General features: G+C 37.8%; 4 protein-coding genes across 8 annotated transcripts; 2 read left to right on the top strand and 2 right to left on the bottom strand.

Annotated features, from left to right (window-relative positions):
• Positions 1–7,572: 7,572 nt before the first annotated feature.
• LOC113271670 lies at positions 7,573–9,595 on the bottom strand. The gene is made up of 2 exons (XM_026521569.1): positions 8,870–9,595; positions 7,573–8,217 (listed from the first exon to the last, which is right to left on the bottom strand). The coding sequence occupies exons 1-2, from the start codon at positions 9,225–9,227 to the stop codon at positions 8,201–8,203; spliced, it is 375 nt and encodes a 124-aa protein (XP_026377354.1). The 5' UTR covers positions 9,228–9,595; the 3' UTR covers positions 7,573–8,200.
• Positions 9,596–35,228: 25,633 nt separating this feature from the next.
• On the bottom strand, positions 35,229–42,313 carry LOC113271669 (agamous-like MADS-box protein AGL9 homolog). Its single transcript, XM_026521568.1, has 8 exons — positions 41,892–42,313; positions 39,427–39,505; positions 36,541–36,608; positions 36,328–36,427; positions 36,176–36,217; positions 36,028–36,069; positions 35,758–35,906; positions 35,229–35,669 (listed from the first exon to the last, which is right to left on the bottom strand). The coding sequence occupies exons 1-8, from the start codon at positions 42,074–42,076 to the stop codon at positions 35,597–35,599; spliced, it is 738 nt and encodes a 245-aa protein (XP_026377353.1). The 5' UTR covers positions 42,077–42,313; the 3' UTR covers positions 35,229–35,596.
• LOC113271668 (AP2/ERF and B3 domain-containing transcription factor At1g50680-like) lies at positions 37,325–39,415 on the top strand. The gene has a single exon (XM_026521567.1). It carries the CDS (start codon positions 37,653–37,655, stop codon positions 38,769–38,771), a length of 1,119 nt encoding a protein of 372 aa, XP_026377352.1. The 5' UTR covers positions 37,325–37,652; the 3' UTR covers positions 38,772–39,415.
• Positions 42,314–47,071: 4,758 nt separating the features above from the next.
• Positions 47,072–51,626, top strand: LOC113274392. Of its 5 annotated transcripts, XR_003322991.1 has the most exons (6): positions 47,072–47,215; positions 47,544–48,887; positions 48,981–50,020; positions 50,095–50,333; positions 50,419–50,947; positions 51,157–51,626. XR_003322991.1 is itself a non-coding variant. In XM_026523796.1 (4 exons), exons 3-4 carry the CDS (start codon positions 49,349–49,351, stop codon positions 50,221–50,223), a joined length of 801 nt encoding a protein of 266 aa, XP_026379581.1. In that variant the 5' UTR covers positions 47,072–47,215; positions 47,544–48,887; positions 48,981–49,348; the 3' UTR covers positions 50,224–51,626. The 5 variants fall into 4 exon arrangements, 1 of the variants encoding a protein (XP_026379581.1); XR_003322990.1 differs by having other exon boundaries at positions 50,419–51,626; XR_003322992.1 differs by lacking the exon at positions 50,419–50,947.
• Positions 51,627–72,089: the final 20,463 nt, after the last annotated feature.

Below are 72,089 nucleotides of genomic sequence, written 5' to 3'. Positions count from 1 at the left end.
TGGCGTAAATATAAATGCATTTTAGTAAGTCCTTAATTTATACCCCAACAAGTACTTCCGCATTTCACCGATTTCAAGCACCTCCAATTCAACCATCTCAGGGTTATGAATCGCCTGATGCTACTCAAACACCATCTCAGTCTCAAATAAGTGAGTTTTCGGAGGATCAAATATGCTTAGGGAAATATATATTTGGAAATCTTTAGTTTGATAAATAAATGTTAATCGTTAATTTGAATCGTGGTTTGAATCTTAATATAATTGCAACTTTGTTTGATCTAATCCAATTGACATAAATTCATCCGTCAATACCCAATTATAATTTTATTTCAACTCAAACCTTCTTATTATTTTCTTAAATTTTTCAATTTATTAAAATATGAACATGGCTCAGTTCATTGAAAAGCAACATGCTGTCGAAAATCAAAGAGCTGAACATCGGGATAATGTGCAAAATGAAATAAGAAGAGAAAGAAGTGCAAGAGCTACACATCAACGCAAATTTAGTACGTTAGAAGATGAATGGATTTGAAGGAATTATGTTTTCTTCACTAATCATCTAATCGTTGATGGCGCATTACAGGCCATTCCGTTTTGGGGACGCGTTTTAATGAAATTTGAAGAAGAAACAACGAACCTCAAAACTCGTGATTCGATGGTGTTGAGTTATCAGTTCTCTGTAATTTCTAAGAATGTTAACAAGTATATTGTTATAATAAGGGAAGCGTCTCGAAACATGAGAAGTTGTGAAACCCTGTTGGACATTGATCAAAGGTGTCATGCAGAGTGGCTCCATGAGAACGGAAAGGAGTTCCGATATGGAAGTTGTTATGAAATATTAAAGTGTTGTCAAAATTTAATCTATTTTACATGTTTTAAGTTCTTAATTTTAACTTAAATAGAAAACTTTAAAAGAAGACTATTAATTATCAAACAAAAGTGTAGTTACATTACCGATTCAAATTAACGATTAACATTTATTTATCAAACTAACGATTTCCAAATATATATATATATATATATATATATATATATATATATATATATATATATATATATTCCCCTAAGACTGTTTGAACCTAAAAAAAACTTACTATTTTGAATATGAGATGGTGGTTGAGCAGCATAAGCCAATTCATAGCCTTGATATGGTACCGAAGATGGTTGAATTGAAGGTGCTTAAAATCGGTGAAATGTTGAAGTACTTGTTGGGTTATAAATTACGGATTTCCTGAATGCATATATATTTACGCCACCACCAGGAGTAAGTATAGGACCTTGAGGCATGAAACCAATAGGAGAGTTGAACTGAATATCCGTCATCTCCACGTCAACTGTTGTTGTTGCTCCTGCTGCTATTGGTAGCTGAGTCTTTTCCACCATAGTTGGAGTAGAATGACGACTTCTTACGCTGTTATCACCAGGCATTTGAGAACTTGACCCTAAACCCATTTGAGAACTTGACCCTAATGGAGTCTCAGGCATTTCGTAACTCAAATTCTCCCTCTATATATGCATCTTTCTCAAGTGAAAACTCTGGAATTCATTGAAAAGAAACGTTAAATTTCTCAACTGGTTCTGATACTCTTCTGGTGATGCCACCACATCATAGTATGGATAGTTATGTTGCTGACCTTCATTACTAAGTGGAAATGTAACAATATCTCCACAGAGTGATAAAGTTTGGACTTCACAAGATATTTGAGGCATATTTGATGACCCCATTTGGCTGCTAGGATACGTATATGCTTTACTCGTTGGTGGTGGAGGTTGGGATGGAAGATCTATAAGTGGAAAATTTTCAATCGTTAGAACAACAATATTTAGCTCGCATACCTTTTGAAACCAATTGTAGTAATCAAAGTCATCATCTGGGGTTTGGATCAAATCTTCAGCTTCTTCCCAAGGTTGTCCATTATTTATCAATGTGAGCCAATCATCCAGTGAAATTATTGAAGTTGGAAATGGGTTGATTTCTTTTACTTTCTTCCTTGTAGCTGAAACATATGCCTTTCTCCGTAGTACCAAATTCCATGACCCGTAATAGGACCGTAAAAAACAAGTCACTTAAGGCTTAACGATAGCATGCTTTATGCTATTGGTTCATAGTACTCATCAATAGAAGTATACGATATTGACCTAATGTTGATACTAGTTCTGCACAGTTGTTGCACCCTCTGAACAACAAAGCTATTTTGACCATCATTAATTTGACCAATCCAATTATCAGCTTTGTACTTGTACACGACTGGAAAAATTAATCGTGCTTCTTGATCAGGTTTCGCAAACCTTAAAGTAAGTATACCACCAATACTGAAAAATAACATCGACGAACATTGTTGTGTATTAACTCGATAATGAATCAAATAATAAAAAAAGGATTGTGGTTTTTACCTCCAATACGACCCAAAATCCATTCAAGATATCTTCATCCCTAAGAGCATCCATCGATACTTATGTATACCTTAGCTAAAGTTGCAGAATCCCAATCATAATTTGACGCTTTAGTTAAATCTTCTAAAGAGTCGAGAAACCAATTAATGCCATTGAGATAGCATTGGGTAAAAAAAAACTTGGCTTAATATCCAAAACACAAAAATACATTCAAGCTCGGGATAATCTTCAACTCTGTGTATCCCCTTGGAAGCATAACGGTTCAAAAAATCTTTAAACCCTTACAGTCTTAATCCATATGAATGTAGTTGCCTTGATTCTGGATTTCCTTTAGTATATATCATTTGAGTACAAGAGAAGTAGTTGTTTTCATCTTCCTTCTGATATCCATTATAATTGGTTAAATTGCACTATCTGACCCTCACATTTTATTCCCGTCAACATATACAAATCTAACGGTGTGAACCCTAAAAAAACACAGTCATAAAATGAAAGTTTGTATGTGGAACTAAAATTTGAATCAAGCTAAAAAATTGAATCTCTAAAAATTAAAGTTTGTTTCTGAACTAAACTATTAAATAGAAAAATAGAACTTACCACACTCGAAATCCTTGAAAAAAAAAACGTATTTGCAGTGTTCCACCAACGTTATACTATAACTTGCACACCATGATTCCTGTGGTTTTTGGCTTTCATTAAATCTATACGCTGCCAAGGATATCTTCGTAAGGATGGTTGAACAACTTCGGGAAAGAACCCAAACACATCGGTTATTTCAAACCACCCACCTCTTAGTTTAGGTAAAGTGGTAAACCAACTCGCTTGGGATGGTTAGATAAATGCATAGGTAATACACCAGGTCCAACTACTTGCCTAACATTTGTGAAATATTTTCGTCCATCCTGGACCCAGACGATATCACTATTTGCAGCATATTTTCCTTTGTCTTTCATGTTTCTTTTTCTTTGTCTATTTGTTCAGGAACTCATTTTTAAGCAAAAAATCGTTGTTGTTTGTCTCTAGAGAAGGAAAGAATTTTTTTTTGTGAATCAACACTGAAGGGAATAGTGGTATTTATACACGGTAAAACACCGACCGCAGGAGGTCAAGTTTAGATCTCTAACGGTGCAGACTAGACCGGCGATCAAGTTGAAATCGTTGGCGGTGTAGTCTCGACCTCTCAGTTAAGATACGATCGTTTGACTATTTTCCTTTAGTAACGCGGCTAGTTGCGCAGGAAAGCTGGCATTGAATACGAGGGGATTAACCACTCCCATAGGAACCGGTGTTAGGGGTGTATATGGCACAAATATGGTTGGCATACATGACTTAGATTTTCCACGTAGAAACAATACGTGTAATGATGCCAATCATTGACTTAGTCAAGAGGTGGTCAGCCATTTTTTTTTTTGAAAATTACTTATGTTGAAACAGGAAATATTACAAAGATTTGTCTAGTTTGTTGGTTACCCTTATTTCGTCACAAAGTATTGAGATATTGGCCTCCACCAACAAACTAGCACCCTCATTAAGAGAACTATAGTTCTGGACATAATTGGAAAGACAAACATCGGAAATTAAAAAGCTAGAAATGAAAACAAGCATCTGCAACCATACTTGTTTATGTATCCATTTTCTCCGTGCATCTTTATCCAAAGCATCAGTTATTTCATTGCATTTTCTGTTCTTAAAAGCAGACCCCAGAAAATTGCTACAGGTTCGAAGAATCCTCACTTCCTCTGAAACTATCGCCCGATTTCTCCAAAAAATGTTGTTGACCCTGTTCTGAGCAAAGAGAATGAGTCGTTGACAATCCCCTTCAACCCAAAGATTACTTAACTCCATACTCTTTGCCTAATAAGAAGTTTCCAGCAAGCTCAAAGCCTCTGCTTCTTCTGCAGTGGAGGTTCTGATGGACCCAACTTTAGCTTGCACACCTTCACCTGTGTCATTATGCATAATCATACCATAACCAACAAGAGAAAAATTATCAGTCCAAAAAGCATCAAAATTGATCTTTGATTGATTATGCTGAGGCTTTGTCCATCCAATTTCTTTAAGGTCAGTTAGATTTTGATCATCACAGTAAGCAACAGATCTGTTTTCAAAGATAGAGGTTTTCAGAGGAGACCAGAAATTATGTCTCTGTATAGCTAGAGACAATTGAATACTAGTGGTTATTTTTTATTCGAAAATCCTTGAGCATCGTTCTTTCCAAATCAACCAGCATTTGGTTGCTATAATCTCTATTTCACCACTACTATACACACCTGCTATCCAGTTTTCATACATTTGTGCAAAAAAGAATTGACCATCATTATTAAAAATTATTCCTACAACAGGGGCAGCATTGTAACTGAATTAGCGTAAGGGCAATCAAAAAACAAGTGTTTCAGCTTTCATGTTCACAAAAAATACATTTTATTTCTATATCTTTCATATATTGACCTAGCTTCTTTTTAACTGGCGGAGCATTGTGTAGACATTTCCACAAGAAATTTTTTATCCTTTGAGATATATTTAATTTCTAAAAGGATTTCCAAAAGGCTGCGTTTTGTCATGTTTGGTATTGTAGATGGGTTCTTAAGTTTTAGATACATGGATTTAACTGTAAAGTTTTCATCGTTAATGAGAAGCCATCTAAGTTTGTCATTTTTCAACCTTCCTTGACAATTAGTAAAGATTTTAATACCAAGAACTTTTTCAGTTATATCATTTTGAAAGTTATTACTAACTTTCAGTTCATTCCACTTCTGCGTATTTGAGTCGAGTAACTCAGATACAAGTGTTAAAGAGTTTAATTTAGAACCACAATGTGTTAACATGTTATTTTTCGTACCTGGAACCCATTTATCTGACCAAATTTTATTGATTTACCATCTCATACTTCCCAGCAACTATGTTTATGAATCAGAGATACTCCCTGTAAAATACACCTCCGTATCCAAAAAGAGTTATAGTGCCTTTTTGAAAAGAAAACAAAAGTATTTTTCCTTTAGAACAAAAACTAAAAGACAATTTTCGTTAGCTGCCAATCTCCAAGCAAGTTTGGCAATCATTGATTTATTCATCTTGTTGGCTTCTTTGAACCCTAAACCACCTAGTTTTACGGGATTACAAAGAAAATCTCATCCAATCAGGTAAAAATCTTTCTTGTTTTTTTTTGCTTTCTCCACCAAAATTCTCTTTGGATAGCATCTATCTGGTTTGTTATTTTCTTAGGAAGGGAAAAACATCCCATTTGGTAAATAGGAAGACTCGCTATAACAAAGTTAATTAGAACTGATTTGCTGGCTTGGACCAAAGTTGTGCCATTCCAACTATGAGCTCTATTTTCCATATTTGTTACAATGCTATCGAAAGTTTTTACTTTTGATCTATCAAAAAATAAAGGTGCTCTTAGATAAGTGTCAGAGATGCAAATTTTTTTGATTTTGAGCAGTCTTTTCATTATTCTTTGATGCTTGGGGTGAATCTTTTTTTACTGAAAAAAATGTCCGACTTAGAAAAGTTTATTAGCTGTCCTTGGGCATTGCTAAACTTAGAAATTATGTTAAATAAGTTCTTGCAGCTGACTAGGCTGGCTTTAGAGAAGAGCAGACAGTCGTCTGCGAAAAGAAGATGAGAAATAGGAATACTATTCTTGGAGATTTTTACACCCGTTATATGTTTAGTTTTTTCTTTCGCAGACAGAAGTCTGGAAAAAACATCCACACAAATTAGTAACAGATAAGGAGAGAGAGGGTCTCCTTGTCTGAGTCCACGAAAAGGTGTGAAAAAGTTCCCTGGAGAACCATTGAGTATAACTGCTATGGAGGCAGTAGAAAGACACTGGTGTATTAGGCTACACCAATCCTTGCTAAAACCAAATACAATTAAAGTTTGTATCAAAAATTCCAACTTACTCTGTCAAAAACCTTTGACATGTTGAAGAACCAATTTACTCTGTCAAAAACCTTTGACATGTCGATTTGGAACCGACATTTATAACATCACTCATTTTCTAGTATATTCTTAATCGGAGTTACTTTAAAATAAGAGATGGGAAAGAATGATTATGTATCACAAATAAACAAAAACACTCAAATTTCACCTGCTTCAAAATTAAGTGAAAATGGGATACAAGCGTAGTTGAGGTCGGTACTTGCTGTTCATCCGTCCCTCGGTGCTCAGGAGTCGGGAGACGTATGCTTTCCGCGTTCCCTTTGCGTGTTATCTCTGCTAATCAACGGTGCTATACTGCTATTTTACTTGTAAGTTGTCGATCCACTAATAAACTAAACAAGCACTTGTAGCCGAGGTTAACAGTTTATGATTCATGAAAACAACACATTGTTTTCATTAATTCATAATAACCGAGGAAGGTGGGAAATGAAAAGGTGAGAAATGGTCAAAAAAAATATAAAAAATTTGATTAATTAGGTCATTTAATAAGTTAAAACGAAAATGCTATTAAACACAAAATTAAGCTTTGACGAGGGTCAATTGTGAATCATAAGCAGCTAATAAGCTATACTAAAGGTCGACCCTATTTGCTATTGGTAATACATAAACCTTTGTTTGAGTGAGTAACTGTCCGTTTTGGTAGAGACGTCATCCTTGGGTTGCTTGTAAACTTAAACCACTTGTAACCTCTTCTCCTTAATTTAAGCAAGAAATTTCCTACTACAATCACCATCTCTCCATTATTATGGTTCCCCTTCTTCTACTTCATCTTCTACATTTTCAATCTCTTCATTAACCATCTCTACTTTACTTGCTACAGAAATAAACAGCTAGATATTCGGAGAGCTGCAAGTGTTACTGCAGAGTATGGCGGATTGGGGACCTGTGGTGATAGCGGTGCTGCTGTTCGTCTTGTTGTCACCAGGGTTACTTTTTCAGATACCTTCTAAAGAGAACCTTGTTGGTTTTGCAACTATGAAGACTAGTGGTATATCCATTTTCATACACACTTTCATCTTCTTTGGCTTAATGGTTCTCTTCAGCGTTATCATCGGTGTTCAAATCAAAGTATGACAGTTAAGCAGAAAAGGGAAAAAATTAATCACAAGCAGAGACCAGCAACAAGGGGATGATGGTGATAATGGTTGGGATAATAAATAAATCTCCGTAATTCTAATTATGTCAAGTGTTTGCAGTTATTAGCTATGTGTCAGTGTTTTCTGTGTACTTCTGTTAACCTTTCAATCGAATCTTTTTCATTTTCTTCCTGTACTACATCATAGATTCATAGGCTTTTTGTTACATTTACGATGATCATGTCTAGAGTTCAGAAAAGTTTGATCGTATGAATACAATATTTGCAGTTTAGCAACATATTTGCAGCATAAGACTTGAAACTGAACACACAAAGGAAACAAGAGAACCGAAAACTGAAGAAAAAAATAACACTTTTATTTCTTTGCAGTAAAGCATGAAACTGAAGTACAATCGCCTTTGTGCAGATATAATTTAACAACATTAGTTCCCAACGCGGAATCTGTGCTTCTCTCTTTTTATCAGTAAGAATTTCACTTTTCATTATCACGACAACAACAACAATCATATATCTACAAGAGTGTGAATATTAACCAGCATAAAGCTCATTTCATGCTTTAATAGTGGAAAAGTATGGAGTAAAATGCTCATGAACCGTGGTAAAAAGTGTAAACCGACCTTTTCTTGCAGATATAATTGAATGAACCTCTTTGACTTGCCTAAGAATAATAAAGCCCTGCAATTTTGTCCCTTTACATAGATGGCCCTTAGTGAGAGTATACCAGCCTTCATTTCACGAGTTCTCAGACAAATGTGTAATTCGGCTTTACCATATATTCCATTCTGCATCAATTGGAATCAACATTCAGTTAGCAATTCTGTTTATCAACCACGCTATAAACATGAGTAAAACAGATTTCCCAAGCCAATGGTCTTATCTCCTCCAACGCAACTAAAATATTCACCAATATACAAACATAAAATCAACACTAACTACAGGCACATGTTTACATATATCAGCTGATACCTAAAGCTACGGTGGCCAGATATATCAGATTTACAGAATTTACAGATGCATAATCTATTGAAATTCCTAAGCGAATCCAACACGTTTACAAAAGCGACATAATGAAACAACTGATTATAGCAACTGCATCCATTTCTCTGTAATATGTCCCGCCATATAAACACAATAAGAAACAACTTCCATCATATCAAATTTGGTTTCCCAGGTACTAATCATTGTGTCTCTCAAAATTGATACAGGGTATACCGGCATAGTAACGGTTTCGGTTAATCAGCGACCAATAGCAAAACCAATAGAAGTAATCAAATCTAACCCAATTCCATGGAATATATCCATGAATCCCAATCCAAAACCAGAAACTGATTCACAATTTCCCCAAATCACTCAACAACACCAACAAGATAAAATATTGAAACTTCAAAAAAGAAACAAACCCAGGAAGATCAAAAGTTGAGAGAGATGTAATACCAGGAATCTGTTTGGGTGGTGGAGGAGGGTAAAGAAAAGCCCGACCGAAACTTGATAGAGCAGAAACAACACCAACCAGGTAAAATACCAAGACAATTCCAAGAACCCATGGCATCAATATGAATCCAATCACAAAAGTAACAGATCCACATAACATCAAAGCTAATGATACCCCTAATAACAATGAAGCAAATCCAGCTGCTGATACTTGTCTATTAGATTGAATTGGTTCAACAACCATAGAACCTGAGGAAGAAGAAGAGTTACAAGAAGAGGGGTATTTAAGAATACCATGAATAAGAGATGATAGTTCAGAAAAAACCCTTGATTGTTGTTGATCTTGTGATTCATTCATCATCTTTAAAACAACTTGTTAAAAAAATTGAGAAAATCTTGTGTTTATATTCAGTGAGTCAATTAAACAAACACTTCAACTGCGGAAAAATTATAATACTATGAATTGTGATATGAAAGAATAAAATCCTGGGTTTCTTTTTATTTGTGTGGATCGAGGTTGATGGATAGGTTTTCTAGGAATTGGTACAGAGAGAGTTATGATGATTGAGTGGTGGAGGACTGTGTATTAACGGAGGATTTTATTTTATATGCTGTTTTGTTTGGTTTCATGGTCGTCAAATCAAAGACGGATTGAGAGATAAAACAAACGCAAAGTCTATGTCGCTTATACTCTATCACAGAAAAGGATTTTGATTTTCGTGTACTTTTTCTACTTCGCGATTGTGTTATACCTAATTTTAAAAGGATTTTAAAAGGATGTGTTATACCTAATGTTATGTGGATCTGTTACTATTTTCCTTTCACTTTCTTTTCTTCTTCTCCACAACTATACCGGTTCCGTCAAAATTCATCGTAATCGTCGATTCGAAAACTCTGATTAATCTTCATCAATGGATCCGCCAAGACTTAGAGCAAGTCGTATGAAAGACGCTAATAGAAAACCCAATCAATACAACCCTGAAATTGCAAAACTCATTCAACAAAAAGTGAAGAAAAAACGGTTGCGGAAGAAGAAATTGAACCCGCTCAAAACGAAGAAATGCTGCGATTAAGAAAATAATGACCTACTTAAACTCACTCCAGTACTTCAATTTAATGTTTGCATGTCAAATTAGGTCAGAAAAATCGAATGCTTGAATTTGCAGTTATTTAGCCGGCAAGGTGTTTGTTCCACGACCTTGCCGGCTTTTCATAGTTAGGGTTTGGACGGCAAGCTCTTAGGTTAAATATCTTGTTGGCTGTTCAATGTTTGTAGCTGCTTCAACAGGGTCGGAAAATTATTCAACCTACAACCTTGCCGGCGGAAGTTTTTGTTTAATGAAGCCGACATGTTATTATCTTTTACACTGCCGGCATGCTATAACTTGTTTTGAACACATTGGTTCCTGATGCCTTGAATTCTAAAACCGGAATGGTATTTGGATAAAACCATGTCGACTGTTTGTTAGCCGACAATGTATGGGTAATGGACCTTGCCGACTAGTTTGGTGAAAAATCCTTGTATCTACTGTGTTCATATTTTTTATAAGCCGGAAGGTTATTTGAATAATACCCTCACGGTTAAAGTTTAGCCGACAAATATTTTTTAGTCGACCCTTCCGACTGTTGTGTAGCTGGCATGGTTGTATTTGTCGCCCCTGCCGACCTATAATTTTTTTTTGGTTAATCATTCTTGTTCAGGTTGCAAAAGGCAAAGAGGAAAGCTCTTAGTCCTCCTTCAAGACCTCCTCGTTTTGGTGAGAAACTCTTGACTTCAGCAATTTAGGGGCATATGTTGTGCGGGGAACGCTTTTGATCCGTGTACCGAATGATTATGAACCACCACCGGAGCCCAGTGATTCAGACGAGACTTCAGATGAACACCAATCAATTCCATCTGGTAGAAGAGGTGATGATGATGATGATGATGATGATGATGATGAAAGAACTCCAGCTGCTGGAGGAGGTAACAATGATGATGATGGTGATCAGGATATGCCTAATGTTGGAGGAGGTAATGATGATGATGATAATGATGATGGAAATGGAGATAAAGATAAGGAAATCGAAGAAGAAATTTTGAAGAGGCAGTGAAAGAAGAAGAAGAAAAAAAATGAAGGCGATGGAGAACAAAGTCAAGCTAATGTTCAACAAACCGAAGCTTCAACTTCAACTGAAACCGGAAAGAAGAAGAGGGTGATCACTAAACCAGCTAATTCTCACATGCCTCCCCCTCACTTGATGGTTACACTGAAAAAAGGTGAGCCTCCAAGAGGGACCCCAAGAGATGGTGGAAATATTCTTTTTGGATAAAAAGACTCATGGGCATGTCAAATCCATAATACTATCTTAAGTAATCTCAACTCGTCTTTGTTTTTTATTCAAGTGTCTATCTATCTTAAATTTGCGTCAAGTGTTTGTATTTCTTTTCATTTTGTTTTTTTGGTATACAGGATCACAGGCATGTTTTCCTATTAGAGCATTGCTCGGTTGAACCCACCACGCGTTGGTATGTCAAGTTTGGTTGTCATATATTAGTGAATCAAAACTCATGTTAAGAGTCGCTTGATTATGTACTAGAGTCAACTTCGTATAGGTTAGCTTGAAAGTATTAGGATATGAGACATTAAAAGTATTGCGAAGACTTGAAGATGTGAAGAAGCAAGGAGCTACAACAACAACAATCATCCTTCCACTCAAGGTTAGTGATATTTGACTTGGACTGTTTCATTCCCTAACGTATTTTTCATTCGTGCATATTGAAAACATAACTGTGAAGCATAAATGAACTCTAGATAGACATAGTATTAAGGAATACAATACGAGGTTTATTGCTTAACCATTAAACTTTGTAGATAACACATCTCCATAATCATTTGAATGCTATTGTGATTATGTATGGGTATGAGGTGAGGATTGCATCCTAGGGAACAATGTTTTACATGTATTCTAAGAACGTAAGTTCATAAACTTGTTTGTGGACCGAAAAAGAAATTTCCAGGCGTTATTGGTTTTGTTATTCATTGCATATCTTATGTACAACCAATATGTTTGATTAAAGAAGGTAAATTTTATGATAAAGATAAATTGAGAACTCTAAATTGAACATGATTAACACACTTCAGACGATCACACGAAGAATGATTGGTTGGAAACCTGACTAATTTACAATGTATACAACATCAATGGTAAGAAAATAAAGCGAACAAGTCCGGTCAAGGCCTTTGAGCACAACCAGGTTCTCCCCATTTTTGTGCACGCCAACCAGCAACAAGGTAAGTTCATCTCGTCTTTGTATTTTGGTTGTGAGTGTAATATCCACGAGCAGTTGATCAAACTTGAACACTTAAATCAGTGTGAATGACTTTCTTTCTTAGCAGTGTGGTAGAGCGAGCATCAACGGGAACAACGCAATCTTCAATAGTTATGATCAGCAGCAAGGTGAGCAAGGAAAACCCAAGGTAGGTGTTCTTTTCTCTTTTGCACATGTAGCCACCCAACAATAATTAGGAGCCTAAAATTTTTGTTTGGATAAGATGCCACCTAGAAATATTGAAGATAGCTTAAGGTTGTATACATTGAAAATTAGTCAGACAACTTCTCAACTTCAACAAACCACTTAAAAAGCCTTAGAAAACATTGAATATCAAGTAGGTCAAATGACTAGACAGTTGGAGGAGGAACAAAGTTGGTTCCAAAACCAGTCTCAATCCCAATCTAATTGTACCTCAGAGTATATTGATTATTCTTCCGAGGAAGAAACTGACGATGATCTACTTGTAGAAGTTTTGAGTGGAAGTGAGAATACCCAAGATTCTCAAAAGTCAGATAATTATAATGTAGAAGATCCTGCATATTTAGAGGATGTTACTGTTGAGTGTAATGACTCAAAGACGATAGATGTTCATAATGAGAAACCTTCTACTCATGATACTATTGATGTACTTTGCGCAACTTTTGCTGATTCATCTTGTGATCTGCGAATGTGTTGGTGAATGTTGGACAAATTGATGCTAGTCATGTATTGCATTTTGCTGGTTCTAATGATCTGGTTATGCATGATATTGTTGCTGCATTAAGTCCCTCTTCCATTGATGTGTTTAATAGTTCTCTAGATGCATATATGAATATGGAACCAATCGATACAGGTCAATCGAATTGGACTGCTGATTTTGAACCAATATCCACTTGTTTAGACCATTTTGCAGACTCTGATGACCCTATGCTAATTGACATTGTCAATGCATTTGATCCTCTAATGGGTAATATACGTAACTTAACAACGAAAGTTATCTCCGCGGACCTAGACCCAGATTTAGGAGTTGTTGCTTTTGATGAACTTAAGACACTAGATCTATGCTTAGATCATTTTGCTGAGTGTGATGCTCCGATGCCTATTGTTAGTGCAAGCAGGGAACAAATATAAATTGTATCGTGGGTGTCAACCCACCAGATTTGTTCTCATTTCCTTTATCTCTTGTTTTTATTTGTTTGCTTCAGATTTTTCTCATCTTAACTTTACATTGGATGACTCAATTACACTGTGGACAATGTAATGTTTAAGTGTGGGGTAGTGGTACACACTTCAGTTTTTTTATTTATACCTTAATTAGTATTAGTGTTTCTTAAAAAAAAATATAGAAAAAATAGAAAACTTATCCAGATGTTGAGTGGGTACCCTCATCTCCTATTTTATCCTGATGTTGAGCGGATACCCCTATCCCGTATTTTATCCGGCTGTAGAGCGAATACCCCTATCTCCTATTATATCCAGTTGTAGAGCGGATACCATATCTCTTATTTTATCTGGCTGTAGAGCGGATACTCCTATCCCCTATTTTATCCAGCTGTAGAGCGGATTTTGTTTTGTTTTGCTCGGGACTAGCAAAATGTAAGTGTGGTGGAATTTGATAAGCACGAAAGTGTGACACGATATTTCGCTAATAACATTGTTTTAAGTGGAATTACAATGAAATCCAATTACCGAAAAGATAAATGATTAGAGAGAAGCGGAATTAGCATTTCCAACGCACGGCACTAAAGAGGCAAGGCTGAATTAGTAGTGGCCGTCCTTGTCAAGCATGTGGTGTTCTCATCTGCGGACAACATTTCGAGGAACCATTTTGTGAGAAAGAACGAGAAAAGAAGATGAGTTCAGGGTTTTTTGATCGGGAATTAGAGCAACCACGGCCATGGACGTGACTAAATACTAAAAGGCAGACCAAATGCTAAATTTATTTGGCTTTTTTGAAGGTGAAGTGCAACGGTAAAAGACTAAAATTTAGTCCGGCGTAGTTATAGTAAACGGAGTTATAGTGAACGTATGAAGGTTAGGCGTAGTTATTGTGCACGCATATATGGGACGCAAGTATTATTCACGCCCGAAATGGGACGTAAGTATTATTATCGCTAGACGTGAGGCGTTGACACAATCAAAAAACAAAGTGTGAGTTCAAATGTGAGATGGATGTATTGAGAGAGTCTCATGAACAAACAAACATGAGACGGCAGTATTATTCACGCTCAAAGTGGGGCGCATATTTTGTGAACGTTAAGGTTGGCAGACTTTGTATTAACGTCCCACTGAGACGTTGTTTGTGTTAGCGCTCTGCACTCAAACGCAGACTATACTTACGTTTAATCCTATACGCTCATTATATCCACGCCTAACATAGAACGCTTACTATACCTACGTCCCATTAAATTTAGTTATAGTCTGGGACGGCGACTACATTTAGTCTCAAACCTTAAAAAATCATATCAAATTTAGCATTAGTCCGTTTCATTACGCCTCACTTTTGGACCAAATTTGGTTTTAGTCTCTAAATTTGATCGTGACTGTGGATGCTCTTAGAGATGAGAAATGATCATCGAAGTTTGGGTTAAGGAGAGCAGAAGTGGTTTGCAGAAGCAACTCTTGCGAATCGTGACTGCAACATTTTCTTCATCTCGGTTAACTCGTCCAGTTCCTTTGGCAAACAACAGCAACAAAGGCAGATGAAATTGGGATTGCTGGGTAAATAGCTGGAGCAGCCGATGAACATGGATTTGGGGGATTAAATGGTGGTCATTGAATCAGTCTAGTTCTCTGCAACAGCAACAACAACAACAACTGAAATTGGGGATTTCCGAGCTCGAACTGAAATTGGGGTCCTGTGGTTAATTGATTGGAGTTTGTGGTATGAGTACTTGATTTGTATTGCATTCAATTGAAGAAGGCTTGATACAGGTGATGGCTGGATGGGTTTAATTGAAGATCTTGAGGCATCAGATTGTGCTTGACGGGTGAACAGCAGCAACAGATGAGAAGAAATTGAAGGTTTGATTGATGAGTCTGCGAGATTGGGTACCTACAATGGGTTTGTGTTGGGTATGTTCTTGGGTTTTAAGTCTCCAGATGAAGGACAGAATTTGGCGAGATGGGTCTGTGATGTATCTCGGCTGTGAGATGTTGCTATTAAGGTCTCTGTGAATGTTGGCAAATGAACACAGCAGCAAGTTTGGAGATGTACTGTATGTTGTAGCTTCTATGGTGCAGTCTCGTTGCAGAACAACAACACAGAGAATAAAGGTGATGGGAATGATCGATTTGCTTTGTAACCAGTTCAACACGGTTCTGAGTTGGAGCAAGGGAATAAGATGAGTGCGTTGCAGAACTTGGGTGCTGTAGTAATGGGTAGCAGTCGGTGAACTTAGCCGAGGTGAAGAATGTAAGCAGTGCTGCGGCCAGTGTTTAAATGGACAGGGACAGCTCTGGGAAATAGTAGTTGGCCAGGCTATGCAGTTGGTGGCTAGGAGTTCAGAAGATCGACACGATTGGGCTTTGGGTATTTACTAGAGTCCATCACAAGAACGATTTTCTGGGGACTACTCAAAAAATGGGGGGACTACTCTCAAGTTTTGGGGTGGTTATTGGTAGTAATTTCCAATCACCCCTTATCTGATTTTTTTTAAAATACCTACTTTACCCTTAATGATTAACTTAGTGTGATGATTAATTAGTGTTAGTGTTATGATTAGTAATTGATTAATTAGTGATTAGTGAGTTATATTAGTAGGATTGTTTTGTTATAACATTATTATTGAGAGATAAGAAGAAGAAGAAGGAAATAGGAAGAAGAAGATGGGTGAACCCAAAAAGTCTTTTTTTGAGTTCAGTAAGTATGATTTGAGTGATTCATGTGATGATGCTTGAGAATCAGAATCAGACCCCCTTCATCTCATTGTGTATTTGTCAATACTTCTAATGATCCAAATATGAGTTATTTGTTAGATGATGAAAACTTTTTTCCCCAATCTCAAGCTAACCAAACAAATGATGGATTTCATCAGCCACAACCTGAAGATGAAGCTATGGGTACTCAGGTATGCCTCATATTTAGTTAATGTAGCTTGAATTGTGCAAAAATATGGCCAAACTCAAAATCTCTGGAAAAAATTCGTTTACGTAAACCTAGTTCGGTTACCGAATTCTTTTTGCGAGGAAACCGAACTGTTCTTAATGTATAGTTCGGTTACTAACTTGAGCACACGCAGGTAACCGAACTGCATGTTAATGGTGGTTTTTTAGAGTTCGGTTATGTAATCCCCAAAACATTATACCGAACTCTTTTTATAAAGTTTACAGAGCAAAGTTCGGTTAAGTCGGTTGTGCGTTTTGAAACTTAGTGTAGAGTCGTCTGGCTATGTTCGACGCATGCGTAGTTTGCCTCTTGATATCTGCGTCTCTGAGTGCAAATCTGGCCTGTGCTAAGAGCATCTCCAATGCTAGGGTGAAGGTCATAATAATACCTTTTTTTGTGGGTCATTATTATGTGGTTAAAAAAAGGTTAAAGTTATACTTTCTACCTAAAATTTCATCTCCAATGCCAAGGTATTATTACCCAAGAACTTATAGACAAATTTAATTTTGGAATAAAATATTAGTGATGTGTCAAAAGACCTTGGATCATGGAGAATGTAAAGATATGACTTTCTTTACATTGACCATGACTTTACCTTTACCTTGACCATGACTTTGGAGATAAATTTTTGATTAGGAAAGTATTAAATCCTCGGTGTCATGTCCTTTTAAGACTTTCACCCCTAGAAAGTATTCATCTGATTTGCTGCATCTTTAGCGCACCTAACAACAAAACTATTCTTCACTCTGTTGTATGGTATAACGTCTCTTTCATTTTGCCATTTATTCTTCATTCTTCTCATTTTTACTAGCATAACATATTACCAAGGTTCATTAAATTTTTGAGAAAGTTGGAACACATAATTCTCTAAGCCGGTGGTTGTCGCTGATTGATTGAAGAAATAAAAAAATATTGCGACTAACACGGTTCGCTTACTAGTGAAAAACGGAATATTCACACTTCTCTTTCATGTGAAAATCGAAAATTTCCCAATTTTTTTCTGCAGTGTGAATTGTGGAGCTGTTGTTTATTGACAGCCTTATTCATGTTGAAGGGGATAAATGTTCTTTTTCCACCACAGTCAAAAGTGATCACTAAATCTTTCACTATAATGGCATGTGAAAACAACAATTTGCATATATTTAAAAATGAAAACTATATCTTTCGCAACCGAATATTGAAAATGATAATTGTAATTTTCACTAGTCATGGACGGTGAAAATTGGAATTTAATTGTGATAACCTACGGTATGAAAAAACACAAATTATCATATATTGGTACTGGTGATACTTAATTGTGACATTTGGAATGTTAGGAAACAAGAATATCAAATACACAGCGTAAGACTTGATTCAAAACTTTTTCCTAAAACCATAAGAACCATATACTTTGATTATAAATATGAAACAAAGAACATGGTTGAATAACTTACCTTCTTAGCAGTAATTGAGAAGACCCAAAGGTTCCAACCTTGAGTTCTTGCTCCCGTGTTTTCTTTACCAAAACTTCAAACAAGAATTGTATACTAATAATGGAAAATACTTTTACTCCTTGGGTTTTCTTATACCTAAAAAGTCTTAACAATTTTATCAGAAGGAAGAGGAGATATTTTCAATGTTAGTGTGGGCACAACAAGAAAATAATCTACCATATCCTTACATAGCATTTTTTACTCCACTTCTCCCACTAAGATGAAACGGTTAGGTATTTTAGGGTTAGACATTAATTAGCTTAATATTCGGTCAAAACCAAAACCATGTCTCACATAATCAGTTTTGCCGACTATTAGCCACAAATCACTCCACTATAGATTTATGATTGAACCCTCTAATTCATGTTATATTTATTAATAAACCCTTTAGGCTTGTTACAGTCACATAACAATCCCTCCATTGTACCTGGCATCCATAAATAATCCATGGCATAGCATCTCGTGCTTGTCAGTGTCATTACGATTGTTTATGTCTTATATCCTCGACTAGTACATGTGATGGATAACCATTATTAATCTAATAATCGCTCAAACAATTTGAGTGATCACTGGCCAGTTTAGAATAATAATTACTGCACTATAATACGAGGGGATGTCATAATTCATGGACTTCATATTGAACCATGTAATCCTACTATGTCATCATAACTATCCATCTCGTTCAGATTATTGGATCATTTTACGACCTCACTGCTTAACGAGACAAGATGGAGATGACGAACATGTAAGGTATACATCAATTTTCAGAATTAAGAATTTTATGAAATAACAATAAAGAAGTACTCTTTGTTTACTGACATAGTAAAAGAGTTTCTAGTAGACCCATAAGTATGATCTCATCAGATTGATAGATAACTCATATCCCTGCATATAAGTTAATCACATAATAATTCATTTAACAATATATCTCATGTGTATGCAAAAACCATTTATTAAACTACTTGAAAATGTCACGATTATTGTTTTAGGGCATTAATCCCAACAATCTCCCACTTGCACTAAAAAAAATCAATCAATAGTGGCTCTAATGCCCAATCCAGTAACATGTGAATCAAAAACCTTTTGAGGTAAAACTTTCGTAAAAGAATCTGCTAGATTCCTTTCACCTGGAATTTTGGTGACAACGATGTCACATCTTTTAACTATATCCCTGATTATGTGATATTTTCTCTGAATGTGTTTCGCCTTTTGGTGATCTCTTGGATCCTTACTATTTGCAACATCACCAATATTGTCACAGTGAAGAACAAGTGGTTGATTTGCTTCTGGTACTACAGTAAGTTCCATTAGGAATCTTTTAAACCAAACACCTTCCTTGGAAGCTTCAGAAGCTGCCACGTACTTGGCTTCTGTGGTAGAATCAGTAATGCGTTTCTGCTTCACACTTCTCCAACTCACTGCTCCACCTCCCAGAGTAAATACACATCCTAAAGTTGACTTTATTTCATCAACATCTGATTGAAAATCAGAATCAATCGGTACTAAATCCTCACCACTGATTGATTTCAAAAGTTGTTGTAGCTGTAGTGGTAAAAAGGTTCTTTAGGACTTGTGAAGGTAACTTTTTTTTTTAGATTTAATAAAAATAAAGCAAATTAATTTTCAAAGAGTGATGTCAAGATTTAAAATGGACTAAGGCTCCGGATTCACTATTACTTCAAGTTGATTGGTTACAAAAATATTTCATAATTATTATCTAGCTCTTTTTCCATTAAATCACTTCTTAATCTATAAGGTGTCCAAATATTAAATTGTAATCCTTAAGCATGATTTATCAAAGAATTAATTCTAAGCATAAAACATCAAACTGATTCACAACTAATTAAGAAAACCATTTTTATCTCTTTTTTATTGATCCAAGTGAATTAAATAAAATAAATAATTAAGAAATTATAAAAAGAATTTACCAATCAAACATGAGTGAATAGATCCTCCATTGCCTCAATCACCAAGAATTTAGCTGCTCATCATGTTGGAAAACCTCTCAAAATATTTCATTGATGCTCAAAAGTGTTTTACAATGAAGAGAAAGACAAGAAAATGATGTAAAACAGAATTTTGCGACCCACAGAAGGCGTCCAGAATCAACGACAAAGCTGAAGTGCTGTTGTCGTCGAAGAACTACGACCCACAGATGACAGTCGATGTCACTGTTGATAAACGACGGCCTTGGAGAGTCTGTTCTTCACGTTCTTCCTCCTCGCAGCAGCAGCAGCAACAATCAATGGTATCTTCCTCGTTTCGGCTCTGAACTCTCTCCTCTTTCTCTCTAAACTTTTCTCCCCCTTTTTATGACTTGAAACCACTCTTATATATCCCACAGACCCCAAATATCTCGTATAAATTCCGACTTTTTCTTTTTCTTTTTCTTTTCTGCGCTGTTGAGAGAATAATCCCTTCTATTGAGCTTTTTCACGTGCTGTTAGCTATAAAATAGCTACCAAACTCCTCCCTAGACTTGAATAAGACCGTGTACATGTTAATCCATCGTCAAAGTCCTCCAGAAATCTCTCAAAAATCTTTGAAAGTGCACAACAGGACACGTCTCTCTGTTTTAACTTTGATTGCTTCTCCCGGATATTCTAGCCCAATTAAGCCCATGAAATCATCCATACTAGAATTTTATATCCATATCACGTCCAGCCCAATCAATTTCCGGTGTTTAATCTCCCTAAAACAGCTCCAACAATCGGATCAAAATTCAACAGCGATATGCATGGCCTTTCCCGCCAAAAACCAGTATTTGAAATTTGAAGAAGACCTCCCCCTATCCAGTTCTGGTGTCCCTTTAGCAGCTGCCTGGAAATGGGTCACCCCTTAGTAATTAGGTTACCCCTTATCCAAAGTGAGAGTCCGTATAGTAATTTTCTCCCACGAGCGCAAAAACCACTTTCTTAGCCAATTTCGCCGCAAAATCTTATTTCTCCGGAAATACCTACAGGGACATAAAAAGCCATAATAAGTACAAAAATGGGTACTAACACAATATACAATGGGGCTATATTAGACACATAAATGCGTCTATCAAATACCCCCAAACTTATTATTTTCTAGTCCCGAGCAAATCAAAACTACAAAATAAAATTCTAACTCACTGTCGCAGGCATCGTCGATTGCATTTAGCGTATGCAATAAGCCTTTAAACCCCTAGGTGGCCCTAGTGGCCGAGTTATAGTCTCGGGAGGGCTTACCAGAGATATACCCACAAAACGTGTACTCCAGACCTTAGCTATCTACGCAGAACCTTGGAAGGCACTAAAGAATCTCCTTGGTTGGCATACTTATTGACTACAGGAAGAAGTACCCTGATGCGAAATTCCAATTGTTGTACACGAGTTTGCACTCAAGCATACTAAAATTCATATAAAGTGACAGAGCTCTACTCAGATAGTTGCACTATGGACATCATATTCGGAGTCAAAACTAATCACATGGATAGATTAAGAAGATGGATATAGAAAACATAGATGGTTTTGATGTTTACTAAGTGAACGACGTTTCCCATATCTGTCTGAAGGCCTCCGCCAAAATGAACCTATCCTAATGGATTGAGATACTAGTTTGACTAACATCAACACACTGGCATATACAAGGGTACCAGTGGTCGATAACCTAACTCTAGGTCAACACAACTGGCATATACAAGGGTACCAGTGGTTGACTTTATTGAATTTATTCCTTTTGGTCAAATGGTCTGGTCTTTTTTTTTTTTTCTTTAACTACCATTTTTTTTTTTCATCTTTTTTTTTTTTCAACTTTTTTTTTTTTCATGGTATCTCAATCACTCTAATTCACCCTAGCATTGGTAACAACTTGAATCGTGGGCCCCACCTATCACTTAGAGAAACATAGTTTAAAAACAAAATAAAATAAAAATAGAAGTGAAAAGGACTCAACGAGATATGGTGAAACTATCATGTTATTTCTAACACCTGAGCTCTGTGCTTTTATGAATAGACTCTTTTAGATGTTTCCATCTAATCAGATTGGTTCCTCAAACTCCTACAATCAAAATGCTTCCATCCACTTAGATTAGTTAGTGCAATCCTCAATAGGCATAAATTTCTAGGCTCTGGAGTTTATTTATTTATTGCAACTAAAAGCTAACAAAAAGTTTCTTCCCCACCCCCAAACTTAAATCTAACATTGTCCTCAATGTTTCTCATGAAAGAACAGTACCAAGAATATAAGTAACATGAGGAAATAGTAAAGAGAGAGTTCGGAAAGATAGTACCTGAGTGAAGTGAAACCAAAAACTGAATATAGAAATTATACAACATACAAATCACCTCGATGGTCAATCAAGGGTAAACAGGGTCCTCCAGAGGGACCTCCTCAACATCACCTGTAGGAAAAGGCTCTAAAAAGGGCTTCAATCGCTGACCGTTAACCTTTGAAGAACTACTACCATCCAGTGTCTCGATTTCAACAGCTCCATGAGGAAAAACAGTACGGACCACAAAAGGACCGGTCCACCGAGAGCGCAGTTTCCCGGGGAATAGATGCAAACGAGTGTCATACAGAAGAACTTTTTGACCTGGAGAAAATGACTTCCGTAATATGTTTCTATCATGCACAAGTTTCATTTTGTTCTTATACTCCTTCGCACTATCGTAAGCATCTATACGAATCTCGTCCAACTCATTGAGCTGGAGTTTCCTATGGGCTCCTGCCTTGTCAAGTGAAAAATTTAGCTGCTTAACAGCCCAATAAGCTCTGTGTTCTAACTCAACAGGTAAGTGACATGCCTTGCCATAAACAAGCCGATAAGGCGACATTCCAATGGGGGTCTTAAACGCAGTACGGTAAGCCCATAAGGCATCAGTAAGCCTAGACGACCAGTCTTTCCGATTAGGATTAACTGTTTTCTCTAATATACGTTTTATCTCCCTATTGGAAACCTCTACCTGACCACTAGTCTGTGGATGATACGGGGTAGCTATCTTATGTGTAATACCATATTTCTTCATCAGAAGTCTAAAAGTCCCATTACAAAAGTGCGACCCTCCATCACTAATTATAGCTCGCGGTGTACCAAAACGTGTAAGTATATTATTTTTCAAGAACTCAATCACAACCCTATGGTCATTGGTTTTACACGCAACCGCCTCAATCCACTTAGAGACATAGTCTACGGCGACAAGGATGTATAGGTTACCAAAAGAATTAGGAAACGGACCCATAAAGTCAATACCCCACACATCAAAGACCTCAACAATTAAAATAGGGTTCAAGGGCATCATGTTCCTACGGGAAATGGTTCCTAATTTCTGGCATCGTTCACAAGTAACGCAGTAACTGTGGGAGTCTTTAAACAACGAAGGCCAATAGAATCCACACTGCAATATCTTAGCAGCAGTTTTCTTAGCACTAAAGTGACCCCCACAAGCATGATCATGACAAAAGGAAATAATACTGGACTGGTCACTCTCAGGTATACATCTCCTAATAATCTGGTCTGGGCAATACTTAAACAAATAATCATCCCAAAAGAAGTGCTTAACCTCAGCTAAAAATCTAGAACGATCTTGTTTACCCCAATGTTGGGGCATTCGACCAGTAACAAGATAGTTCACTATATTCGCATACCAAGGTAATTGGGTAACAAAGAACAATTGTTCATCAGGAAAGCTATCCCTTATAGGAAGGGAATCATCTGGGGAACTAACAACTAGCCTAGACAAGTGATCTGCTACAACATTTTCGGCACCCTTTTTGTCTCTAATGTCTGGAGAAAACTCTTGCAACAACAGAATCCACCTAATCAATCTAGGTTTAGTATCCTTCTTAGACAAAAGATATTTTAAAGCAGCATGATCAGTATATATGATGATCTTAGAACCTAAGAGATAGGGTCTAAACTTGTCTAAGGCAAACACAATGGCTAATAGTTCCTTCTCGGTAGTGGTATAGTTCAACTGGGCATCATTCAGAGTTTTGCTAGCATAGTAAATCACATGAAGTAACTTATTTTCTCGCTGACCTAGCACAACACCAATAGCATAATCTGAAGCATCACACATGATCTCAAAGGGTAGGTTCCAGTTGGGTGCCTGGACTATGGGGGCGGTAGTGAGTAATGACTTAAGCTTCTCAAAAGCCTCTAAACAAGCATCATCAAAAACAAACTTAACATCTTTTGCAAGCAAATTGCAAAGAGGTCTAGACATCAAGCTAAAATCCTTAATGAAACGACGATAAAAACCAGCATGTCCTAAGAATGACCTAATATCTCTTACGGTTTTTGGGACCGGTAAAGTTTTAATAAGGTCAACTTTTGCTCTATCCACCTCTATACCCTTTGAAGATACAATATGCCCTAGAACAATTCCTGAACGAACCATAAAGTGACATTTCTCCCAATTAAGCACTAAATTCTTTTCCTTACACCTAGTCAAAACTAATGACAAATGATGCAAGCACTCATCGAAAGACGAACCAAACACTGAAAAATCATCCATAAAGACCTCTAAGAACCGTTCTACCATGTCAGAAAATATGCTCATCATGCAACGCTGAAAAGTCGCTGGGGCATTACATAGCCCGAAAGGCATGCGTCTATACGCAAAGGTACCAAAGGGACAGGTAAAAGTGGTTTTCTCCTGGTCTTCTGGGGCAATAACGATCTGATTATATCCAGAGTAGCCATCTAAAAAGCAGTAGTGACTATGTCCAGCTAATCTCTCTAGCATCTGGTCGATGAAGGGAAGGGGAAAGTGGTCCTTCCTAGTGACCTTGTTCAATTTCCTATAGTCAATACAAACACGCCAACCCGTGGTCATTCGGGTCGGGATTAACTCATTGTTATTATTCTGGACTACAGTAATACCAGATTTCTTGGGAACAACCTGAACGGGGCTGACCCACTTACTGTCTGAAATAGGGTAGATAATTCCTGCATCTAATAGCTTAAGAACCTCAGTTCGAACTACTTCTTTCATATTGGGGTTTAGTCGACGTTGCATCTCCCTAGAAGGTTTGGTGTCTTCCTCTAAATAGATCTGATGCATACAAACAGTAGGACTTATACCCTTAATGTCTGCTATGGTCCACCCTAAAGCTTCCTTGTTGTTTTGAATGACGGTTACTAGCCTACTTCTTCTGATCTATCCAAGTCGGAAGAAACAATCACAGGTAAAGTCTCAGACGGGCCTAAAAACACATACTTCAGGGTATCTGGCAATGGTTTTAGGTCCAACTTAGGAGGCTCTTCTAAAGAAGGAACTAGGGTAGACTTAGAAACTGGTAGTGGTTCGAACTTAGGTTTCCATCCATTACTAGTATCTAACAAAGGGGTTGAATCTAACAAAGCATTCACCTCATTAATTACATTATCATCATCAAAATCAATCCCAAAGTGAGCTAGGCATTTTTCTAATGGATCTTCTAACAAAGTGTTTGGTAATGACTCCTCGACTAATGTTCCTATCATGTTCACCTCTTCTACATTCGAGTCATCTAGTTCAGAGGGTAGCTTACTAATATTAAAAATATTCAGCTCAATAGTCATATTACCAAAAGACAAATTCATAATACCATTTCGACAGTTAATGATCGCATTGGATGTAGCTATAAAAAGGGCGACCTAAAATCACTGGTATTTGGTTCTCTGGGTCAGGGACAGGTTGGGTATCTAGGATAACAAAATCCACTGGATAAATAAACTTGTCAACCTCTATGAGAACATCCTCGATCACACCACGAGGAATTTTAACGGACCTATCAGCTAACTGAAGTGTATCTGGGTAGGTTTCATCTCACCAAGTCCTAGCTTAAGGTACACATGATATGGAAGTAAATTACACTGGCTCCTAAGTCAAGCAAAGCTTTCTCAACACGGTACTTACCTATTGTACAAGCAATGGTAGGGGACCCTGGGTCTTTATACTTAGGAGTAGTGGTATTCTGAATAATAGAACTCACATGACTAGCTATGAAGGCTTTCTTCTGGACACTGAGCTTACGCTTTCGCGTACACAAGTCCTTAAGGAACTTGGCATAAGAGGGAATCTGCCTAATTGCATCTAATAATGGAAGGTTGATATTAACCTGCTTAAAAACCTCCAATATATCATTAAAGTTGGACTCCCTCTTAGTCGGAACTAGCAGCTGGGGAACGGGGCTCTGGGAACAAAGCCGGGCTAACAGGACCCTCATTGGTCTTTGGAGACTCTATCAGTCTCCTCATTTTCTGGCTCAGCAGGGTGAACTACAGCATGTTCACTATCAGGCATGGCAACCTTGTTGTCAACTTTCTTTCCACTCCTAAGGGTTGTGACAGCATTCACATGATTGTACGATTTCTCTCCTTTTGGGTTGGGATCAGTACGACTAGGGAACCTTCCATCTTCTCTCTCACTTATGAACTTAGCTATTTGTCCTACTTGAAGTTCTAATTTGGCAAGACTCTGGGAATTATTCTTCAATTCTTGCCTAGTTTCTTGTTGAAAGCTCATGTGGTTCTTTGTTAGCATTTCATGGTTATTTGCTAACATAGTGAGAGTATCCTCTAAGGTAGAGATCTTTTTCTCGGAAGTGTTCTGAAACTGGGTTTGACCTGAAGAGTTCTTAAAACCAAAACCTGGGGGAGGCTGAGAATTGCTAGACTGGCCTTGACTCTGGCCCTTAGACCAAGAGAAATTAGGATGGTTTCTCCAACCAGGGTTGTAGGTTTCTGAGTATGGGTCAAACTTCTGACGGTTCTCAAACCTAGCATTGTTATAGACAGCATGGGCTTGCTCTTCACTAACCTGACCTTCCCAAAATGAATTATCGGGCTCTATTCCACAACTAGAGACTTGAGAGGCTCTATTAGGTTCAACAAGGGACCTATTTTTAGTCTGACCCATTTCTAAAGCTTCTAACCTTCTGGAAAAGCAGCAAACTTAGCATCTGACGCAAAACTCGTATCTACCATATTGGTGCTACTTCTATTGACCAAGAGTCTTTTAGGGGGTTCAACACAAGATTCCCACTGTTGGGATTTTTCAGCGATAGCTCCTAAGAAGGTAAAAGCATCATCAGCATTTTTACTAGTGAACTCACCAGCGCACATAGACTCAACCATGGCTTTGGTCGAATAGTCTAAACCATCATAAATAATCTGTACAAGTTTCATATTATCAAATCCATGGTGAGGACACTGAGATAGGAGATCATTGAATCGCTCTAAAAACCTATAAAGAGACTCTCCCTCTTGTTGCACACTAGCACTAATTTTCTGCCTAACAGCTGCAGTTTTATGCTTAGGGTAGAATTTCATATAGAAGGCAGCGATAAGTTCCTGCCATGTTTCTATGGATTCAGACGGTAGGTTGTTAAGCCAGGTCTTGGCTTTATCTCTCAAGAAAAGGGAAACATCTTAAGTTTCAAGACTTCATCAGTAAGGTCTTTATTCTAATTGTCCCACAGATTTCCTCAAAGTCCCTAATATGAAATAAGGGTTCTCATCTTTTCCTAAGAATATAGGGATCATCTGAAGAATACTAGGTTTTATCTCGAAATTAGCCGTAGTGGCTGGCAATTTAATGCATGAAGCTCGGTTGGTCCTAGTTGGGAACATGTAATCTTTCAAAGTTGCCATCGCTGGCACAACAGAAGTACTAGGGGTACTTTTATCACTCAGAGATAAATTCTCAAAACTGAAGTTTCCAAAAACATGGCTCTCCAAAGAAGAGTCTTCGAGCTCCCTGCTTAAACCAGAAGAACTACTAGGTTTTTCGCTAATCAATCGACCTAGAGTATCTCTTTTCCAAGCCCTATTAACAAAATCGGGCATACACTAAAAAGAATTAAAAAAGAAATAAAAAAATCCTAACAGGAAGGTTCTAGCAATCACACAGCAGGCTGACTCGACTTTACCACAGCAAACCTAAAGATTTCTAGCAAACAACAAGCATGATGGCTCCACTTAGATTGTTTCTAGACCAGCTTCTAATCCTTCGAAAGGGAATTCGTTACAATTTGAGCAAACCCCTCTGGAATCAATCTGAGTTTAAGCAAGTTGAATCGAGCCGAGGGAAGCTCAGTGGAGCTTTGATACCCAAAACCTCACCGATCCAATGCGGCGCAGTCACGCATTCAACTCGCAGAAACCTTCAAGAACTTCGAGGTGTGCTTAAAAGAGTAACCAATATTTTTCGAATGATTGTCCTGTTAAGCTCGATACCCTATAGGTCTCTTTCTAGTCCAAATTTTAGGCTTAGGTTCGCTTTAGGTTTCGTTTTCCTAAGGCGGGCAAGAAGGGAGCGGTGATGAAATCCGAACCCTTATCTTATATGGTCCAGTCCTTGCCCTTTACTAGGAATTTAAAAACAGTCCATATTCAAGTCCTCAGCATATATTCACCTTAAGGAGTCCAGTAACCCGCTTGCAGGAGATTCGCGGGTGTTTAGAATTTTACCTCCTGTACCAGACGGGCGAAGAACCGCTGAAGTCGACTCGGGCCACGACTCCTATGTCGTGTGCGAACCCGAGGGGCCGAGACGATATTGTAATCGTCGTCCTTCCCTGCAAACAGTTTTATATTTAAGGGTACCCTTCCGTAGGGTATAAAAATAAAATGTCCCAAAATTAATGTCCAAAGTCCATAAAAAAAATACAAAAGAAAAGAAAGTCTAATAAAAAAAATTACAAAAAAAAATGTCTCTCTTTTTTTTTCTCTCTTTTTATCAAAATAAATAAATAAAATTCTTCTTCTTTCGCTCCTTTAGCTTTGCTTTTCGCTCCCAAACTTTAAGTAAATCACCACAAGCTTTGGAAAAATTGTCTTTCGCTCCAATCTTCAAAAATCTGCAAGGAAACAAAAAAAACCAAAAACGTAAAGAAGAACAAAAATAATAAAAATCTAAAAAAAATCTAAAAAAAATGCTAACTAAACACAGGTCCGCGTCGGCGGCGCCAAAAATTTGATTGATTTCAAAAGTTGTTGTAGTTGTAGTGGTAAAAAGGTTCTTTAGGACTTGTGAAGGTAACTTTTTTTTTAGATTTAATAAAAATAAAGCAAATTAATTTTCAAAGAGTGATGTCAAGATTTAAAATGGACTAAGGCTCCGGATTCACTATTACTTCAAGTTGATTGGTTACAAAAATATTTCATAATTATTATCTAGCTCTTTTTCCATTAAATCACTTCTTAATCTATAAGGTGTCCAAATATTAAATTGTAATCCTTAAGCATGATTTATCAAAGAATTAATTCTAAGCATAAAACATCAAACTGATTCACAACTAATTAAGAAAACCATTTTTATCTCTTTTTTATTTATTCAAGTGAATTAATTAAAATAAATAATTAAGAAATTATAAAAAGAATTTACCAATCAAACATGAGTGAATAGATCCTCCATTGCCTCAATCACCAAGAATTTAGCTGCTCATCATGTTGGAAAACCTCTCAAAATATTTCATTGATGCTCAAAAGTGTTTTACAATGAAGAGAAAGACAAGAAAATGATGTAAAACAGAATTTTGCGACCCACAGAAGGCGTCCAGAATCAACGACAAAGCTGAAGTGCTATTGTCGTCGAAGAACTACGACCCACAGATGACAGTCGATGTCACTGTTGATAAACGACGGCCTTGGAGAGTCTGTTCTTCACGTTCTTCCTCCTCGCAGCAGCAGCAGCAACAATCAATGGTATCTTCCTCGTTTCGGCTCTGAACTCTCTCCTCTTTCTCTCTAAACTTTTCTCCCCCTTTTTATGACTTGAAACAACTCTTATATATCCCACAGACCCCAAATATCTCGTATAAATTCCGACTTTTTCTTTTCTTTTTCTTTTCTGCGCTGTTGAGAGAATAATCCCTTCTGTTGAGCTTTTTCACGTGCTGTTAGCTATAAAATAGCTACCAAACTCCTCCCTAGACTTGAATAAGACCGTGTACATGTTAATCCATCGTCAAAGTCCTCCAGAAATCTCTCAAAAATCTTTGAAAGTGCACAACAGGACACGTCTCTCTGTTTTAACTTTGATTGCTTCTCCCGGATATTCTAGCCCAATTAAGCCCATGAAATCATCCATACTAGAATTTTATATCCATATCACGTCCAGCCCAATCAATTTCCGGTGTTTAATCTCCCTAAAACAGCTCCAACAATCGGATCAAAATTCAACAGCGATATGCATGGCCTTTCCCGCCAAAAACCAGTATTTGAAATTTGAAGAAGACCTCCCCCTATCCAGTTCTGGTGTCCCTTTAGCAGCTGCCTGGAAATGGGTCACCCCTTAGTAATTAGGTTACCCCTTATCCAAAGTGAGAGTCCGTATAGTAATTTTCTCCCACGAGCGCAAAAACCACTTTCTTAGCCAATTTCGCCGCAAAAGCTTATTTCTCCGGAAATACCTACAGGGACATAAAAAGCCATAATAAGTACAAAAATGGGTACTAACACAATATACAATGGGGCTATATTAGACACATAAATGCGTCTATCAACCACCGTACACGAGCACATAATCTCTAGTTCTCCTGAGATATTTTAAAATGTGCTTGACCGCGATCGAATGGTCTTGACCAGGATTAGATTGATACAGCTAACCATGCCTACTGCGTGACAAATATCTGGTTGAGTGCATAGCATGGCATACATGAGACTTCCTACAACAGAATCTTAAGGGACAGTCTTCATCCGTTCCTCTTCTTCAGATGTTTTTGGACATTGATTTCTAGAAAGAGGAACTCCATGTCTATAGGGACTAAATCCCTTCTTTGATTCTTGCATAGAAAAACGCACCAAAATTTTGTCAATATAAATAGCTTGGGATAAACCTAATGTCCTAGTTTTTCGATTTCTTACAATCTTAATTCCTAGAACATAGCTGGCTTCCCCTAGATCTTTCGTACTGAAATGATTTGATATCCAAATCTTAGTTGATGACAATGCACCTATACCATTCCCAATGAATAGGATGTCATCTACGTACAACACCAAAAATGTTACCACAACTCCATTCAATTTCATGTATACACATGGTTCTTCAGGATTTTGAACAAAACCAATTGATTTAATGGCTTCATCAAATCTGATTTTGAACAAAACCAATGATTTGACAAATTCATCAGGAGTTAAAGCAGTCGATAAGCATCCTAACATGCCTTCCTCTGGTGCAATTAGTGCAACCATACTTTGACAGTATTGAATGTCGAGTTCCTCTAGCTTTCCAAGCCGTGATGCCATGTCTAGAGAGAACATATGATTAATTCTGTCACAACCATAAAGCCAGTATTAGAAGATTGTCAAATCCAGCTCCATTTGGAATGACTCCTTTCCATATTGTTGACCATTTGAACAAATTTGAGTCGAAAATATTGACCATATTGTTGCACTTGTTTATGGTCAGATCTTTTAATTTATCAATGAACCCTATCGGTATAGCTCCATCAAACAGTTGCTTCAAATTATCCATTGAACGAATCACTAAATCCTCCAAAGCGCTGAAAGTGTTTCTTGCAACCACTGCTTCTTGTACCCTCATCAGAAATTCCATGCCATTGCATTCTTCAATACCAAGAGACTTCATATTTTTGAATCCAACATGAGTTGGAACAATTTGTGCCATGCTCTTCAGATTGTTGCTCTTTTTCACTTTTAGCGTTTCGACTCTTTCCGACAACACCATAATGATTTGACAAATTGAAAATGTCACTTTATTATCAAGTACTTAAAATAAAAGTTCTAGTTCTGGGCCTAAAAATATGCAAATGTGAAAGAATGGAGTTGATAGTGTAAGATCCATTTAGTGAGCTTCTATATATTGAACCCAGGAGTTCTAGTACTTTTCACTTTCTACATATAATTAATTTTCGCTTCTATTTAAGGTCACCGCATATCTAGTTATTTATTTAATACCTAATCTACCCTCTTAATTAATTTTAGGTTATGATTAGTGAATGATTTAGTTAAAAACAATTAGTGAGATTAAATTAAAAGATGGGTTTATTATTAGTTGAGTAGAATTATTGAGAGAGTAGAGTTAGAGAAGATGAAGGAGAAAAACATGGAAAATAAATTTTTTTCCAATTCACTAAGTTGAGTATTCAAATGATGAAAACTTATCTGATTCTTCATCTCCATCCTCTCCTAGAATATTTGTTAATCTTCAAAATGATCCGGATTTGAACTGGATTTTAAACAGTTCGGTTACTTTATATGAAGAACAAGTAACCGAACTCATCTGAAGCTGCAGTTCGGTTGCCCCGTGAGATGAACAAGTAACCGAACTCATCTGAAAGTGTAGTTCGGTTACTTGTTCCAAACACGCAGGTTACCGATCTCTCAAATAATAGAATTTCTAGGAGTTACAACGTTATGTTCGGTTGGTTCTCAACTAACTGAACTTCAGTGTACAAAGTTCGGTTGGTTCGCAAACTGCATGCACTTTTGATCTAACCGAACTTTACGTAATATAAGAGTATATAAGTTTACAAAGTTCGGTTCTTTCGCAAACTTGAACCTAACAGCTAACCAACCGAACTCTGATTTCGGTTTCTGCGAATAAAATTGTGAAGTTACCGAACTTAACAAACAAAAAAAAAATGTGAAGTTCCAGCGTTTATTGGCTAAGTTCGGTTACTTTGTAGTTTTAAAAGTTTTTGCGAACAAACCGAACTCTATTGGCTAAGTTCGGTTATTTTGGAACTCAACATAATGGCCACAACAATACAGTTCGGTTAGACTGGATTTGTTTTTTTTCGGTTCTAAGGGTGGAGTTCGGTTACTTTGTAGTTTTAAATTTTTTTGCGAAACAACCGATCAAAGAGTTCTGTGACTTAGTTTTAAATCCAATAGAACCAAATTGTTCTTCGTGTTCTTCATTTTCAAGAAGTTCGGTTAGTAAACTAGGGTTTGTTGGAAAATCGACCTAACCGAACATGGCTCTGTAACTCATGTTAAAACCCTATTTTGATGATTTCTATTCGATTGAAGCAATCAAAATCAAATTAAAGTGAAGGGTTTCTTGGAAAATACCTCCGGAGTGGTCCCATGGCAGAATCAGTTTGCGGCTGGCGTCTTTTATACTCGATAAAATTATTATGTAACCGAACTTAATTGTGATTGCATTTATGTTGTTACATTTCTTAAATAGGCGGTGGCGGTGGGAGGAGGTGGTGGTGGTAATCGGTGGTTGATGATGGTGATAATCAGAGGTGGTGGTGATGGTAATCGGCGGTGGTGGGCGGCGGTGGTGGTGGTAATCGGTGGTTGGTGGTGGTGATAATCGGAGGTGGTGGTAGTGGTAATCGGCGGTGGTGGTAGGAGGAGGTAGTGGTTATATATATAGGTGATTATTAGGTTGGTTTTAAATTAAATTAGGTTAAAGGTAGGTTAGTCATTTCAACGTTTTAGGACACCCCTTATCACTATAGGGAAGGTGGCCTAATAAAACCATGGTTCCCTCAAAAAAAAGTTCATTAAAAAAGTCTACCTCCAAGTCCGAGCCAGTGTCCGCCCTGGCCCAATGCTATCCTTCTATTTAAATTAAAAGCCCAACTTAGCTAAGGACTTGTATTAAAATTCACTACAAGAACATGTTTAATGAAGAAATAACAAAAAGTGAAAACTACTACCACACCCATTTCTCAGATTTTTTACACTGAGAAACCCACGCTCAGTAAAAGTCAGGCGCGCACACTCATTTTTTCAGAAAAAAATATCAGCAGACCCATATTTTTAAAAATTAAGTTTATATTGAGTTTTTTATGATACAAAGATTATCAGTTACATATTCATCGAAATTTCAATCCAAACCCTCGAATTACATCGATTTATACATCAATTACACAAATCAAAATTTCACAATTCTGTCAATTTCATCATATTGAGTAAATCAGAACTCAAAGTGAGCAAATCATAGCCATTTTCACTTCAGTTTGATACAATTAAATCAAACTCATGTTCCGAATAGAAGAATTAGTATATCTATTTCGATCATTGCAGTAGCACAGATGAAAATACGCAAAAAAAAGAAAAAAAAAGAAATCAATGGCAACATAGGTTTCGAAATAAGAAGATGCATCAAATTCGAAATTTCAAAAAACTTCAACTCTTTTTTTAGTGAAGGGGTACTTACCTGAAGTGAAAATACTGCAAATATTATGTAAAGGAGGTAAATTTGTGAGTTCAAATCTGCCATTGACAAAAATAAATAAATAGAGCTCTTCAAATCATGCAGGCCAACTAACCGTAACCAGTTATCTCTTCACTTCATACTTTTTTGAATTCATCGATAAGTTAGCATCAAAAAAGAATTTTTCATCTGTATTTTAAACTAAATAGAGAAGATGGAGCCATGGATCGTGAGCTGCGGAGAAAACGAGAGATTATACATTAGAAGAAACAGATAGGTACTATTGACCGAAAAAATTACGAGTACATCCTTTCCACTTTACTTGTTTGGATGGCATGTAAGGGGTGGGCATGCACGTGGGCACCATCTACGGATGTCAAGCTTCTACATTTTGATGCATCTTTGGACCCAGTATGTGAGGTTATGGACTATGAAGTATGAACTCCTGAGATAATGGTTTGCGTGGGAGTTAATGAAACATGAAAGAAGATGATGATGTGGTTATGATTGCATAACATGTCATTCAGTCGAGAAACTGTCTGCATAACATGTTATGCATCTACAAAATTTGTTGCATAACTTGTTATGCAGTCCAGAAAACCTGCATAACCTGTTATGCGTCCGAAAATATGGCTACATAATGCATTATGTATCGAGAAAATAGATGCATAACATGATATGCATCTGTAAATATGGATGCATACTGCATTATGCATCAATTTTTTATATGTACGGCTAAAATCAACCAAAACAATGGTTACATAACTTGTTATAGATGCATAACTTTGTTATGCAGATACATAACTTGTTATGCAGTCGAAAAAATGGTTGCATAATTCGTTATGCGTCTGCAGAATGAGTTATGCATCGTTTTTGGTGACTGCATAATGGTTAAGTATCAAGTTTTCAAAAAAAATTCCTAAAATGAGGATCACCTCCGATTTTTTCGTTAAAAACAAAAATTTGATATTCTTGTTTGTACTCGTTGCGTAGCTCTTTTAAAAATATTTCCAACGATATAAAATTTGTGAAATTTTAAGGCGCGGATTTTTAGATATGTTGTATCCAAGTTGCGCTGCCAATTATATCCCTGAAAAAGATAGTACGCATAACGAGTTATACCTGAAAAGATAGTATGCATAACCAGTTATGTATTGATTCATATAATAATTTCATATAATTATGGGTGTCACGGTATACAAAATTAATTGTAGGCATGAGAACGAGAATATTATTTTTTTTGGGTCTCCCCCTAAGTTCCCCACAACAAAATTTTAGTGGGAACAGATTGTCTTGGACTAAAGATAAAGTTTTTATATGTAGATTCAATTTCTTTCTTGTGTGCACTAGTTCTTATAAAAAAGGATTCTGAATGTAAAACTGTAAACATATTTGATGAAACAGAAATCTACTGATGAACAACATAAATGATCAAATATGATCTTCTTAGATACAATTACTGTTCAGAAGGGTAGGATTTAGTTACTGCATGTATAATTTAGCTAAACACTTACAATTAAAGAGCCAAAAAAGAAAACAACAACAACAATAACAAAACTATTAATACAGTGCTTAAAACAAAGAAGTGTCATCTTTAGGGAAGCAACTCCTATCCTTTTTCTTGTTCTTTTTTTTAGATCAAACAAACAATATTATTGCAAAATCAAAGAAATCTGCTAGCTTGCACTTATGAAGATCAACGACAAATCATATATTGTGTCGTCCGCTAGCTAAAGGAGGTGCCCTAGCTAACATTAGCAGTGTTCATGCCAACCATCCTGGCATGTAACTCATTGGTGCCCCTTGAGCTACAGTTATTTGATCTTGTTGGTGGTACCTACATATATGGACGTTGAAACGAGTTTAGGGGTTTCACATTTACAAGAGGAGTGAAAGAAAAATAGTGTAATTAAGCCTGTGCATACCCGATCTGTAGAGTGGGTTGACATTCAATGGGGTGGAAAAACGTTTCATTTTGATCAGCAGCTTGATGACCAGATTGCTGCTGTCGGCTATACCCCACACCATGCTGCATGTCCCATTGTTGCTGAGTTGCTTGGGCTCCCTCTTCCAACTGTAACACCAAATTATCAGATATATATAGGAAGACAATTCTAAAAGTCATTGCACTGGGAACTCATAAAAACAGATGCAGGATTGAAAGATGTAATAAAAGATCAGTATGAAAATAGTACCCTTCTTCTCAAGCTCTTATTAGCTTCACTTAGCATTTGTTCCTGTAAGCAAAACAGTAAATTAAGGTAAGATATAGACTAAAGATCCCTCTTCACTGTAAATAACTAAGTAAATAAATGTGCGTATACGGTTATATGCTGATCTTACTCTTCTCTGAAGATCTGTCAGCTGATCGAGCATGTATTGGGTCTGCATTTATTAATAGAAGCAGAAATTAAGAGTAAGCATACATATAAGTAGTATTAGTTGTATGCACCAAAAATTAAGAGTTGCACACAGGTAGTAGCAATAGTATGTACCCGAGTTGATCTTATTTGCTTCAATGATGAATCGAGTTGTTTTTCAAGAAATTCAAGCTCCTTGCCACTTAACGGTCCCAAATCCTCACCTAGAAGATTCCTACAGAATAAAAATAGTACTGTTAACACCTTTCAGGCAGCAATTAGTTATAATCAGGTATACAGTCAAGTCTGTAGCCTCATTTGCTGGCACCACAAATTAGGATGAATCACCTTTGTGATCGTTGTAGCGTCTCAACCCGTGCTTTAAGCTTCAGATATTCCTGGTGGCTACTGTGCTCCTGCCATTAGAAGCAACAAAGATTTGAATTAAAACCCTGTAAACTGATCATAGAAACCAAGAAACCTAAAATCCCGAGCTATGGGATACACAACTGTTAAAGTGGGTGAATATCATCCAAAATAGCTAATGGTCCTGATTTTAGATAAATACGAAATATAACAGGTGATTTAAGGGCATTGTAGTCTTTATCCAAATATACATCTGTCTAGAAACTTGCTGTACAGAAAAGGAAAGAAATCCCTAATATTTCTGAAAAAACCCTAATCTTATTTTCTGTTGGTATTCACAACAAACCCCTTCTTTGTAAGAAAATAGAATACCTCTTAATATTTCTCTAGAATATCTTAGTTAAGGGTGATGATAAATGCATTCCAATTAGGAAGGTTAATTAGATGGTTTAGATTAATATTTAACGGTCATAATTTTTTCTTTCCACCTCAATTGAGACAAAAATAAATTAAATACAGTATTAGGTTCCTCACCCATTGATTTCGGCCAAATACATAAAATTAAATAAATAATTATCTGACAATTTGAAACAAAATTGATAAATATAGAAAATTGTAAGGAAAACAGAAATAATTAGCTTTTACTAACTTTTTTCTTCTTAATTAAGGTAATGCCACTGTGTTTTGTACCTAAAAAATGTAAAAATGATACAGAAAACTGCCATTTTCATGCAACACAAAAATCTGTTTATATTTTTCACTGCCTTGATTTTCTCAATCTTCTCTGCATGAATAAAATCTTCAAAATCTCTCTAATGTCAGATAAAATATATAGTTCCTCTATCTCTATAAAATGTTTCTCATCAACATTTAGTTTTGTCTGAAAGTTTTTGGTTATCTTCTTCCCTGAAGATCAGTCTTTTGCATTCAATGTAAGTTTAATTTCTTATGTGTATATCTTTACTCATTAAAGATTATTAGGGTTCATTACTTGTAACGTTTTTTTGTTATTGTTATTTAATATGGGTATTAAATAACAGGCTTCGATTATGTTTTGAATCTGTTTTCTTGGTTTATCTTAGATTTCTTGTTTAATGGAAGAAGAGATGATGCTGAATATGGTTCCCTATACAGCATTGAGTGCTGCTGTAGGAGGAGAAGGTTCGGATTCTAACAGAAGTAATAGCAATAGCCCTTGTGGATTGTCGAAAAAACGTCATAGACAACAAGATGGCATAAAACCTTCTGCAAGATTTAAGGGTGTTGTGTTGCAGCCAAACGGCAGATGGGGTGCACAAATTTATTCAAACCATCAGCGTATTTGGATTGGGACATTCAATTCAGAGTCGGATGCGGCTAAGGCTTATGATAGCGCTGCTGTTAAGCTTCGAAGTGGAGATTCACATCGGAACATTCCATTGACCACTCAAACCTCACTGGAACCAGATTTTCAGAAACCATACTCAATCGATGAAGTATTGGTTATGCTCAAGGATGGATCATATGAAACAAAGTTGCATGAATTTATGAACTCTTCGGAGAAGCAGGATAGGGAATCTGGTTTTGGTGTGAACTTGTTCAGAGGAAATGTTAACGATGGGTCTGTAAAGTGCCAACAGTTGTTTCAGAAAGAACTAACTCCAAGCGATGTTGGGAAACTCAACAGGCTTGTTATTCCTAAAAAGTATGCCGTGAAGTACTTCCCAAAGGTTTCAGAAGCACCTTTAGAAGAAGAGGATGGTGGTGTGATAGACGACATTCAACTGCCATTCGTGGACAGGGACATGAAGCTCTGGAAATTCCGATACTGCTATTGGAAATCTAGCCAAAGTTATGTGTTTACCAGAGGTTGGAACCGATTTGTTAAAGACAAGAAATTGAAGAAGAATGACGTGGTTACATTTTATAGGTGTGAGTGTCGAGAATGGTTCCAAAACAAACCCTTTTACTTGATCCATGTAGCGTCTAATGGAGATGAAGATAATAGACTAGATTTACAATTAGGGTTTAGCTGGAATACTAATGAAACTGGACCCTCAGATAGGACTATCAAACTATGGCAAAATAAGGAAGAAGTGATTATGGAAGTTACACCACCACAGCAACAACCAGATGAGGAGAAAAGGCCTTTGATTATGGAAGTTGCACCACCACAGCAACAACCAGATGAGGAGAAAAAGGCTTTCAGACTTTTTGGTGTAAACATTAATTAATTACTAGAGATTTATGTTTTGGTGTTTGCAATTTTTCTGTTTTGAGGTTTTGAGGAATTTAGACAGATAGAACATCATGAGCATCTACTTTTGCTTATACCTAATTTTGAACTGTGTATACCAAATTCACTAGTTATTTGCTTCAAATATATTTAGAGATATCTTTGAACTGCATATATAAAAGTGCCTCTATCTTAGAGCTATTGAAACTAGATATGGAAAACTAGATCAACAGAAGATGAATAATCAATCACACTAAAATTTTTATGTTAATCATAGGACTTCTTAAATGACAAATATGTCCATCAAATTAATTCTTTTTAGACTTGTCAGAAAATCCATAGAAGGAATATACTGACTTCTAAAGAGATTTCATGGCTTTATATGCATTTCCAAACACAGCCGCACAGATGGTAAAAATTGTGGCTCATGCATGACTCCTTTTATTCGGATTATTCAGATACATCTTTTGAGTTTTGACTGCAGATAGTATATAGTAGCTAGATGTATTTCATGAGTTTATGCTCAATAACTGAGCAAGTACAGCGACACACATATAACAAGTTTTAAAGGCAAACACACTGTATATTATGATAACCACCGTTAAAGAAAACAAGGCAACATGTATGAAGAGGGTTCAAACAAAATTGCTTACCAGGCTCTCCCTAGCAGATACATTTGTTTCTGGTTGTCCATAGTTGCATTTTTGATACCTCTCCAGGGTTTTGAACATGCTAAAAATGGAAACAAGCACCAAATTTTGTAAGATATAATTGTGATTGACATGAACAAGTAATATTTGAGATATTTTTAAAACATAATTTCTAAACTGATAATTGACATTTAATCGACTGCATGGCGATCCTAAAAGAACAACTCCAGAACAAGAGAAATTGAAAATAATGTATGCAAGAAATTAAACAGACACAATTAAGGCATACAATGTTCAGGTTGATTGATACAATTCTTTACATGCATGTACTATAATTCATGTTAATGACTAGATATGCAGCAAACAGTTAGAGCCATTAATATTGTGAAACCAAGCTTTTGGATAAAAAAATTAAGACTACTAGACTAGCCCTACTCTCTTAACAAAATTTGTAGTCTCACATACTCAAGTTTTAGATTGGGTAGGCAAGTAACAATGTTATTCTTGTAGAGAGTTCTATTTATTGAATTGCAGCCGTTAGAACCTCATACACATGACAAGATTGATTCATTTTGTGGCTCAATGAGCCAAGATTATTGTCGAACTATTTGACGTAAATCACTAGATAACCAAGCTCACCTATGCTAGAAGGGAATAAAAGTTATGTATTAATCAGTGACAAGTTCTTGTTCCAAAAGGGAACTAAAAGGGAAAACTGTGGTTCACTAGCAAAATGTCCTAACACAACATAAGATGGGAGACCCAGTTGCATACTTCAACGTATAATGATATGACAATTCAAAAATTGTTGAAACACAAAACTAAGGAAGAAGTTCTTTTTTATGATGTCGGCAATGGGTACAACTAGTGCATCATGTTTGGAAGGGTTCCAACAAAATTTTAAGAACCAAAAGAATGTTAAGAAATTATCAAGTCAAAGTTAATTTTTTGTGAAATTGTTTTTCCGATTGGGGTTCAGTTGAGTACACATCTCTAGAAGGTAATTCATTATAATGCTTCCTTTTCTCGAATGAGGATACTAAGTAAACACATGAATTTGTTTAGATTGAAAACAGTTAAGCCAAGTTGAAAGATCATTTAAAGCCTACATACATACAAATGAAACTTTGTCTCTTAATTTTCTTTAAGACCTTTGATCTCAGTTGTCAACTAAATCTCACCGATGCAGTCCATATACAATTGAGTACATCAACTATTCTCTAGTATCACCTAACTGTATATTGGATAATAGTCTTTAGTACTAAAGGATCCAAGCAAGAACAAGAATACTAAAAGTAAAGACATGATAGATTTGTCAACACAAGAGGTATGCAGTGGCAGCACAGAAGTAGTACTAGTATTAAGAGCTAGAAGTTGCATAGATGGTTGTGTAAAATGGTGGAGGAATGTCTAATCAAACTTCTTGATTCTCCCATCCCAAATCCCTCTTTATTTTTTGGGTAAAGTTGATAAAGAAAAGATTATGTTCATGATGAATTGAAGTAGTACTCTAAAAATCACTGGATAATGGATATATATGAATCTTTCTTTAGTACTCTAAAGATTATGATCAGACAGACTTCTTACAAAGAAACCTAGTAACATATGAAACCTCGGATCTGACCTACGCAGTACTAATTATTAAATTCTTGAGATCCTTAAAAAAAATCTTTTCAGACATAAACAAAGAAACCTCACATAATCCAATGTACAGAAAACCCTAACACACAAATATCCGGATAAACACAAGTATACTAGCTACTCTCATGTGATCAGAAAGCGAATTGATTGACTTGATGAGACCAAGATAAAATTCATAAAAGAGATGGATTTTATAAAATACGGAAATCTTCTCTTATTGAGAAGACAAGACAGATCCAATCAAATTTCATTTCCACGAAAGTGTACTAGTTCCGTAAAATCTTATAATCTATGTTTCGTAGAAGATCGGTTCAAGTTATTATGTTTAATTAAGTAAATGAACCTACTGAACAATGCTTAATTGACTCAAAAAGTAGCTAGAAAAATAAAATAATAAGCTTGTTGGACTAAAACTAGGTTATTCACAAGATCGCTTAAAATCCTTACGAACGAAGTAATTTTCACTCTAATTCGAGAAAATTTTGTATACTTCGACACTACCATTGTCAGACTCAGATCTAGAATTGTATCATGTGAAGAAAAAAAGAACTCGATCGATCAGTACGTAAGCCGCACAAAGAAAAAAGAAGAAAAAAATATGTATACTAAAAAAAGCTGAGACAATCCACACCAAAGAGAAAAAAAGAGAGGAACAAATACATGAAAAAGAAGTCGAACGATGAGTACCTAATCTTAACTAAACACAAATAAAAGGACTCCAAATCAGAAAACTTTTAGATCTAAAAACAGAATCATCGCCGATCAAACCAAAAGAAGAAGAAGAAGAAGATTTTGCTGTTGGTCTATGTACGATAATTTTAATTTACCTGGAGCTACTGCAGAACTCATAGAGTTTGCCTCTATTAGAGAAAATAATAAGAGCAACTTCAGCATCACAGAGAACTGAGAGTTCATAAGCTTTTTTCAATAAACCATTCCTTCTCTTAGCAAATGTTACATGTCTATTTATCTTATTCTCAATCCTCTTCAGCTCAACTCTCCCTCTCCCCATTTCTCTAAACTGGAACTGGAAGTAGTTTTGGTGGTTCTGATGATGATGATGATGATCAGGGAAGCAGAAGCTTTACTGATCAGAAAAATCAAACACCTCTCCTTGTATCTATTAACTTTGCCCTAATTCTCCCTCTCCTTCTCTCACTGGAAATTGTTTATTTGTCCCATTGTCTGTGAAATGAAAGAAGAAGGGCGGGGAATTGATGTGAAAGGGAGGGTAAAGAGGAATAGGATAATAATCATGTAAGGGGAGGAGGGGGTCTATAAGAATTAAATTGAAATTTCATTTATTATTCGAGGTCCCTAGGGCGGACACGTGTCGAGTTATGGATGCCTTCTTACATTATTACCTGATCTTAACTTACCAGCAATCATGTGACCTAACCTTAACTAGGTTCAACGATATTTTCTTATTTGTCTCTCTGCTTACGTTTTTTACTCTAGTATTACGAAAATGCCCTTTCCTTGCTCTCTTATTTACATTTCTTTTTTCTTTTTCGGTCACTCGAATCACTTGTAATATTCAACGGTCAAGAAGTTCGAAAAATTATCATTATGCCGGTTTTCCTGTGAATGATTGAGTATGGGTAGTTCGGTCCACTTTTCAGTTGGTAAGAAAGAGTAAATTACCGGGCAATTTGCGGATGGGTTTGTATCATCAAATAGCCTAAAAATTCTAAACTATCATCGTTACAAAGTAGAAAGGTAAACCATTTTTACTCGTGTTTTTGTTTTATGGATATTCCACGGCCTGAATTTTTTACTGTCGAAAAGACTAGACAAGTAATTTTTTCTTCGAAGATATGTAAACTGCATTGTAACTTCGTTCGGTAACTGGTGTGGACAAAAGCCCGTAAATATTACGTGCTGGAGAAAAAAAAGAGACTCGGAACTCAAAAGATAAATTAAAAATATAAAAAAAAACAATAAACAAAACGCATAATGATTTAGCTTCAAAAGAGAAGAGCACGTAATAATTTCACACCAACCCTTGTATTGAGCACAAAACTAACCAGCGCGGTTTATATAATTCACAACTCTGTTTCCTACTTTAAAGGAATTCAATAGTGAGCACGGCATGGGGTTTTAGCTTCCATTTTTTTTACTAGGTAAGTAGTTTTTTCTTCTAAGATATGTAAAAGGCACCGTAACTTCGTTTGATAACTAATCCGGTCGGTTGGTAGTGTCTATGTCATTGTCATGAAGGGACTAACTTTTATATCTGTGAAGAGAAATGAGCGAAAGCCCTGTAATAATAGGAGCACAAAAAGTAAAAAAGAAAAGAAAAAGAAATCCGAAGCTTACAAGATAAATTAAGAAAAAACGATAATAATTTGTTTGTAAACGAGAAGATCGCGTAATAATTTCATGTCGACCTTTATTTCCGAGCACAAAACCAATTGACGCAAACCCTTTAACCCTAATTATAACCAAGACAAGGATCACTATAGATAGTTCTTGCTCTTATGTGATTGAATTTGATGAGTTCCTCGGCTATAAGCCGGACTCTTATGGATTAGGACGTACCCAAAAATTTATTTTATGGAAACATGATGCCTGCAAAATACGAAAACTAAATTTTCCATTAGACAAGCCTTGGTTACCTACTAGATCGCAGAGAAATTCTCAACCATAATGCTTGCTCTAAAAATTTAAAGAGTACTAGATACAGTGTAATTATACTATTGTTAGTTTTGTAAAATCTTATTGTCCCCGAATCTTATATTCTTGGCAATCGTGTGCGAATTTAGTTTGGTCAAAATATAAGATTCCAATGGAAAAAGATAACTGCCACCTAACTCTTAACTGGATATAATTTTTCTTTTGAATAAAACGGGGTATTTTAGAAAATTTGTAAAAAACGGGAATATTTTTGAAGTGTACATTTCAAAACAGGGGTATTTTATAAAATGTGCCGTATAAGATTCCATGGAAAAAGAAACTAAAAGTATTACTGCTAACATTAGAGTGGTTTTAGGTAAATATTGGTTTCAACGCCATGTTGATATTCACTTTGGTGCATAGATATAGATGCGATACCAAGGTAAGATAGTGATCTTGACAAAGAATATGGTATAACATACGAACACCACCATTTGTAATTACAAAGATATCTATCTAAATTCAAGAATAAAGTGATTAGAAGAATTATACTAAGACTGTACCTCACTTTCATATCATGTCGGTTCCATTCTAGTACCATGATATATTATTCCACGGGCAAGTAACTATTCTATCCTACCTTGTTCAAAATTCACATGGTCATTTCCATCGAATAATTCAGTTTTCAGCTAAACCAGATACATCTTTGAGAGTCTCAAGAAATGGTACGTAATGCATCATATCAGAAGAACCTAAAACATACTTAACTAAGTAACATGGAAGGAGTTATAAATGTCCAAACAATCTTCTTCATTTTCCTTAAGCCTTAAACTCAAAATCTTATATTTCCGCGTAAAAATTTCTTGATTAAACTCGTTGAAAGTTAGGTGCAAACATTGATATTTGTTTGTTGAAATAGTTGATTGTAGGCAAATAAATCATTTTCAGGTTTCTGGTTATGGTCATGATCCAAATTATTAGGGAACTGGATTTAGAAAAATTAGATGACCATTAACCATCAAAGTCAAGCATGCACTAAAGAGTACCATTTTTTTTTTGAATTTTGTTTCTTGAAGCTGATATTGAACCCACCATTAACATCATAAGTTATCCAAAAATATGTCTAGTTGACAAATTTTTCCTTAACAACCACACATTATTAGGCTAAATATCATTTTTCCTTCGAAAAATGGGTCATTTGTCCAAATATTTTTAAAACATGGTTCAAATAGACGAGTAAAAATCAGTATGGGTAAAATGAACACCAAAAAAATAGCAAGGATGAAACTGGATTCATCCTGACTTAAACTTAAAAAACAGAAAGGATGAAACTGGATGCATTCAGATGTAAATTAGAAATAACAAAAAGTATTTGAAAATGTGTAGGATGAAACTGTTTACATCCTGACTATTTTTACATTTTTGTCCATTTAAACAGTATCAAAATCTAAATGTCCTTTTCACCCAAGAATTGTTAATTTTGATCTTTTTAACCAATTTTGTGTTTTTTGTTTCATTCTTTGAAAAGATTGATTCGTTCCTTACAGAAATCATCACCTCTAACCTAATTTGATTAAACTTTAAGATAAATCATGTCTAAAATGTTAACAACAACAGACGTTACCGATTTGTTAAGTACTTCATAAAATCCTAGGATTATCCTGAAATATTGAGTTTTCTTTTTTGATCTTTTTTTTTTTCATCATTTTATTATCGGATTGTGTTGGTCTTTAAAAAAAAACAGCGTCTTCATTGATTCATATAAGGGAGAGCTTATGAAGAGAGGATATAACCCTAAGCTAAAAAAGAAGTAACTAAATTCTGAATATTCATTCTAGGTTTCAGCCAAAAATTTCTTTCTCAATGTAAAAAATGAAAAGAGGACGTAATAATAACACTAATAATGATGGGTACAGAATGGGACCACAATGTGTGTCCAAGTAGTACAGACCAAACAAAATATACAAAATCCGATGAGAAGGAGAAGTAAATAAAATTGGGGTTTGTATTTACATTCAGTAGATTTTGTACTGAGCTTTTTGTTTCCATTCTTATGAACGAATGTAATCTTACAGTCTGCAATAGTTATCTTGGATTAGATATCATCTCTTCCCAACGGTTGTTATGTACTTGTATGTTACTTTTGTGAACACACAGATCATGGAGGCATCCACGTGTTCACAAACAATATTCGCATGTTTTTCTTGTGCCTTAAATGGAGATGGATATATTGATTAATCGGCTACAAGCCGTCGGGCTCATCATTGCCTAGTCAAATATTACCATGAATGGACTTCGTTATGGAGAAAAATATAAGTATAAAAACGACAATTACCGAGTATAAAACTGAATGTAAGTGCTGAAATGTAAAAGAAACACGAGATTTACGTGGTTCAGCGTTAAGGCCTACATCCACGGGGAGGAGAACTTCACTAGGTAGGGATAGGTTACAGAAACAGTCGGAATGACTTTAATACCCGTAGGTCTGCGGAAATATAAGACAACACTTACTATATTTTGGTCTCCTGTTTCTCTCTCTAAATTCTCTCCCAGTTCTCTTCAAGTTCTCTCCAATCATCGCCCCCCTTCTTCTTAGTAGAGGAGGGTATTTATAGGGTTGGAGCGTGGGGCCTACTTCTGAGAGCCGTTGTAACCTTATCTTTTTGTGCTTTGTGTCCATTACGCAGAGGTCTTCGTTCTTCATGGTGCGCCCAGCGTTTCTTGCTTGATCACGAAGGGTTACCTTCATTTATTATGCGGGCTGAACGACACATATACTGTTCCGAGTAGTTAATGCGGGTGGTTGGAACGTTTGCTCGTGTCAGACAAGTGTCGTCTGTCCCTGTCACGTCCGTATCAGTTAATTTTCTCTATGCCGTTGATCTTGGTTTTACCTAGGGATAAGATAAAGTAGCCTTCGGGGATTTATACGGTGCTTCGCAGGAGCATTCTTCCTTGGTGCCCCTTGATCTTCTGCCTTCAGATTTGTTTGGGCTGGGATCGGACGTTGATGGGGTACGCTCTTTGGTTGTAGGTGTGTCGCATCGTGCTTTGATGGCTTGGTATGCATGCCTTCCACGTGTCTCTTTACACACACGTGTCTAATAATGAAATATGTACTTACAATTTGCCACTTTTCTTCGGGTTTAGACGATAGTGGGAAAGCCGAGGAAAAAATCGTTACATATTCCTTTCCCTCTTAGTAACTTCCCTAAAATTTTGGGCACGTTTCCCACTCATGCATTAACTGCTCTCTTAATGGGAGTGGACATTAATTGCACGTTTCCCGCCCATGCATTAATGGTTTCTCTTTCTCCTTCTCGGATTTATAAATAGGGGACTTTAAGTTTTTTTTTCATTCTTCATTCTCCTCCTTTGTTTTCTAGCCATTAACTGTTCTTAATTCTTTCCCTTTGTTTTCTAGCCATTAACTTCATCCTTTCCCTTTGTTTTCTAGCCATTAACTTCATCCTTTCCCTTTGTTTTCTAGTTATTAACTGTTGGTGCTGCCATTACCCGATTTGTTCTGTAACAGGTATGAATTTTTCTCTTTTTCTTCTGTGTTTGTGATTTGTTCTGTAAAAAGCTTCCTGACGTTCCTGCTTCTGCTGATGCCTCTTCTCCTGCTCTTGCTTGTTTTCTTTTGTTGTGGCTTGTTTGTGATGAAGAACACATACGTCGAAGCATATATGCTTGCCTTTGTTCTTCGTTATCAAACGGATAAGCTAATGTTTTGATCAATTTGTTGTGTTCCAGTATTAGGGTTTTTTGGTAGGGATGAAGATGAATTTGAAATTTGTTGAATTTTGATCTTTGGTAGTATCTTCGTGTTTGCTTTAACCTGTTTTTACTTTTCCTTGTAGTTATGTTTGATCATCCGCGGATTCCTTACCATACACCTCCTTCTAGTCCGCCGAGGTCCCCTCCACGCAGAGAGTCCGATATATCTCCTCGCATGGATCCTCGAGGTCATAAGGTCACCTCTTCTTCTGGTACGAAAGTTATTCCTACTAAGAAGGGGGATTTGGTGAGAGGTGGCTCGGGGTCTAGATACGCAATCAGCCGCGCTTCCTCACGCCCTCGTGATGACTTCAGGAGCGCGCAGATTCCTTCACGGGGTGAGAATTTGGACGTCTCGCCCCTTCGTTCCATGGCTCCTCCGATGCCCCAGCAGAACCCTCTACCGCCTCCTCCTATGGTCTTTCAAGGGTAAGCATCCTAAAGGTGCTATGCCTAGGGCTGATCCACCTAAAATTTTGCCTTCAAAAAGGAAGGTCCCCGAAGCGTCCGCTGCCTCGTCTGATTCCGCAGAGGAGGAGGAGGCTGCGCTAGCCATACGCAGTATTCCGGTTAATAGGAAGAAGGTCACGTTCCGGCATATTGATCTTGAGGTTTTCAAGTAGAAACATGAACTTCATGCCTTCGAGGTTCGCTTTTATGCCCCCGACGACGATATTACTTTTGAGCTCATCTCCAAGTATCGGTTTGATGAGTTCCATCTGCTGACTACGGTGGGGGCCTTCGAGGCGGGTCTCATGTTTCCTTTGTACAAGTCGGGCGACTCCTTCTACTATGACGTGCTGGATGGTCGCGAAGGTTCTACTACGAACACGCACAACCGTTCCGTGTCACAGTTGTCCGGGAACTATCTTCGCGCGCTGAAAGAATGCTATCTGCGGAGTAAGGGGGAGACGATGATGACTTGTTACGTTCCTAATCCCGCAGAGAGGGCGTGGTATACTTCTAAGAACTTTAATAGCTCCTCTGGGGATTATGTCAACAGTAGGAACCGCAAGCCGTGGAGCGTTAGCCTGCGTAACATTGCTGCACCTCGGGGTGAAATTCGCCTCTTAAGCGAAGTGAGTGACGCCAAGTTGAAGTATGTTCCTGGCACCGAGGGGTCTGCTAACTGGAAGCTTTTTCCTGCCCGTGAGAGGATTAAGCGCGATCACGATTACGAGTGGCATGCCACCGTTATTGAAGTTGTTGGCCCTTGGGATTATGGCTGGATTCCTGGTCCGCGCGGGTGGCGTCTTTCTGTGAGCAGCAAGCCTCGTGAGTCGCCTCCTGCGCGTTATGGAGATTATTGCCCTTGGCGTCTGAATTTCGCAGGCATGAATTTTCCTTATGCCCTCGATGTCGTTGATGGAGACGAGGAGGAGGGTTCTGGCGCTAATCTTCATTCGAAGAGTACCGCTGCTTCTAAGGTGCGGTTTATCGTTATATTATTATCTTTTTTATTCGTATCCCTCTTTAATGGACGAGATAAATAATCCTTTTGATCGTATGTTGGCTTGTAGGTGTCGAAGAAGAAAAAGATTGGGCCCAAGCAATCTTCCACTGTCCTGATGGGCGAGGTTGACGTCCATGACGAAGTTAATAGTCCGGTGAACGAAGAGTTTGCCGAAGATGAGGAGATGTCTGATAGTGAAGAACGCACCGATACTTGTACCCCTCTTATTGAAGGTGGGATATTTGAAGAACAAGTAGGAGTGAGTGGTTATGGTGAGGCTGAGGGGGTCTTGCTGTAGGTGGTACTGGTGAGGGAAACATTATCGCTGAAGAGAATGTTTCCATGGTGGGCATAAGTGAGGCTGAGGGGAGCCTTGCTGCATGAGGTACTGGTGAGGGAAACGTTTTCGCTGAAGAGAATGTTTCCACGGTGGGCATGAGTGAGGCTGAGGGGAGCCTTGCTGCAGGAGGTGCTAGTGAGGGGGGGCATGCCCCTGCAGATGCTGATATTGGCGATGTCAGGGTTGCCGCTGGTGGGAGTGAGGCTATGAGTACTCAGGAGTTTTCCTTTGGTAGGATATACTCGGCCGGGGAGTTTTTTAATGTAGATGATGTCCTCGGTCTTGATGAAGATTTATCCTTGCTCTCCCCGCATGACGACTGGGATGTGCTTGGGGATTTCGGGAAAGAGGGTGCTGCTGGTCAGCAGGCTGAAGACGCGGGTGGTCCCGCAGGGGTAAGTGACGTTGAGACTCTTGCTGATGATGGAACGACGTCCAAAGGGAAATCTGTGGTCGAATCTCCTTCCGACGATTTTCCTCCCTCGCTGATGCTCGAGGGTGAAGATGCCATTCTGGCTTGGTTCAAGAAGAAGAATTTAATGTTTGTTCTTAATCCTGCCCCTGTGGTTGCTGGTGAGAAGGACTCTGATGCTTATACCCGTCAGATGATGCAGTTATCTTCTGAAGACCGCGTTACAGAGATGTGGCAGAAGAATTTGAGGGCTTGGGGTGCTAGCCTCGTGGTTGACCCTCCAACTTCAATTGCTGATATGATGGTCGTGGCCGATGGGTACCAATATGGTTTTCCTCAACAGCGCATTTTAGAAGTAAGTCTTCTAAATATTAATATAAATATAAGCATAAGTCTTCGATTGCTGATATGATTGTCATTGAAATGTAGATGATGAGGAGCGAACATTGCAATCATGTTTTGTACCAATTCTTCAAAGCGAAGTCTTTGAAAATGGAGGCTAAGCTTCGTCACAGAGAGAGGGCGTTGTCTGCGGTCGAGGTAGAGATAGAAGAATAGTCTCAGAGAGAAAGAACGGCTTGGTAACGCGGAGGCCAGTCTTCTTTCTGAGCTTTCTACGGTCTGTGCTGAGTTGGAGCAAACTCGTGGCAAGGTTTCAGCTTTCACAGGTTTGTGCCTTTTTATTCTTTTATCCCTCGTGATGCTCTTTTCCTACTTTGGTGTTATGCCTGAGTCTCCCCACCCTCTCTCCAGTGGGTGGTGTTCCTGAGCTGGTATGGCTTCAGTCCGAAAGGGATCGTTAAAAAACTCGTATTAGGGAATTGGTGGAGAAAATTAAGAGTGAAGCCAAAAAGTGGAACGCTCGTGCTGAGGAATGGAGTGAAAGACGAACGCAGATGGTTGATATGCAAAATCAATACAACCATGACCGCCGTATGTTTAATGGTGCGCTGTTGTGGACGCGTATAATTTGCAGGAGTCCCGGGAACATGCTTCGTCATTAGAGGCTGGAATACTTCTTCTGGAGGAAGAGTTGCGACAGGCGCGTTCCCTTTCTGGCCCGGGGGTTAGTGATAGTATGTTGCGCCTTACTAAAGAAAGAGATGATGCCCGAGCCGAAGCTGCGGCCCTTAGGAAAGCCCTGGCTGCGTCACGAGCTGATATGGCCCACCAGGTGGAGTCCGAAAGAATTCTCGAGACGACCTTATATAGGCTTAACAAAGGGATAACGAAGATGAATGATGAAGTCAACCATCTTCGTCACTTGGATTCGATGAAGCAGGTAGAATTAGATGAAAGTCAATTTGCTCTCAACAACCTCCAAATTGATTATAAGAAACTGTCCGAGGAATATGGTTTTCTTGATGAAGCGTGGGACGCAGTTGTTAATGAGTATGAGGAAGCTTCGGCTCGTGTCGAAGGTATATCCTCCTTTTATCGAGTGTGGCTGTGTTTTCTCCGTTCTGACCCTTTTGCATTTTTTATTTTCAGAGCTCGAGGGACAGCTTCGCGTTGCAAATGAAAAACTTGAAGAGGCTCAATCTGCCTTAGTGCAACAAGAAGGAAATACCAACCATTTTAAGAGTCTAGCTGCGTCTCGTGAGCAAGTCGTAGGTGCCGCTTCTAAAGAAACGAATCATTTGTCTTTGTTACTATCTCAGGCCAACCAGCGGACTAAAGTTGTTATGCATAAGGCTCGATGTCAGTTGGCTGAGGAGACGAACAAGGTTCTGGACAAAGTTGAGTTGAGTTTGAAGAGTGAACATGGTCTTGTCAAGAATTACTCTCGTTGTCCGGTACCAGCTCCCTTGGCTGGTTCCTCAGGGCCTTCTTCGGGCGGTAGTGTCCCTTCATCTCTTCGGGATAACCCCGCTGATAAGGCCTCGCCTTCTAAGTAGATTTTTCTTGTTCTCTTCTGATTATGTAATTTTGGATTGTATTTTGATATTTTCTTGCTCTATCTTTTGCCAAATTTTTAATTAACTTTCGATGAATGGATCATCCTTTTTGCTTACCTGCGTCATAAGTTCACCTTTATTTTAAGTACCGTGAAAAATGATATTGAAACTAATTGTTAAAAAAGTGCTTGAGTGTTTGGGTGCGATACCGAAGGTATATACCTTCGTGATCGTCTTGAGACCTGTCACCCCGCTGGAGAACCATGGGCCAGAGGATTCCCAGACGGTGGGGGCCGAGGCAACGTTCTAGGATAGGGGGTGTTTATTTTAAATATTTACATGCCCCTATTCCGTTGACCCGTTGCCTTAAAATTGGTTGGGTATCTCTTTTTGCTGGGTGACTTCCCCCTGGTCATACACTCATAGACACTGACAGGGGAGCCCTGAGAGATTGTAGATTATTTACTTTCCCCAATATTGATGATATGCCATGCGTCTATCCCGCGGATTTTCTGACTTTGCTCCCGAATTGTTTCAAAAAGTTGAATTGATTGATAAATTGAGGTCTGCTATTCCTCGCGCAGGGATAGAAACGTGTCGAGCGGGTACGCTGCCTTCTTCTCATGGTGTTCTTCATGCAGGGGCAAAGCTGCGCTGCTCATAGGGGTAGTACGGCTTGAGCCACTTAGCATACCAAGGGTGTCTGAGAACCTCGCCTTTTAAGTTGCGAAGATAGTAGGAACCGTTTCCTGCAATGTCATGTATTACAAAAGGTCCTCCCCATGTGGGCGTTAACTTGCCCCATTTTTTCTCTCGCTGGTACTGCGGGATGGTTCTTAGCACGTACTTCCCTTCTATAAAATTTCGAAATTTAACCTTTTTGTTGTATTCTCTAGCTAATCTTCGTTGATAATTTTCCATTTTTTGTAGTGTCGCTTCCCTTCTTTCTTCCAGGTCGTCCAACCTTTCTAGCATCATGTCTGCTGTGAGGTTCTTCTCCCATGCTTCAGTTTTCGTTGTTGGCATGAGGATCTCTGTTGGGATAACTGCTTCATCCCCGTAGGTGAGGAGGAATGGGGATTCCACGGTGGCGGATCTTCGGGTAGTCTTGTATGCCCATAATACATTGTGCAGCTGCTCACACCACCACCCCTTATGTTCGTCTAGCTGCTTTTTGAGAATGAGGGAGAGGGTTTTATTAGTAGATTCTGCTTGTCCGTTGCTCTGCAGATATATGGGTGTGGATTTGTTCTTCCTTATCTTGAAAGTGTCGAAGAGCATGTCTATGTTTTTTCCTTGTAATTGCTTGCCATTGTCAGATACAATCTTTGCTGGTATGCCGAACCTGCAAATGATGTTTTGGAAAATGAAGGTGAATACGTCCACGTCCCTGATCCTCGCTAACGCTTTAGATTCTACCCACTTACTGAAGTAGTCCGTGGCCACTATCAAGAATCGTCTCTTTCCTGACCCTTCGATGAAGGGCCCCACGATATCTATGCCCCATTTGGCGAATGGCCATGGGCTATCCACATGATTTAACGTAGTTGCCGGCGCGTGTATCTTTTTGGCGAAACGCTGACACTCTTCACATCGTCGAGACATTCTTGCCGCATCTTGTATCATTGTGGGCCAGTAATACCCTTGCGTTTTTGCTTTGTCGGCTAACGATCTCATGCCACTATGATTTCCAGCGTTACCATAATGAACGTCGTTCAGAATTCGATGTCCTTCTTTCCTGGATAAGCATCACAGTAATGGCCCGAGGAAAGATTTCTTATATAACATCCCATCCCGGAGATCATATCTCCCTGCTTTTGAGAGTATTTTCCTGACCTGTTTATGATCTGCGGGTAAGAGCCCATCTTTGAGGAACGCATGAATCATCGATCTCCAATCCTCTTCGTTGATGAAATATTCGTCTTGGTTTGCTCTCGACAGGATTTCCTCTTCGTCGAAGTCATTATAGATGTCCTCTCCCACCTGATCTTCGATATTTTCTTCTGTCGTGTCTCGGTGGGTAGCGAAGGAAAATTGTGATGCGATTGACGGCTCGTATACCCTTGTTATCTTGATAGCCTCGATATTTTTGTCAATCAGCATGTATGAGATGTATGCTAGAGCGTCAGCGTGTCTGAGATCTTTCCTGCATAAGTGCCTGAATTTGATGTTCGGTATCTGTGATGCCAAAGTTTGGACCAAGGCCATGTAAGCGGAGAGGGTACCGTCGTACACATTTTATTCGAAGCCTATTTTCCGTATGACAAGCTGAGAGTCACTTGTCAATCTAACGTCAGTTACCCCCATTTCTATTATTAAACGAAGGGCATGCACGACTGCCTCGTATTCGACGATGTTGTAAGTATGCTCTTTGAATTCCAATCTGAGGGCGTGTACGATCCTGTCTCCGGTTGGAGTAGTGATGACGATGCCTATTCCCACACCCTCCCTATTTTTGGAACCGTCAACGAAGACTTCCTATTGTTTTTGGTTCGAGGGCTCGAGAATATCCACCGGGTCCTTGCTTTCCTCGTCGTCTTATGGTATGCCTCTAATTTCTTCATCATTGTCCAATGGGAGGTCTGCTAAGAAATCTGCTAATACTTGGGATTTTTGGGCCTGTTGAATTTCATGGATGATGTTGAATTGGTCTAGGTGGGTGTTCCACTTGGCTATTCTTCCCACTTTCCCTGTGCTCTTGAGGACGGCTTCTAATGGTGCCTTGCATGGGACTCGGATAAAATGTGTCAGGAAATAAGTTCTCAGCTTTTGAGTAGCCCACACCAATGCCAGGATGAGCTGTTCGATCTTCGTGTAGTTCCTTTCCGCCGAATTGAGGGTCTTACTGACATAATAAATGGGTTGTTTTATCCTCGTATTGGTTTTGACTAGCACTGCGCTGACGGCATCTTCGGTTGCCGCTATGTACAGCGCCAAGACTTCATCGGGATCCGGTTTTTGAAGGATCGGGATTGAAGCCAGATATTCCTTGATTTTTTGGAATGCTTCTTCACATTCTACGGTCCACTCAAACTTGCTTCCTTTTTTAAGAATGTTGAAGAAATGTTTGCATTTGTCCGAGGATCGGGCGATGAATCTTCCCAAGGATGCTAAGGATCCATTGAGCTTTTGCACTTCTTTCAAATTCTTCGGGGATGGCATTTCCACTATGGCCTGATTTTTTGCGGGATCTACTTCAATGCCCCTCTTTGTTACCAGGTACCCGAGAAATTTCCCCGAGGTGACACCGAAGGTGCATTTTTCCGGATTTATTTTTATGTGATGTTTCCTCATTGCTTCAAAATATCTCTTAGGTCTCGGTGGTGATCTTCTCGTAGCTTGCTCTTGACGAGCATGTCGTCTACGTAAACTTCCAGAGTATTGCCGATCCACGGTTTGAAGATGGCATCGACCATTCTTTGGTAAGTTGCCCCTGCGTTTAGGAGTCCGAATGGCATTCTTGTGTAGCAATACATGCCATGTGGGGTGTAAAACGCTATGTGTTGTTGATCTTCCTATGCAAGGGAAACTTGGTTGTAACCATAATATCCTTCCATGAATGATAGCTCTTCGTACCCTTCTACTGCTTCAACCAACTGATCAATGCTTGGTAGGGGGTAGCTGTCTTTTGGACAGGCTTTGTTGAGGTTGGTAAAATCGATGCATATTCTAACCCCTCCTTTCTTCTTTGGAACGATGACCATGTTCGAGATCCATGTCGGGTATTTGACTTCCCTGATGAAACCTGCTTCTAGTAATTTTCGGAGCTCCTTTTCTACTGCCTTGTGGTATTCCGGCGTTACTTTTCTTATTTTCTGTCTGAAAGGAGGTGTGCCTGATTTGATGCGTAGCTCGTGTTGGATTATTTTAGGATCAATTCCGGGCATGTCCCCTAACTTCCAGGAAAAAACATCTGCGTATTCCTTGAGTAGTTTGGTTAAGGCATCTTCTCTCTCTTTTTCCATGATGGTCCCTATTTTGATCATCTTCGGATCTTCTTTCATTCCTATGTTGATTTCTTTTACGGGCTCCACTGGCGTAAAGGTTGGTTTCGAGTCTCCCAGAACAGGGACATTCTTTAATTGCTATTTGACAGATTCTTGCCCCTGGCTAGCCGCTGAAGTACTGGTTTCCGCGTTAAGAACATTATTATTCTTCGTTAGGCTTCTATCCGCGGTTTCCTTGAGGAATAGGTCTATGGCCTTTTCTTTCGCATTTTCTTTGGCTTTGGTTTTTCGGGTTTTTCGCTGCTCTTTTTGCTCACTGTTGATACGATTCTGGGTTGTCTGGCACTCTTTTGCCGAGATACGATCCCCTTTGATTTCCATTACTCCATCAGGTGTGGGGAACCTGAGACATTGGTAGTAAGTTGTTGCCACTCCCTTAAGTTTGTGTACCTATTTTCGGCCAATAATGGCATTATAGGGGGTGGCGCGTCTACTACGCTGAGCCTTGTTTCTACCTTAATGGGACCTGCGTCCACCTGTAACACAATGTCCCCTAACGGCTTCGTTGGTTCTTTGTTGAATCCGTAGATGGTGTAATACGATGCCATCAGCTGCTCGTCGCAGAGCTTCATCCGCTCGTCGCAGAGCTTCATCCGCTTGAAGGTGTCGTAAAACAGTACGTTAACTGAACTCCCTCCGTCCATGAGGATCTTCTTGAGGTTATATCCGGCTACCGGTAATGTGAGGACTAAAGGATAGTTATGTTATTCCATGTCCTCTTCGATATCTTCAGCATCGAAGGTGATATGGGCGTCCATCCACTCCTCGTGTTCGTCTACCTCTACGCCATCGACCTTATATAATTCACGGCAATCCTCGAATTGCTTTCTAAGCCTCTTCCCTATCTGAGCTGTAAGTGAAGGTCCTTCACCTTTGGAGCATGAAATGGTGTTGATTGTGTGATTCCCTTCCGGTAGTTGTACTTACCTACTCCGCTTGGATCTATCTTCGGTGCGTTCTCTTTGGATGTACTGCTTGAGCTTGCCTCCATCGATCAATTTTTGGATCATTATTTTGAGATTTTTGCACTTCTCTGTTTGGTGACCGTTGAAGCAGTGATATTCGCAGTACTCTTTCAATTTCTCTGTTCTTGGGGGTTGTTTTCCTTTGGACCACGGCCATTTCAGGTTTTCCCGTCCCTTGATCTCTCTCAAGATTCGAGCGTAGCTAGCATTGAGCTTGGTGTAGACTTGATCTTCGAATTTTCTATCTTCCTTTTGTCGGTCATCTCTTCGTCCTTTCCTATCTTCGTACGGGCGCTCTACTGGGTTTTCCCTTTTAACCCCGCTGGTTTGTTCTACAGAATTGGTACGGTGAGACCTTTGTACGTGTGCCCTTGGGTTCTCCCGTTGGATTTCTTCAAGGCGAGCGTGCTTTTCAATGATTATGCGAAGATCACCTTCGGTAGTGGGTACGCTTCCGTGGATCTCAACAAACAACGGACTCATTCGGTCTAATCCCCACTTGTAACAATTAATGCTTACTACAGAGTCCATACTCCCTATAGCGTGGCAGATGTTTTGCCATCTATTGGTGTAATCCCTAATGGTCTCCTTGTATCCGATTTCTAGGGAAAAGAGTTTGTCCATTCCGGTGTTAACAACTTTGTTGTACATGTACGTTCTCAGAAACTTTTCTGCGAGTTGATCATAGGAATTGATGGAATCGGGTGACAAGTTGTCAAACCATGATAGAGCCGACCCCTTCAGACTTGACGGGAAATATCTACAGAGCACTGCGTCGTTTTGACTCCATCGGGCTAATATACGGTTGTAATACCGAATATGCATGGCGGGATCGCTGGATCCGTCATAACATTCGAAAGTTGGGACTGGGCACTTCAGTGGAATGGGAGCGTTTGCCAGGCGATGAGTTAGGGGCGTGGAGTTAGCCTCCCTTAACACCTCCTCTAGTCTTCCTCCGCCTTAAGAACTTTTGAGCTGTCTGATTTCTGCCATCATTTCGTCTAGAGGTGTCAAACAGGCCAGGCCAGCCAGGATATGGACTGGCCCGACCAGTTTAAACAGGCCAAAGCCTGGCCCGATCCGTAATAAATCAGGCCCTTACCTGCCTGTGGCCTGTGACTGGCCCTGGTCGGGCTTAAGTTTTTGGCCTTTTAGCCTGTCATGGCCTGGCATGTTAAAGTCCGGCTCAGTACAAGCCTGCCAGGCTAGGCCTGGAAAGCCTGCCTATTAGTTTTAGTCGATCAAAAAAATTCAAATGGTGTTGAGTTTCGATCACGTGATCTACCCTACGAAAATGAGAAGCACCTTAAACCAACTAATCCACACGTCTTTATATGTTTAAGTACACATTCAGAATTATTTGTAGGTAATTATCATCTTTTTTGTTTTGGAAACCATTTATCAACCTAATCAACTGATAATAATTTCATTACGAGATTTTATTCCATTATAATTAAGATTCTATTACCGTTATTTTTCCTTAATTAGCGTGAGGTCAATTGGAAAAACAAGGGAGTCACCTAACTAATTAACTCGTTATCAATTCTAATTCAAACTAAAATTAAGGTAATTAATAGTAATTATCCCGTTAAAGACTTAATGTAGTGATGAAGTTCTCACCTATATATTTTGAAATTTTATTTTGTACACGCTATGTGATTTATTATGTAATCAAATTTATTAGACTTTATGAATTCTTTTTTTTTTCGATAAGTAATTTTCGTCAATAAATTAATTCATTTTTCTTTCTACTTAATAAATATTTCATTAATAAATTTATCTCTTATTTAATTGTTTCCTTTCTATGCTCGATAAATATTTCATTATTTAGTTGTTTCCTTCCATTTATTTTCTATTAATTGTCCTAATAAAATTGGAAATTCCTGATATATTGACCTTTAAATATGCCAAGTTGCCAACGTATTTGTCAGCTTATAGCAACCATACATTAAAGAGTTTCCTAATTTCCCGCCTGCCTTAAATAAATAATGGATTGTTTGACCTTACGATATGTAAATTGATTTGATATAATATATCAATTGACAAATTAGACATAAATAAAACGCTGCCCAACTGGTTTGGGTCATTGATATATGAGCACGAGGTAATGAGTTCGAAACACTATGGATATATTTTTTGAAAAGAAAGAGGTCATACTTTAACTGGCTAGCCTGGCCAGGCCTGGACCGGCCAAAATTAAAACAGGCCTGGCTCAGGCTCAGGCTGGGCTCATTTAATAGGATCCAGGCCAGGCTTTGCCTGGCCAGCTTTATTGACAGGCCGACCCCGGCCAGGCTGCAGGCCCAGGCTAGGCCAATCAGAGGCAGGCCAGGCCGGCCTGTTTGACACCTCTAATTTCGTCACGCAACTTTTCCTTAGCGCGGCGATGCCCCACGCTTTCATACCCAGTCGATTGCTTTCTCCTTTGATCCTCGTTGTCATAATAATCTGAACCTTCGGCAGCATAATCAGGGTCCGATGCGCTGCATCCCTTATCCGCATTGGCGATGATGACTCTTCGGTCCCGATTAGGCTCAGGTGCCTTCGAATTTGCTTCATCGGGCTGCTGGATGATCTTAGTACTTTGGGACATTCGGTCTTCCAAGTCTTGGTTCTCTCTGGCCAGTAGAGCTACGACATCTGCGTAGACTTGCTGGCTCTTTTTCAACTCTTCGAGTTCAGCTATCAGTCGATGAGACTGATTAGATCCTTGATTTGGAGTCCCAGCCTGCGCTTCCGCGGGTGTGGCGCCTCCTTCCTCTATGGTGTGAATTAAGGGTGGAAGAGGATCATCCTCGTTCGCTGGCCTTTCCACGATCGGTCTCACGGGATGAGCACCTATCCGCGGAGTTAATTTCGTCGGCACGGTTTAGTTCTGATCATTTGTTGACGGCATTCCGAAGGCGGGTGGAGGTGCGGGATGGTATGTCTTGGATTCCGCCACCCTTTCTTTTTGCTGGACTTGATTTGTAGCTATGGTTTTACTAGCTTCCGCATCCTTGGAATCCGCAGCTGCCGTTCCACTCTTTGCTGCCGCTGCTCTGAGAGCCGCAGTCGCGATGAGATTTGCGTTCATAGGCGAGGTGATTTCAGCAGTATCCTGCCTCTGATTAGTGACTTTAGCCTTGTCTACTCTTTGCTTGCTTCTGGTCATGACTGGAGTGGGCCTCGGTGCTTCCTTTGATGAGGCTTTGGTTTTTCCTGCCTCTAGTATCCTTTCCATCTTAGGTATCTTTCTTTTCTATTTTTGCACAAGAGAATTTCAAATAAAGAGAACCAGAAATGTCCGAATGGATCGGGTTAGTACTACTCGTAAAATATATGGGGTTAGTGTGCCCGAGGCTACAAAGAGATCTACAAGGGAATTTCTGTCATAAAAGGTGCCAAATAAAGAAACGAGGAGAGATCCGCGGGAGGTCTATTGAAAACGAAAATCCCACATCTGACACCAGAAGATCGTCGATATTATTTAAAATGTAGATCCGCAGTGAACGCTCGTGGATCTGAATTTTTAGATCTTCTAACCAATTTGTAATGCACCAAATCGTTTTTGAAACACATAAAACGTTTTGAAATGTGAAGATCTGTGATAGATATAGGCGGTAAATCCAGAATAAATTTTTAAGAAAAATAAGAAAAAGAAAGGTTTTGGAAAGCATGTTGATGCCCTATTATCGAATGCCCTATTAAACGGTAGATAAGCAGCTAGGTGCTATTAAAATTGACGAAGTAAAGCGAGAGTGCATGCTTAAGGTGAAATCACAGGATGAGATAAATCTTTTACCGAAACAAAGTCCCTGTTTCTAGCGCCAGATTGTGAACACATAGATCACGGAGGCATCCACGTGTTCACAAACAATGTTCACATGTTCTTCTTGTGCCTTAAATGGAGATGGATATATTGATTCATCGGCTCCAAGCCTTCGGGCTCATCATTGCCTAGTCAAATATTACCATGAATGGACTTCGTTATGGAGAAAAACATAAGTATAAAAACGACAATTACCGAGTATAAAACTGAATGTAAGTGCTGAAATGTAAAAGAAACATGAGGTTTACGTGGTTCAGCGCTAAGGCCTACATCCACGGGGAAGGGAACTTCACTAGGTAGGGATAGGCTACAGAAACAGTCGGAGTGACTTTAATACCCGTAGGTCTTCGGAAATATAAGACAACACTTACTATATTTTGCTCTCCTGTTTCTCTCTCTAAATTCTCTCCCAGTTCTCTTCAAGTTCTCTCCAATCATCGCCCCCCTTCTTCTTAGTAGAGGAGGGTATTTATAGGGTTGGAGCGTGGAGCCTACTTCTGAGAGCCGTTGCAACCTTATCTTCTTGTGCTTTGTGTCCATTACGCAGAGGTCTTCGTTCTTCATGGTGCCCCCAACGTTTCTTGCTTGATCACGAAGGGTTACGTTCGTTTATTCTGCGGGCTGAACGACACGTATACTGTTCCGAGTAGTTAATGCGGGTGGTTGGAACGTTTGCTCGTGTCAGACAAGTGTCGTCTGCCCCTGTCACGTCCGTGTCAGTTAATTTTCTCTATGCCGTTGATATTGGCTTTACCTATGGATAAGATAAAGTAGCCTTCGGGGATTTATACGGTGCTTCGCAGGAGCATCCTTCCTTGGTGCCCCTTTATCTTCTGCCTTCAGATTTGTTTGGGCTGGGATCAGACGTTGATGGGGTACGCTCTTTGGTTGTAGGTGTGTCGCATCGTGCTTTGATGGCTTGGTATGCATGCCTTCCACGTGTCTCTTTACACACACGTGTCTATAATGAAATATGTACTTACAACTTTTATGAATAGATAGACAACAAAATTAGACGTCTGATCTTTTATCAGACGGCTGCCATGAAATGTTGCCTCAACAATTTTTCATCTATTTGGTAAGGACCAATTTAGTAATCTAAATTGACTCTTACCGGGTACATTTGTTCTTTTGCTGATTCTAACTTTGCAGGAAACAGATGCTAGGAATTTTTTTTCCAAGGGATATTATTGGGGCGTCAAATTCCAATAGAGGGACGTCCTTTAATAGGACAAAAACAGGTCACCCGTAAGTAAATAATTTTGTAATGACTAAACAACCCTAATTTAGTTAATTTTAATTTAACGGTTGAAATTAACCCAAACCTGGACGTAAAATCAACTTCTACGTTTGGAATTAATCCAAACCTGGACATAAAATCAACTTTTACGGTTGGAATTGCTATAAAAAATAAACTTCTACGGTTGAATCCAAACCTAGACGTAAAATTACATGCAAATCAAATTCTACGGTTCGAATTAATCCAAACCTGGACATAATTTCTTCATAAACTAAAGTTTCGGCTAGAAAAGCAGTACCGAACCTAGACGTAACACTAGCAGAAACGTTACTGAAACCCTAATTTTACTTCAATTTCATTCAATGTAACCTATTTTAAGCAAAAAAACGAGTAAATAAAGATGGGTTTGTTTGATTATTAGCTAATGATGAAGTGAATTGAAGCTGAAGTTACTGTGGAGGAGAGGAAGAGAAGAAAGATGAGAAGATGTGCAGTTTTTTCGTTGAATTAGAATAGAAAAGATTAGATTTTTAAGTTTTTATTTTAGTTAAAGAGTAATCTAGTCATTTTCTATATGTGTTAGGATATCCCATAATCACTTTTTTGGACACTAAAAATCCAAGTGAAGCCCCTCTATTGGACTTTGACGCCCCAATAGTAGCCTTCTTTTTTTCTTTCCCGCTATATCTGGATTTTGACTAGTTTTCCGCCTTGCATGTTTGGTTCTGACTCGGTGTCTAACTCAGACATCTTTGACTAGTTTTCCACCTTAAAATTTACTGATGTCTTACTCGAGGTCTGACTCAAATCATATATCTGACTTAGACATATTTGAGTTTACTACAATTTCGCACAATACTTAAATCAGTCTGACTCATATGTCTGATGATGTTTTTCAAATGGTTGTAGTGTTAGTGGTAAAAATGGGTTCTTTTCAGATTTGTGAAGGAAATAAAATTTTTAGATTTACATAAAACTTAGAAATGTAGCAAAATTAAATAGCAAAGTGATGTGAAATTTTATGGAGAAATAGGGGTTAAGATTCCACCATTCTATAATACTTATGTGATCTAATATTTTTTTTTACTATGCAATTTAAATAATTGGTTTGATTCTAAATTATTGCCAAAAGCAGATTTCCAAAATATCAAATGTTAATCACAAGTATAATGCATCAAGAGTCTAAAACTAAGCATGCATTATCAAGGAAAAACACAGTTGATTAATAAAAACCATTTAATTCATTTTTATCAATGCAATTAATCACATAAAAATATTGCATAAATTAATAAAATAGAGTTTACCACATATTTCTTGTGAGAATGGCTTCCTCTGTCACCCCTGGGATTGGGTCTAGCTACTCATGTTGGAAAACCTCTCAAAATATTTAATTGATGCTCAAAAGTGTTTTACAATGAAGAGAAAGACAAGAAAATGGTATAAAACAGGATTTTGCGACCCACAGAAGACGTCTAAAAACAACGACAGAGCTGAAGTGTTGTTGTCGTTGGAAACCTACGACCCACAAACGGCAGTCGTTGTCACTGTTGATAAACGACTTCCTTTGGTTGTATGTTCTTCGTCTTCTTCCTCGAGCAGCAGCAGCAGCAGAACCAGAATCTCTGCAACTTTAATTCTCTTGCTCTGTAATGCTCCAAACCTCTCCCAAACTCGCTAGCCCCCTTCTATGTGACTCCATCAGCCTATATATACCCACACAGGCCTTCGAATATCACCCCATTACTCCAAATCATCTCTTCATAACTCGGGAGTAAAGAAAAATATTCTTGGAATATTTTCTTTCCTTTCTTGCCTTCCCATGCGTTAAAATGCTGCAGACACTCTCTAAACATGCTGGTACACGCATATGATTGAGTCAACAGGCTGTAGAAAAATGCAAACTTTCCAAATATCACCACTTATTTCCCAACAGAAGCCGATAATATATCTCCTTCTCTGTTTTGGTTGAACCGAACAAAATCTCCCAGTATCTTCGAAATCACAGCTCATACCAACCCTGTTTGGTCGTGACAGGGTATTTCCAACCAATTCCCACTTGAAAATCCTACAAAATCTCCACCAGAATCGATCCAGGAATTTCCGCAGAAAGCAACTCTTTCTCGACAAAACTGTTCAATCCGTGAAGAAGAAAGGATCGCCCCCTATCCAGAGTAGGGGTGCGAATAGCAGCTGTCTTGGGGGTGATTCGGGGGTGCCCCTTAGTAATTAGGTTACCCCTTATCCAAGTGTGCCCCGGACAACTTTTCGAGCCGAATTTTCCAAAAAATGTTTATTTCCTAAAAATACATAAAAACACAATATTAATACAAAAATAGAGTTCCAACAATACGGACATTGAGGACAAATTAGACACAAAAATGTGTCTATCATCTGACTCAGACATATTTGAATCTAGTACAACTTTGCACAATACTTAAATTATTGGGCGCATATCAGATGTTTAGGCTCTTTTTTTTTCTCCCCTAATGAGTCTGAGTTGGGATATGAATTTGATTTAACACCTGACTCAAATAGAGTAAGATGCCAGATGGTTTGTTGTTTTTCATTCTTCTAATATCTGAATCGGGGTTTACTTTGCTCGTCCAACTGACTACGAGGTATTTGGATCCCGTAGGACTTGACGAATATGCAGTACTTGACTCGTCTAGCATATGTCTGACTGGATGTAAAAAGAATCACAACCAACTACATAAGAATTTTGAGTATCATGTATTAAGTCAAATTATGATATCATGTGATAATTAGGTCAAATTATGATATAATGCGATAATTAGTTAACACTTAACTAATTCAACAAAACCCAATAGCCTAGATATTATGTGTATTTTTTACTCAATTAGTCGAGTCAGATCATATTTATATTGTAGTTAGATTAGTTAGAATCCGCCTAAATAAGATGAGTCAAAACACTTCCGAATTACGGCTGACCGTGCTAAATTTGATTAGTCTCACAAGAAATGCATTTGTATGTGCTTTTCGGTGAAGTTAGATGAATGTCCGTGGAATTAGACATTTTCTAAATCCGATCAATAATCATTGAAGTGCCCAATGTAATCGACCCAAGCTATTCGGTGTTTTTGCTTTCCGCGTATTAAAAAGACCGGAGGACAATTGTACACAGTCATCTAACCGGCTGAATTCGAAACTCGTTAAGTTAAAAGTTCTACTAAATAATTAAAATTATTGATTCAAATTTGCAGTCAGAATCGGCAGGGTTGAACATTTTTACAATTGGATAGATTTGTAAAATGTCAGGCAAGGGTGAAAAAAGAAAATCAAAAATGTAAATAATTCAATGGCACTAGGTAGCATGGCCTTTTTACATCTAGGTCATAAAGATCCAGAAAGAAACTAGCTAGATGGATGGATGGATGGAGACATGAGGAAGTGGACCATTTAAGGTCCATCTTACCATCAATGAATGAATGTACTTTACTGTTCCCTTTAAAAACTTTTTTCAAAAAAAAATTCTTTTATACATTTTTCCGTATTTTTGTAACTAAGTACTTAGATAAATATGGCTAAGTAGCCTTTTCACCGAAATTACATGGAAATGGATATATTTTAAGGTCCTTGCTGCTCAGTAGTACCAAAGGTTAAAAAATTATAAAAACAAAAATGCATATATATAGTACAAAGCCTTGTTCCGTCTAATCTTGTTAATTTACACTTGAAAAACACTCCTTGTGTAAAATACTTTTCATTTTTGCCAAAACTCTGTTTATATGGCTATAAGATTCTTTACATTTTGATTCTTGATTATTATACATTTTTGATTGCTCATATATTTAGATTCCGTTATGGATGTGTGTACTTGCATGATAATGGAGAGAGTGAGTGGTCCATCAACCAATTTAGTTATCTAGCTCATAACTGAGACAGGAAGTCCAAAAGATCCAGAGAGGGATTGTTTAGGCAACGGCCCTATCATCCCATGCATATATAAACAGACATAATCCAGTACTGCTAGAATTCAGAATTTCAACTTGCCAATACCATGAGTTAACACCATTATTACTGCACAGAGTAAGAAAATCCGAAAATGGGTTATTTGTGTTGGAAATTTTGGGTAACACTAAAAGAAATTGTTGTACTCTTGACTTTCAAGGCTCAAATAGATTTTTTTTAGATAATTATTTATATCATCCCAATATTAATTGGCGATTATAACAGGTATACGAAATAATGCCTTCACGATACAATGAAAGCCCTACAATAGAAAATTGGATTCAAGATTTGTACCGCTTGACCCAACCAAGAACACACTAGAAAAAATTCTGATGATGCTTTAGAAAGAGAGAAAACAGGTTGAATCTGATTATAAGAATGGAAGAATGCATTCGCTACTTATAGGGACTTTCATGCCCGTTAGTAATGCCTTTTCATCACCAACAGACGCTTCCAAAAGTCATCAATGGTGGCTCATGGGAAAAGACGCGACTGTAGAAAATTCTGGAATCCGAATTGGGCTTTGAATTTCAAAACCAGAAAAATTTTCTACGAGACGCTGTCTCGCACTCTGGGAGGGGCTACGCCCCCGGATAGCGGCAAACAATATTGAAAATATCCAACAATTTGTCCAAATATTCTTAAAACATGGTTCAAATGGACGAGTAAAAAATTATTACGGGTGAAATGGACAAAAAAAATAGCAAAAATGAAACTGGATTCATCCCGACTTAAACTTAAAAAAATAGCAAGGATAAAAGTGGATGCATCCTGATGTAAATTAAAAATAGGAAAAAGTATTTAAAAATGGGTACGATGAAACTGTTTACATCCTGGCTATTTTTACATTTTTGTCCACTTAAACAGTATCAAAATCTAAATGTCTTTTTCACCAAAAAATTGTTGATTTTGATCTTTTTAACCAATTTTGTGTAAAAAATTGTTAGGAGGATTCTTTTTAATAAGAGCGTGTTTGAATACTAGTATCAAAAGTGTTTTTGGAAAAAAAGTAGAAATAAAACATTTTTGCTTCTAAAATTTGTTTTGGAATTCTATATCCAAACTGACTTCTTATTTTCGATTTCTAGAACTCAAAAAATAATTTCTGAAGCGACATGGAAACAAGCTACTCCATAGTCATATGCAGTTCCATCGTGTATATAGTGGCGTGTTTGTTGCCATTGTGAATTTTCTTTTTCTTTTTTTTTTCACGGTTATGCTTCGCCCGCACCTCTAACACGGAAAGCTCCGCCACTTAATGCATCTTTACATTCCGCAGCTTGGACAGAGTGCTTATTAGCCTTGTTCATGCATCTTCGGCAAAAGAGTGCTCGATGAGTGAGCTATTAGGATTTCGTGACCCGTGAGTCCAGCTCCTTGCTAGAGATCGTCCCCGACCCATGTACACGACCCTTTTTCCAATATCCTTTTCTGAAAAGATAGGTCATGAGTCCTCCTATAGCTCTAGTACGTAATATGGTTGCACAGAAGATACTGTTAGATATTTGCATGAAATGAAAAGAAAATTTTGATCTCTTTGTGAAAAGCTAGGTGAGTTGACAATGGTGGGGTGTGGAAGATGAAAATCATGAAATAGACGTCTGAAATTAAAGGTGGGGTCGGTTCTCTCTAGTGGGGTCCACCGTTAAAGTAATATATCTTCTGAGCGAGCTGAGGGCAAACGACATCAACGTGAACGTCAAACTTTATTTTTTGATACTAGGGTTTTGTTTGTGTGCCTGGTCATCGCACGTACAACACCAGCTCTGCTTTCTTTAAGGATGTCACATCGATCATAATACATTTATGTGTGCTGTGCTAGTGCATGTGTTACACCAGCTTACTGGTTTCTTTTTTGTGGATATGGATGGCTAGCAACACTTCTCCCATTGAGTGCATCACTTAAAATCGGCGCACACTTCCATATCTTTTTACTTTTTTTCTTTGAATTTACTTTTTTTCTTTGAGTTTATTTTTTAAAACAGTGATTCTACATTGACGGGGGCCAAATCTTAAGAGAAATTCCGTGACACGTAGCTTTCACCACATAGATTTGCAAAACAAACTTCTCTTTGTTTCTAACTTTTTGCATCGAAAAAGTATAAGTATTTCTGGTATCCAAATATGTGCTTAAGCCTATTCTTATACACAAAATTAAAAAAAAATTTGTTTTGAGATACCAAGTGACCTGGCAAATAAGTTGTGCCATTATGGGAAAACTGCAGAGTTTCTAGCGAACGAAATAGATGATATTGTCAACGATAAAGACTTTATCGACAATGCTGCCATGAATATCGCTCGATATAAAGTCTAGCGCCAACGACTGTTTTTTGTCCCCTAAAAATAGGTAATTTTCAAACTAAAAAATCATACCAAATTTTTTCTCTATTTCTCTCCTTCTCAATCAAATTTATTTTTCCGATTTTTCTCAAATGGTGCAATTTCAGACCCAACTTGATTTTTCTGGAGTAGTGCGTGAAGGTGCCGTTAAGAAGATATGTGATAGTTATAAAGAAATAGGTGAAAAGCAAATAAGTCCTCAAGTTTTGGATATTAACCAAGTCAAAACCGCAACTAAAAAAGGCAAAAAAAAAGTTCAAAGCAAGAAAAATCAAGGCAAAACAAATTTGAAGACAAAGAAGAAGACAACCAATAAAAACTCTGTTCATAAGCTCATTGATTGAAATGAAAAAGATAAACAAGATGAAGAACATTGTCCCAAATTTTTATTTTAAGAATCTATAAAAATTATTATTGTTTAGTTTTATATCTTGTAAAACGACTCTTAGTGATTAATTTGAAGTTAAATGAATATAAAAATTTGACCTGTACTGTTGAAAATTAAGTTTAATTATTAAATTTTAATTAGAGTTACATTATAGTTATACTAAAGTAAGACAAATATAAAACTTAATTCTTAGACTTAAGTTGACAATTAAGAAATCAAAACATAACTATTGGATTATATTTGGGCAACCCTCTTAAAATCTCGAAACAACTTCCAAATTGGAAGTCTTTTCCGTTGATGCGACGATTTTCTGGATGACATATTTGTTCAAGTTCCATCATGGTTTCACCATCCCTTATGTTTGGACCTTCTTGTCGAAGTAAAACAAGATACATAAGGATTTCCTTATTCATTGCAATAAAGCGATGAGATAACCCTGAAACATCACCATTGTTCGGGTTCATTGTTTGTTCTTGAAACTTTCCAAATATCCTTTACCAAAATGTTTGGGGTTGGAATGCATCTGTGAATATAGTCTCAATTAAAAAAAAACATAATTTCTATGGATACATTCATCTTCTTCAATAATAAATTTTGTTAATCGCCTCTTAATTCGACTTTGCATATTGACATGATTAGCAACTCGTTGATTTTCGGTAACATGTTGGTTTGCTATGCTCTTTGAAGAATTGGAAGAGTAATGAAAAGAATTGGAGATTAAGAAATACTATAAAGATTTAGAAATTCTGGCGTGAGTTGAAATGAGTTTGAAATTGAGTATTTATAGAGGGGGGAAATTATAGCCGTTGGATGGCACTGATCAGCGATAATAAACACAGCGAGCGACAACATGACTACTGCTGGCGTTGGGTTGACCATACGAGCGATATTATGACCATATAGCGATGGACACTCTATCGCTCGTTAAAGACTCCGTCGTGAATGCCTAAGTGATATATTTGACACTTAGACAGACATGTTTGCTACTTTGACATACCCATAATGGATGCTAAAGTGACAAAATAAGCTGCTTGACATGTGTATAGAAATAGGCCTTATAACGCGTTTGGATATCCGAAGCTGAAATGTTTTTGCTTTTCCAGAAGCAGAAATCATAAGTAAAAACATTTTGCTTCACAAAAAGATTAGGTCTTTTTCGTTCTAGAAATCATTCTAAAATTGCGTACTCCTATTAATTTTTAGCTTTTTTATTTTGAGAAGCAAAAAACAACGATCTTAACCACCCAGAATAGTTATTTGGTCATTTCTGAGTTTAAATGGCACCACAATTTCATTGCAAATATTTGGGCCCGTCATTATGTTGTTTACTCGATATCCAATAGCCAACATGAAACTAAAACTACCATAGTACCCCAAAATTTGCATTGGAATATGCAGAACGCCGCAGAATCCTTTGACATGTAAAGGTGGTGATCGGCATTGGAGACACACACCGCGTGCTGTGAGCACTACTCGGGGTCAGGCCAAAAGCAAAATCAAAGCAATATTTACCAGAATTTTGGCTCTCCTCGTTAAGGGTGAAGAAAAATTCGCCAAGAACAGAAAGAACATATGTTTAGGACTAGACATGCATTAATAAAAGATTACGTAAATTGGAAACTTAAGATTAAGGTTATTAGTGCGTCAAGTGCAAAAACATATTTGTGTTTTCTGACCCTAATCATATTTGTCTCGAGACCTTTAAAACTGCACATTTTGCACGTTTTGAACACATCCTTAACGTATGCGTAAAGGCTCTATTATCCCAAAACATCCATGTGCTTCCTTCAATTCACAATCCGACATGATGTGTTTATTCTCTACGAAACATATCACTTGGCAGTTGCCACATTTTTATTTTGTTTACTTCACTAATAATAACCGCATTTGTCTCCAACAATTAAGTTTGGCGTCATAACGATAAGATAATTGGATTCACTGCTAGACATCGGCAGCGGTGGAACCAAAAAATGAGTGTAGGATGGCTTGAAAACCAATTAGTTTAACTTGATTTTTTTGTAATCAAATATAACTACACTACAAAATAGAAGCTTTTTTTGGATTTAGGACTGGCTTAAGCCAGCCCTAGTCACAATGTAGGTTCGCCTCTGGACATCAGTTTCACAGTCAGTGCCAGTGGCGGAGCCTGAACATATATGATGGGGAGGCCACTAACTACAATTTAGAAAATTAGGACCAAAATTTTCTATTATCCTAGAGAAGTTTGTAAATTGTTGGGGTGGCCATGACCACCCACAACTTACATGTAGCTCCGCCGCTGGTCAGCGCTGATGATACAATGGTGCCTATGACCAGAACCCGAGCCCTTGTAAGTTTGCAACCTAGTTTACCATCTAAGGATGCAAATCTAGAGTTTAAATGGTAATATCACACGTTAAGAAGTGGTTAAATACTGTATGATAAATAAGTTTGATTGCATGAGAAGAAAATCCTTACTGTTTGTACATAGCTTAATACTGTTTCTCACGACTCGAGTACGACTTCTGATGGATGAGGAAGATGAAGTTGACATGTAACATGACTTGTTAGAAGTGTACTTGCCACATGAAAATGAAAGCACACATATTGTATAGGAATAATGAAGAGTATGGTGGTAGTAGTAGCTAGTTAGATTGTTAAACTCTTCCAACCACATATTTAATAAATAATACAGTAGGGTACTGTTTATAAGTTTCCTTTCAAAAAGAAAATATGATACAAATGGGGAATTTACTGGCCCCCTGTACTCCGATTAATTGGGGTATATACCAAAGAAAAAAAATCTTAATTAAATATTTTTAAAATGGCTAAATTGCCCCCACAATGATTAACACTAATTTAATTAAATAGATTATAACTTCTCAAATTATGAATTTGAGTTATGACATTTTGTTTTTGATTGAACTTATTTGGGAAGATTTCTGATGGAAAAAAAATTATTTTGAGAAAATCTTTTGGAACGGAAATGAAAGCACACTACCCAAACACTTCTAAAGAGGGGATTGCAAAGTGTATGAAATCATACTCAAAATTAGATCAGAAATCAACACTTACAGTTTTGAAAGTATGAAAAGTCAGCAAGGTCGATGAATGAAGATCATGCCGATTTTATTTTTTTGACACACGGGAGACGATATAAAAAATTTATTAGTCGGCAAGGTCTTCAAAAAATACCCTGCCGGCTGTTGAGAAAAATGTATTAGTCGACAAGGTCTTCAAAAAAATACCCTGCCGGCTGTTGAAAATTTTTATTAGTTGGCAAGGTATTAAAAAAATACCCTGGCGGCTGTTGAATTTTTTTTACAATCGCCATGGCTATTATGTAAAGTCGGCAAGATATGCATGTTACGACCTTGCTGGCTGATATAGCCGGCAAGGTCTTCAAAAAATACCCTGCCGGCCGTTGAAAATATTTACAAGAGCCATGGCTACTATGGAAATTCGGCAAGATATGCATGTTACGATCTTACCGGCTATATTAGCCGGCAAAGTCTTCAAAAAATATCATGCCGACTGTTGAAAAAAATTTACAGTCGTCATGGCCATTATGAAAAGTCGGCAAGATATGCATGTCACGACCTTGCCGACTAAAGACACGGAAATCATAATTTTCGATTTCTAACCTGGTAAAACAATCATATAACAACCAAATCACACATTACAATGATGGGTTTGAGTTTAGACATCACTTAGAGTCTTCTTTTCGCCGGTAGAATCAACCATTTTATTGGAAAATCAATGTTGAAGATTTTTGATTAATGGAAGAAGATGAAGGGGAAGAGCAGACAGATTAGAGAAGAGAGATT

Source organism: Papaver somniferum, chromosome 4, assembly GCF_003573695.1.
Source record: "Papaver somniferum cultivar HN1 chromosome 4, ASM357369v1, whole genome shotgun sequence".
Lineage (NCBI taxonomy): Eukaryota > Viridiplantae > Streptophyta > Magnoliopsida > Ranunculales > Papaveraceae > Papaver > Papaver somniferum.
This window is presented reverse-complemented; position numbering and strand designations above follow the sequence as displayed.

Bases quoted from the DNA above. Each gene is read 5' to 3' on its own strand.
- LOC113271668 (XM_026521567.1), top strand. From the start codon at position 37,653: ATGGAAGAAGAGATGATGCTGAATATGGTTCCCTATACAGCATTGAGT.
- LOC113271669 (XM_026521568.1), bottom strand. From the start codon at position 42,076: ATGGGGAGAGGGAGAGTTGAGCTGAAGAGGATTGAGAATAAGATAAAT. The intron at 39,506-41,891 runs GTAAATTAAAAT...TTCCATTTTTAG, and splicing joins GAGTTCTGCAGTAGCTCCAG to CATGTTCAAAACCCTGGAGA. The intron at 36,609-39,426 runs GTAAGCAATTTT...TTCTAATGGCAG, and splicing joins TATCTGCTAGGGAGAGCCTG to GAGCACAGTAGCCACCAGGA.
- LOC113271670 (XM_026521569.1), bottom strand. From the start codon at position 9,227: ATGATGAATGAATCACAAGATCAACAACAATCAAGGGTTTTTTCTGAA.
- LOC113274392 (XM_026523796.1), top strand. From the start codon at position 49,349: ATGAGTGAGGCTGAGGGGAGCCTTGCTGCAGGAGGTGCTAGTGAGGGG. The intron at 50,021-50,094 runs GTAAGTCTTCTA...ATTGAAATGTAG, and splicing joins CTCAACAGCGCATTTTAGAA to ATGATGAGGAGCGAACATTG.